The sequence below is a fragment of the Cornus florida genome, unplaced genomic scaffold, assembly GCF_030987335.1.
Source record: "Cornus florida cultivar Cherokee Brave unplaced genomic scaffold, ASM3098733v1 CherokeeBrave_3.0.0_Hap2_Chr03, whole genome shotgun sequence".
NCBI classification, from domain to species: domain Eukaryota; kingdom Viridiplantae; phylum Streptophyta; class Magnoliopsida; order Cornales; family Cornaceae; genus Cornus; species Cornus florida.
Genome location: NW_026775573.1, coordinates 55,757,959 through 55,830,047, shown reverse-complemented (window position 1 = coordinate 55,830,047; position 72,089 = coordinate 55,757,959). Strand labels below are relative to the sequence as shown.

At 36.7% G+C, this 72,089-nt stretch overlaps 1 protein-coding gene across 4 annotated transcripts; it reads left to right on the top strand.

Annotated features, from left to right (window-relative positions):
- Window positions 1-40,387: 40,387 nt before the first annotated feature.
- Window positions 40,388-71,451, top strand: LOC132300569 (uncharacterized). Of its 4 annotated transcripts, none has more exons than XR_009480509.1 (3): window positions 40,388-40,808; window positions 52,273-52,369; window positions 71,069-71,451. XR_009480509.1 is itself a non-coding variant. In XM_059797717.1 (3 exons), exons 1-3 carry the CDS (start codon window positions 40,942-40,944, stop codon window positions 71,248-71,250), a joined length of 291 nt encoding a protein of 96 aa, XP_059653700.1. In that variant the 5' UTR covers window positions 40,593-40,941; the 3' UTR covers window positions 71,251-71,451. The 4 variants fall into 4 exon arrangements, 2 of the variants coding, with proteins under 2 accessions (XP_059653700.1, XP_059653699.1); XR_009480508.1 differs by having other exon boundaries at window positions 40,394-40,939; XM_059797717.1 differs by having other exon boundaries at window positions 40,593-40,953.
- Window positions 71,452-72,089: the final 638 nt, after the last annotated feature.

Here is a 72,089-nt window from a genome sequence, read left to right as displayed (position 1 = left end):
ACCTTCTGAGCTTGAGCTATATCAAACTTCTTCAAATACATTTTAGTCACTTTGAAGTTCCTTATAGATGCTGCAACAAAGTCACTTCTGTTCAGTCTTGAAGAGTTGAAATTGTTGTTAGGTAAGTCAGACCTTGATCTCAGAGGTTTTATAATGGGATACCTGGAATACATTTCACCAGTTGTAGCTTTAACAAATATAAAGTGTGTCTGATTGAACTTAATAGCTGTATCACACATATAGCTAATTCCAGTCTTCCTAATTTGCTTAGTAGATTGTTTCCTGATCTCAGCCATCTTTAAGGACCTCTCTTTAAGAATGGGTGACAGTTCTTCTTTACACTTCTTGGTAAACCATTGAGTGCTGATTGAAGGTTTCAATAGGCTTTGAATGGTAAGAGAGATTGAACACAGCATTGACAGTTTAAGTTTGAAGTGTTTTATGAGAACTTGTTTGAACTTTACTAATTCTGAATTGAACCTCTTTATTTGAAACTTCTGTTGATTACACTTCACAGCCAGCCTCTCACATTTTTTTAGAATTTCCTCAATCTCAGTGTCACTATCTTTTTTAGCTTGAACTGGAACTTGTGTTGTTTCAAGAATTGCCATAAAGAGACATTCATCTTCTTGTGTTTCCTCAGATTTTTCATCTTCAGGGGCTGCATCCCAGTCTGAGATAATAACTTTTCTACCAAACCTTCCTTTGTAATTAGCTCCCTCATTTTTCCTTTGATTTTGCCCTTTTGAATTAGGCCAGTTTGACACAACATGACCAAGTTTACCACAACAATAGCAAGTTAGATTTTGTAGCTGATTCTTCTTTTTGAACCTGAACTTCCTAAATTTCTTAGCAATGTAGGCTACCTCATCTTCTTCAAAATCATCTTCAGACTTTGTTTTAGTTTCTTCAACTACTTCCTTGGCTTTAAGGGCTGCTTATCTTTTGTGAACAGTTGGGACACCAATTCTCATCTCATAGGCAGTGAGAGAGGCTTGAAGCTCATCAATCTTCATCTGAGAAAGATCTTTGTCTTCGAGAATTGTTACATTGGCATTGAACCTTGAAGTGAGTGACTTGAGTATCTTTTTTGCAAACATCAACATCTTTAATAAATTCACCAAGAGCTCTCATATTGTTGACAAGGTCATTGATCCTGAACATATACTCAGCCATAGTTTCTTTTTCTTTTATCTTACACACCTCATACTGTACTTTGAACATACTGTTTCCCTCATGAGCAACCTGAAGAGATCCCACATTTCCTTTGCTGTTTTGCAATTTTTAACTCTGGTGAACTCTTGTTGTCTCAAGGCACAAAAGAGAACATGTTTAGGCTTGCCATCATTAGCCACAGCAAGTTTATCTTCAGTAGAAGGATTTTAAGGATTTAGAATCACAACACCATGAATGGTAGCATGCCAAACATTATAAGATTGAGACATCAAGAAGGCTTCCATTCTAGTTTTCCAAGAATCATAGTTTGAACCTTCAAACCCGGAGCTTTGTTAATGACTTGACCTTCATCCATTGCAAGAATCTACTGCAGGCTTATTAGAGCCTCACAATGTAGACCAAAACTCTGGTACCAGTTGTTGAATCAAGAAGGGGGGTGAATTGGTTAACTCATTTGCTTGTTTATACTTTCTTTAAACAGATAAATAGGCATTCAAGATCAACCAACACACAGTTTACAAGGAAACCCTCTTAAGTAGGGAAAACCTTGGTTCTTGGCCAATACCAATATAAAATCCACTACTAGCTGTTTGTCTCTTGTTACACACTCAGTTGTCTCACTCTTTTCACACACTCAAGCACAAGAATAGACACCAGTTTTCACAACTAATACAAACACTAGTACACCACTGTGCATACAAGCACTCCCCCTATCCTAAGTAACCATGCTTGGACCCATTAAGCTCTTAAAATTCATAACACACACCATTACAGATGTAAGAAGCTTTGTACAATTAAACACAGCATGAGCATATATCACAGTTCATTTATAGCCCTCATATCAGCAAAAAGCTTCCTTAGTATTAAGGTTTGAATACTCAAAAACACAGCATACCATTTTTCTGAGACAATGCCAACTTTAACAATCTTGATTCACCAAAATATACTTGCTAGCAATTTAATAACTCAAGAAATAGCTCAGTATAACATATCAGTACTTGAATCCAAGATTAAAACAGAACAACAAGATTAACTAGTGATCTTAGAGTCCAAATTCATTTCCAGCATGTTTTCAACACAAACACAGTACTAAGCAAGTGTAAGTAACTTGTGTATACCTGACACAGCTCTTGAAATAGAACACAACAGCTTGAAACCCAAAGTCACTACTCAATCCAGCCCTTGCAGCAGTAATTCTGACAGCAGCGTTATCTCAGCACCTTGTACATTCTCCTGAGTTGATTCAATAGGTTTTTCTTATATGGATCATCATTAGAAGGCTAAGAAAAACTTGTTTAACATTGGATGCTCAAGGGTTCTCAGCTGCAGCACTAAATTCAACTCAAGACTCAAGGCATAAACCCTAAAAGGCCTCATAACAACATATTTATATCTGTATACACATAGCAGCCTTGGTACAGCTACTCCAATATGCCTGTCAGCTTTTACAAATCATTAAGAGAGAATAATTCAGATATTTTTTCGAGTAATGCACCAATGCAGGTTTGCCACCACTGCTAATTTGTCAGTATTCTCACCAGCTGTAGCAGGTTACAGATATGAGTACTGAATTCCAATTCTATCCAAACTTAACCTCTAAGCAATACAATATTTCTACGTATATCATCTCACTGGGACCACTGAGACGTGGAACACTCCTGAGCACAACTGAAAAAGACCATAATACCCTTGTAATAGTTTTTATTCTTCTCTGCCAACAGATAGTCCTGAGACTATATAATTCACAATGCAGGTTCACTAAAGGCTATTCAGTGCAATGCAGCTATCAAGACAAATGTATGACAATGGAATACAACTGAGAAAAGACCATAGTACCCTTGTAAGCACCTGTAGCTAACACTGGAGTACTGAACCTTCACTGTCACAATGATTTTGATCAAAACAGACTGAAACATTGCAATGTACTATTACAAATCACTGAGAACAATGTGATACAAGGTAGTAAATGTCAATACAACCCCTGAACCTTATTTCAATAGACAATGCAGAAAGAATTCACACTTGAAGCCACTAAAACCATACTTTTTGACATTAAAAGGCAAACATTCCTTAAGATTACTTTGGACCAACAGGCCTATAGTACTTCCTATTGACATTGTGGAAAGGAAATCCTTCTCTATATACCAAGTGAGGGATGTAATACCCTATATTTTAAAAGTTTATTTTATTTAATTTAATTGTTTATTTATTTGATTTATGTGGTTATTTGATTAAATAATTGGTATTTTACTTGGTAGGTTGTATGTGATGTGATTTGATAGTCGTTAATTGTTAACTTACTTATTTGTGTAATTAGTTGTTTAATTGTTTATTTATTTTATTTTAATATTTGCTTTTGTTGGGCTAAGAAATTAGAATTAGAGTTTGGGCCATTGAAGAGAGCCTCGACACATTATAGCCTAGATGGGTCATGACTTTCGGCCCATGTATACATACACACACACATATATATATATTATATTTTTGTAGTTATTTAATTATACGTTATAGATGTGTATATGTATTTTGGGTGTAATTATTTATATTGTATTATTATTGTTTTATGTCTCCAAAATAGTATAGGATTAGGGTTGTTGGGTAGGAGTTTATATATATATGTGTGTGTGTATTAAGTCTGTGAAGAGGGTTTTAGTATGTGAGTTATAGAGGAGAGAAAAGAGAGGCAACCGAGAGAGAATAAAGAGGGTTTGAGAGAGAGAACCAGCCAAGGAATAAGGAAGAGAGAGAGAGACTTTGTGTAGGGTGCTAATTGAAGCCAGTAGAATAGACTGTTGGTATTTTGATTGAAAATTGGCAAAGGGTATATGTATCAAGTTTGTGAAGAGAGTTTTAGTATGTGAGTTATAGAGGAGAGAAAATAGAGGTGACCGAGAGAGAATAGCGGGGGTTTGAGAGAGATAACCAACCAAGGAATAAGGAAGAAAGGGAGACTTTGTGTGGGTGCTAACCGAAGCCAGTAGAATAGACTGTTGGTATTTTGAATGAAAATTGCCAAAGGGTTGCATTGCACTTAAAAGGTGTGATAAATGGTTGTGAGAGGAAGAGATGCAATCCAAACTTATGTCTGTTCAATGTGAACCACACCCAAAGTGAATAGGTGTGTGAATTGAAGTTTAACCCAGATTTTATAGAAAGGATGCGAGTAAAGGGACACGCCCATTAACCAAGAGGCACTAATTTCTCTATAAATACCCACCCTTGGTTGCCATTTAAAGTGCACAATTCATTATTCTCTCCCTCTCTCAAGATGAACCCAACTCAAGTGGGTGTGTGTTCAAGCCATAGTCAAGTGATCTGAGCCACTTAGGTCCAAAACCAATTTCATTGAGCCATATTAAATTTGGTCCGAGGTATTTGGTTCGAATTGCATCCAATTCATTATTTATATAGTATAGATGCATTTTTGAGTCAGAAAGAGTATTACATGGAGGAGGTTCGCCGTATCCACGAGTATGTAGTGCTGTTACTAGTAAATGTAGACCGTTGTATCCTAAAAGATAGATGCCACGAATCTGTCTTAAGGACATAGTATTCAATATTAGCCTCGGTCCAGGTTCTTTATTTATTATTTATTAATTTATTGCTTTATTTTGCATATTTAATTAATCATTTCTTAGCATATTATTTATTATCTCATAGTATATTAGTATAAGGGTTGTTATATCTTAAATGTCACATGAAACATATATTTTACCAATAATTTTAAGACAGATTCACGCCTTGCATAGATTTTATTATATGTTTCTATTTAAGATATAAACAAGTAGAGATTATACTAATAATCGAGATATAATAAAATATTGTTATATATATTATTAAATAATAATATGCTAAATATTGATGTGTTCAATATGTGAAATTAAAACATGTTGTATAAGTAGATTATTATATAATTCGATATTGGTTGAATTATTTTAATTTTATAATATGATATTATGTAGTATATTATATTATTTTAAATTTGTGCCAACTAGAGGTGAACAAAGGTATTTCGTTATTTTTATAAATGATTGCACGAGAAATTGTTATGTATATTTCCTATGAAGCAAAGATAAAATTTTAGAAATGTTTATACATTACAAAAATAAGGTTAACAATCAACTTGGCAAAAAGATTAAGGTATTAAGAAGTGATAAAGGTAGTGAATACGAAGCACCATTCGCTGACATTTGTTCTGAACATGGTATTATTCACCAAACTATCACTCCTTATTCACCTCAACGGAACGGTGTTACTGAATGCAAAAACCGTACTTTAAAAGAAATGATGAATGCTATATTGATAAGTTCTAGTTTAACCCAGAATTTATGGGGGGAAGCTTTGCTTTACAAAAGAAAACTAATGTGACACCATATGAATTATAAAAAGGTCGAAAAACCTTCCTATAAATTCTTAAAAGTGCGGGGGTGTCTAACTAAGGTTGCAGTTCTATGAAAGTTAAAGTAGGACCTATAATGTGGTGATCTTGTGGGTGGGTGTGTTGTGGATGGGTGCAAGAGGTACTGACATGCTACTACACTGAGCGAGTTACAGGTGCACAGTCCAACACCACCTACATAAGGGAAAGGTGAAGTGATTTTTTGTGGCAATGCTATTTTCAATTAGTATGAGACCTTTTGGGATAAACCCCAATAATAAAATCATAGGGGCTCGAGCCCAAAGCGGACAATATCATACTATATGGTGGAGTGGATCGTTACATAAAACCTTTGATAGGTTATACTCATAACAGTAGTGCATATCATTTTCTTGTGCATAAATCATACAATGATCGAAAATAAGAATGAGCTTAGACATAGCAAGAGAGCTAGAAAGTCTAAATCTTTTGGTCCTGATTTTCTACTGTGTTTAATCGAGAATGAGCCACAAAGCTTTAAGAAAGCAAAGTCTTTTCCTGAATATTATTATTTTTTAGATTAATTATTCGATATAATTAACCACGTGATATAATATTATTTATGTGAATTTAATATTATTTATATAAGTGCTTACTTTTATTTGAGATTATTATATTGATCTATGTATTTGAATTACTTAATGTGCATAGTAATTAAATTTTACAATATAGTTTATTTAATGTGTGATATTATTGATTTTGTATGAGGTCATAACTGGTTTGTGTATTTAATACAATAAACAAAAATTAACTAGTCTAGCTATGTCAATTCTCCCGATAGTCAAGGGAAAAAGATCTATATTAATGTTTAAAGACACGTATAGCTGTGAATGGGCTGAATAAGAGAAGATTTTCCGATAACTCTGAAGAATTTAATGGAAAATGTTATGGATACACTAAGTAAGTACACTGAGACAAGCTAAATCAAGCTAGTTAGCTATAATGTACAATTTAGCTAAAAGTTAAAATGTTACTGAGTTGCAAACTAGTTAGCTTAGCTATAAGCTAAAATGATTAATGAGATGCACAGAATCTAAGAGGAAGATGAAAATCAGTAAGCTGGTTCTAGCTCTCAACTTGGTAAAAAAATAAGAGGATGATGAGTAACCATTTTAGTTATAAGTTATTTAAGTTATACATCATATCTGCTCCTGTAGAAAGGAAGAATACTACTTGTAAAGTAGTAGCTTTTTGAAGAATTTTTTTTTCAAAACAAATACCTCTACTACCAAGGTAGATTACGTAGATAAGTGTGTACTAAAACTATGAGCTACTAGAATTGATAGCTGGATAAACTTAACTTCAAGCTAGTGGTAATAGCTGAGAAGTGGGCGTTCATCATAACCTAGTAGTGAGATATGAAAAGAGTGTACTTAATCTAATCTAGTAATGATAGTTAAGAATTCACTTTTAGCTAGTAATAATAGTTGAGAAATGAGTGCTCACTATATGGTGATGTATCCAAAACTTAAATAATAAGTGAGTTATTTGCTTAAATGATTGAGTTATGTGATGTGTGACACATGAAAGGTTATGACATGTTAATATGACTGACTTAACATGAACCTAAACATAAATGACTCAAGTCATAAATATGATAAATGTAGAAGCAAATATTAATTAGAGCCCAATCTAATTTATATCTCTAGCATTAATTCATAGTAATGTCGGTAAATTATTATAAGAATAAGCTAGAGATAAAGTGAGTACATATGTACTAGAGACTGTTATACATGCTTGTTAACAAGTGAATATGGAACCTTGAAAAGGTAGATGAGGTGACATATTTAATATATGGTATTTCAAGAGTTGAAAAATTGTAATAAATACATCAGAGATAAAATTTCAGTATTATCCTAAAGTTGTGGGGAGATATTATCCATAAATGAAATTTGCTACGAGTTACCTCATCTTAAGATAAATACTTATAAATGTGGGGGGTGTCTTAAGAATTTTAGGATAGAACCAAAAATCAATTGTAGTATTATAACAATAATGCATGTTATTCCCTACGAGGAAAATATTATGGAACAAGTAGAAGAGTTTTTTTTACAGATTAAGAGCTGAGTTATTTGTTTCAATTGAAAAGTCAAGTGTACAAGCTTATAAGTCCTTGAGTGGATTAAAGCTACTACCGAGACAATGACATAAATGTGATGCATAAGTCTTTGTATATCTTTAAAAATTAATGATATACTAATTAATATATTTGATATGAAAGATTTAATATTTAATAACATAGTATATTCTCAATAGAGTGAGATTGAGATAATACTAGTTATGATAACAAAAGTTTGGCTAACTTTTGTAGATGTAAATCTTACATATAAATACTTGTCAAAGTATATCACTGGTTGAGATTGCAAGGCATTTTGTAGATGTAAATCTTACATATAAATACTAGTCAAAGTATATCACTAATTGAGATTGAAAGTGTGTTTAATTGCACACTTTCAATCCAGGATAGGATCAGTAAGTCCAATATTGCATAGATCGAGGTATCTAACTAGTGTAACAGTGATGCAATATGGATGTGAGATATTAAAGACTTCAAATCCATGAGTGAATATGTCTTTAATATTAAAGATGTAGTTGTATGTTCTTAATATAACTCAAAATTAGAAACTTTGAGTAAATCAAATAAGAAAGTCAATAGACTTCACCTAGATGACATTTCAAAATAAGTCCACACCTGTGCCACTAGAGAAAATGATATTTCTAACAATAAGCAATTTTAGGGCATAAAGTATACATTTACTCTCAATTGGGGAAATTTTTATAGAGTATAATATTTCTATATACAACCATGTGGCCACATATAAAATTGAGGGTTGTACTAGAAAGCAATTGTATAGATCATTGAGGGGATTGGGATTAAAAGCTGAAAGCTAACGAGTCATCTTAATGGAAACCCAACCTAGCTGACTGGAGATCCCAAGATCTAGGTTCAAAGGGACAATAGAAATTCTGAATGACTCACCAGAAGCACTGGGAAGATATAAATTTTCTACCCATTTTTATGATGAGACAGTGCTACTTACAGCGAGGATTATGATAAGCTACCTTTTTAATGACTCTTATACCATGAAAATTCAAGTGGGGTATGGTAAGATACTCTTAATAAGAAGTCACCTATATGAGTGTGAAGTGGGGCCACTTTATGAGAACTATAAAGGCTAAGTTTTCTAAAGCACTCATGAATACTGTTCTGGGCCAAAATGAACACAACAATGAGAACTGCCAAAATGAACACAACAATGAGAACCAACCCTATGAGGATAGGTATTGTGTGTAGTCTTGGTTTACACAAACAGCTAAACAGTTCAAGACATCACGTTCACTGGTTAGCCAATAAATCCGATAGTAATACACTAGGGAAGGTTCAAAGCCAAAAACTACCTATCCCGATGCAGTTACTTTCCGACTATACTCTCTTTAGTGTCTGCATAATCATTTTTTTTCATTTAAGTAATCAATTTTCATTTAAGTGGGGGATTGTTGGTATTTTGAATGAAAATTGCCAAAGGGTTGCATTGCATTTAAAAGGTGCGATAAAGGGTTGTGAGAGGAAGATATGCAACCCAAACTTACGTTTGTTCAATATGAACCGCACCCAAGTAAATAGGTGTGTGAAGGGTAATTTAAACCAGATTTTGTATAAGGGATACGAGTAAAGGGACACATCTATTAGCCAAGAGGCACCAGCTTCTCTATAAATACCCACCCATGGTTGCCATTTAAAATGTACAATTCATTATTCTCTCCCTCTCTCAAGATAAACCCAACTCAAGTGGGTATGTGTTCAAGCCATGGTCAAGTGGTTTGAGCCACTTAGGCCCAAAACCAATTTCATTGAGCCATATTAAATTTAGTCCGAGCTATTTGATTCGGATTGCACCCAATTCATTGTTTATATAGTATAGATGCATTTTTAAGTCAGAATGAGTATTAAACGGAAGAGGTTCGCCATATCCACGAGTTTGTAGTGCTACTACTAGTAAATGTAGATCGTTATATCCTGGGAGATAGATGCCACTGAGTCCGTTAGCATCATAGTGAGGCGAATCTATTTTAAAGACATATTATTCAATACTAGCCTCGGTCCAGGTTCTTTATTTATTATTTATTAATTTATTACTTTATTTTACATATTTAATTAAATATATAGTTGCAGATTTAATTAATCATTTCTTAGCATATTGTTTATTATCTCATAGCATATTAGTATAAGGGTTGTTATATCTTAAATGTCAAATGAAGTATATATTTTACTAACAATCTTAAGACAGATTCACGCCTTGCATAGATTTTATTATATGTTTCTATTTAAGATATAAACAAGTAAAGATTATACTAATAATTGAGATATAATAAAATATTGTTATATATATTATTATATAATAATATGCTAAATATTGATGTGTCCAATATTATGTGAAATTGAAACATGTGGTGCCATTGTTAATGAATTTTTACTCACTAATGTGGTGCCATTGTTAGATATAGTTATGAGATCATGGAGTGAACTGGCTAATAAGTTTAGACTCACTATATTGTGCCATTGTTAGATATGGCTTTGTTTATTGATGATGTTATAGATATATATTTATGTATGTGCCCTGATACAAGTTGACTTGTGCCCTCAGGATCAGTGGTTAGGATTGAGGCGTATATTGCTCTAGATGAGTAATCGAATATAGGAGATGTGTGGGCCCTAGCAGAGAGGGACTTATGACCACCTTGTGTGCGATTTTTCATGAGATACCCTTTATCGGGTTAAGATTGGCCTATATTTCAATGATCGTCTTAGTGCGTATATGTATGTATGGACTATGTAGTTATTACACGAGTTTAGCTAGCGATGTATTGATTATCCATTCTCTGATTAGGTTATAGTAGAGAGGGCTTGCTTGTAGATCTAATGCACAATTTATTTTTCAGGTCTACGTCAGTTCCAATCCTAGAGATTGTTCGTTTTGGTCAAAGATATTCATCTCCACTCTTCTGGATTATCAACGTAGTGCATTATCTCAGTTTTATTCATTATTTAGTCTTAGAAATTTTTATTTCAGCTATGGGTTTTATTAAGGGTCCTTATCTATGGATCCCCGAGTTGTATTTTGGAGATTTATTATTTATTAGATTTATTGAAGTTTTGGTATCAGAGGATTAATTTATTAATAATTTAGTTTCTCTTTTCAGCATTTTAATTATTTATTCGTATTTCTTCTTGTATTCCATGCTTGTCTATTATTAATTATTTGACATCCCCTAATTCTCAAGTGAGGACTTGATCAACCCACAATTTGGAATTTGAAAGGTATCACAGTTGGTATTAGAGCACTCCAGCTTCAAGTGTCTCTAGGGGTTTCTTTTGTTAGTTAACTTCCGCGTAGCGTATTCTTTTATTTAGAGTCTAAGTATTATGGTTCATTATATTCTATTTACGGTCCGTTAAATGCATCCTAATGTCTATCTTTCTGTGTTAACAGAATGGTTAATGATGTGAGAATATGGGAAAGGGAAATGATTTGGAGGGAAAGGCAACGAAGGAGATTAGGACATAGGTGTCAGAACCTTTTTCAACGTCATAGAGCTGTAGAGGAACAACAATTCCCTTTGTTTAAGGAGGAAGAACAGGAGATCCAGGAGCCTCAAGATTAGGGAAACAACTAGGGCAGGGATCCAGAGTATCCTCCTCAGATAAATGACATTATCGTTCAAGTTATAGCTGTTGGAGTAGCAACTGCACTTCAGAATCAGCCACCTATTCAACAGACACCTGTACCTGTACTAGTGGTTCAACCTAACACTTGGGAGAAGGTTAGGAATTCTTTCACAAAGGGTAGCTCACTAGAGTTCTTAAGCTCCACCGATGTGAAAGTAGTTTGTCAGTGAAAGAAGGATATCGAGCATCATTTTCGTATGATTGAATGCACAAAGGTTCAGAAGCAGATGCTTGCTACCTTTAAACTTGTGGGGGATGCACTATAGTGGTGAGAGTCTATTACCACTATTGAGGAGAGTACTTCTTTAACTTATGCTTAGTTTCAGGCTCGCTTCGATGACAAGTTGTACTGACTCTGTCTTTTTTTTTTTTTTTTTTCCTTTTTTGGTGATTTTTTTTTTCCGTTTTTTTCCCGTTTATCATTTTTCCTTACATAACCTTACTTTTTGTGCTCGAATTTTATTCCGTTTTTTTTTGCATGCATTCATGATATTTGATTTCCATGACATTTTTATTTTTACTTTTGTAGAAAATACATTCTAGTTGCTTACTTTTTCATAAAGGGTATGAATGCATACTTTATTGTAATTATTCCTTATTTTTGGAGTTTTTGTGTAATTACGTAAAGTAATTATTTTTCATTTTGGGGACCATTTTGTTATTTATTTTGGAAGATATTTTGAAAAAGGACTTTTTTATAATTTTTGAAAAATGTGACAAGTGTCACATTCTCATGGTGCCACCTGTTGGTAATGGGGTGGAGTGACTTGGATGTCTAATCTCTTGACATTTGGAGGGTGGAGATTCACCCACTTGTTGATCTAAGATTGGAGCACTTATTGGCTTAGATGGTTGACAAATGTAGGCTTAGGATTAAGCCTAGGAAGGAGCCTTGGATTTGTGACAAGTGTAAGATCACAATTAAGTCTTGCATTGTATATGTGTGAGAAGTAGTGTAAGAACACATAATGAGTGGAGGAATACTATATCCTCCACTCACCATTTTCACTTTATCTCTTTCATTTTCACTTGTTTTCTAAGAACCCTAACCTAGCTACCATTGAAGGAAAAAGCTTGGCTTAGAGCTTTGACCTCACTTTTGGCCTCCTTCCATTCACCCTAGACTTAAAACCTTGGAACACAAAAGTTTCCTCTTGCTCTCCTCTTCATTAACCCTAAACTTATTTTCCATTTTGAGCTTGGTTGCTTGGATTATAGAGATTCAATTCTCTATTGAGGTATGGGTGATAATATGTTTATATTTTAAATGTTTTCTAATCCTTGGGGTTTAATATATATTATGTACATGCTTTTATATGATAGATATGCATATTATAGGAAACTTTCACTCATTGACTTACGGTTTATTGATTTAAGCATGTATGATATGTATAAATCATGTGTAAAAGGATTATATAATTTAGTAGCATGCTAAATTCTAATATTTTTCACATGTGGTAGTGATATAGAGCTCTTATAGAATTATTAATATTATATACAATTCCTATTATCTTGAATTGCTATATTTATGGTGGAGATAATTCTATGATTTTGTGATGACAATTATGATTATTTTAGAAGCTTAATACTATAATGTTGTAATCTAGTATATATAGTTTATTGTTGAGGCATGATTTAAATTGATAAGTTGGTGGTATTGTATTGTACAAAATATCATGATGAGGACTTGTCATTTGGTATGCCATTTTAGACTTGGAACCCTAAGACATGGTTTGTGTGGTTTCAAAATACTTGTGCATTGAAGGTGGTTTATATGCCTTAATTATAGTGTTTGAGTTTAGAACTTGATTGTGATTTTGGATTATCTTGGGACATTGTTACAAGTGATATGGCTAGAGTTTGGCTCTAGTACGGGAGGTATGAGTTCTCCCCAATTGAGATAGTGTGTACTAGGGTGATCTTCCCAGCGGGTTAATGCCCGGATTAACCATTTTGATCTTGATTCAGTCCGAGACGTGATGTCCAAGTATTCCACTAATTGATTTCGTATTAAATTCCAAATTGACAACCAATGCTTAATTGTAACTTGTGATTTTGTTATTGGCGAATTGATGTTGTTAAGTACATTGATATTGATATGTGTTGCTAAGGAATATTTAAGTTAGCTTAAGATGATTTCTTAGAACACCTTAAACATAGACATTAAGTGGAATACTCCCTTGTATTCATCTATATTGATCTTACAATGATATTGAAACTTTAAGGTATACGCATATGCTTCTTCCTACGAGTAACTTGATTACTCACCCTAGTGGTCTGGGTTGTTTTTCAGGTAAGGAGACTATGTTCTTGGATGCTCATCATCCTTGAAGGCTAATGAGCAATTTGGAACATTTTTGTATATTGACATGCAAGTGTTTAGCATGCTTTACTTTTGATGCCATATTTTGCATACCATGGGTGTATGGTATTTTTTAGGCTAATGTAGCTACCTTGATGTGTAATGATACTTAAGTACTTATTTTTTATATTACAAGCATGGATGTAATGAGGCCAATGGCCAAACATGTTCATTTTAGTACTTGTATTCATTTAGTATCAACTTTTGCTTCAAAAAGACATTTTAGCCAACTTTGGTGGTTTAACATATGAATTTCTCATAATTAGCATGTATGAGGCCATGAGCCATTGTTTTTCATTCAATATTGCATATAAAGCTTGTTGACATGTTCACATACTCAATCTCATTCAAAAATCAGTTTTAAACTTTCATTTTAAACTAAATCATCATGGGTTTCAAAGCATGGGTTGAACCTTAACACCTTTGGCACATAGCAGGTCATATAGCAGCATTTTGAGGTGTTTCGGTCAACTAAAACTCTATTTCGGTCGACCGATGGCCTATTTTGGTCGACCGATGGTTCAATTCGGTCTACCGAACCAAACTCACTTCAAAAATTAAGATTCCAGTAAGTCTCTGTGAGTTACAGTAGACTGAAACTCTATTTCGGTCGACCAAAATAGCTTGTTTGCATGCAGCTCCTTTGTTGTGTTTCAGCACTGAAGTTCTAACTTCAAAAGGTCATAAGTCCTTCATTCCTAATCCAAATAGGGTGATTCTTGAGCCTAAACTCAAGGATTTTGAGTCAGCTTTCCAATGGTACCTACTACATTCTCATATTCCAATCACAGTGGGAGTTATTTATGTTTTAGTGAAGTAGTGTCAGTTATCGCTTAAACCAAAAAAAGGCATTTTGTGGGATTCTTGTCCAAAGTTCTTAGAACCTCTTAGAATGTTATGAAATGATTATATTATGTTGTATTCACCTTGTTTGACTTGTTCAGAGTCAATTTTCTCTTCTCAATTGTGAATTGACCATTTTGCCCTCTATTAACGGATTTTGCCCGTTTTAACTCTAGTTCCTTTTTTCGCTCTCCTTAAGTTTTGTGACATCATGGAATGTCACATTGGTGCCTTAGAGATAATTTATATCTCAAAGGACTATGGTTTTATCTTTTGCTTCTGCATTTTGAATCCGTTATCGGGTTAACTTTCAGGTTATCACTGACGCACCGGGTTGAAAAACATGGGTCACGACACAAGTACTTTCCATATATAGTCAGAGCAGCTAAGAAGAGAAAGTTCCTTGACTTTCAACAAGGAAAGAAGATCGTGGCAGAGTATGAGCAACAGTTTACCAGCTTATCCTTATTTACTCCAGAGAAGGTGGACACGGAGGAGTAGAAATGTACTTGTTTCGCCAATGAGTTGATTTGGCCCATTAAGCAGGTTATCATAGGAAGTCTAGCTTACACTACTTATTCTCATGTAGTTGACACAACACTACAACATTGCCAGATAAGAAGAGACTACAAGCAGTCCAGAGGTGAGAAGCAGGGTGATAGAGACTCTACTAATCAGTCAGTTGAGAAGAGCAATGGCAGTAATGGTAGCACAATTCCAGGGATAACATCCTTGAAAGAAGTATAAGGGTAACATAGATGTGCAGAGAGATGTGGCTTCTAAGTAGAGACAACAAAATGGATCACTATAGGTAGGACAGGGTCAGCCTCCGGGCAATCTGTAAAAGAGGCAGTTTGGTCGATTAAGAGGATGATGCTATGAGTATGGAGAGCTTGGGCATGTAGCCAAAAAGTGTTTTGAGGCTAGACAGGGACAACATGTGCAGCAGGGATAGAGATCGCCATTACATTTACCTACTCCACAGGTTTCACATATTCAGGGTGAGACTTATTTAGCTTTATCAACACCACCACCACAGTAGTTGCATTATGATAGGGTGTACAACATCATACCACATGATGTTTAGGCTTTTCAAGCTATTGAGGGTATGATTCATATACATGGTAAACTTGGTCATGTTATTTTTGATACGAGTGTTACCCATTCCATTGTATCTCATTCTTTGTTGCTTTATTGGGGGTGGCGACACAATTATGTGATCGGCCTCATAGTATAGCTACACCATTGGGTGTTAGTTCTATTTTATGGGAAAGTTGTGGGTATGTGGCAATAGATATTGGTAGACTCAGATTTCTAGTCAATTTATTGGTCCTAGACATGCATTTTTATGATGTGATACTTGGGATGAATTGGTTGTTCCATTACCATGATCATGTTAATTGTCACAATAAGTCTATTATTTTCACTATACAGGGTAAAGATATTGATAAGCGCTGAATATTTCATATTCAAGCCATTAAACATGCATAGTTTAGTACCGTAGCATTGCTTTCATTTCGGTTTTATATTGATTTTTTATTATTTGCTTTTCATAGGAGATTTCCTGAAGAAAACGATTAAATTATGATTTTAAAACATGAAGCGATGATCTCGAAGCTTTTGGAGGTCTTTTGGACCTTCCGAGATGATCGATTCAGAGGTCAAACAAGCAAAATAGGGCAATTTATGAAGAGTGTGCTCGAGCACACTTTTACAAGGCTTGAGCACATATTTTAGCTCAATCACCATGTTGTAAAAAGTGAAAAATTGGCTAAGTGTTGGGCAAAAAGACGTTTCGAAAATTATTTTGAAGATTTTGACAAGATTTTGACTAAGTGTAACAATTAGGGCTTGAGTACACTTCTTTAGTGTTCGATCACACTAATTGGTGCTCGAGCCCACTTTTATAGTGCTTGGCCACTACCCATACAGGGCTCGAGCACACATGTTAGTGTATGAGCACTATCACCCTAAGACTTACAATTAGGTACGGGAAAGTTATAAAAATCAGTCTTTTTGACCCAAGATGGGCCCAGATGATCCTAGAAGTCCTAAAACCCATCCAAGAAGTATTATGATTCAGTTTCTCCTATAAAAGAAGATGAAAGGTCACAAAGAAAACACTCTTGCAATTTTCAGATCTCATGGCGGCTTTTAGGGTTTTGGAGTTCTCTTTGAAGATTGAAGAAAAAGATCCCAAGAGGAATGTAATGACCTGGTCATTTCCTTCCTTTCCTTTTTACTCAGAATTTTACGGATGAATTTTTTTCGTTGAAATTTCTTTTCTGAGTTCAGTTTCTCGTCACTTAGTATTGTCTCGAGTGCTCAAAAATGGTTTCTGAGACTCTTCCCTTTGGATTGACAATTTTTTTATAGAACCGCGTCAATTCTACATTTTTCATTTTTCGACACTATTCACTTTTCATCCTTTTCCTTATTTTGTCTTTTCCCCGTTTGTCACTTTGTTGGCATAACCTCACTTTTTGTGTTCGGAGTTGGGTTTTGACTTCACATACCTCCATCTTAAGTGGTTTCCATGAAATATGTATCTTTACTTTTGTAGGAAAGTACCCTGGTTGCTCCCGGTGTCTATAGTGGCATGGATGCAAAATTCTTTATAAATATTTTTGTTTTTTTGGGTGGTTTTCATACATATCTTTTGGAGATATTTTATTTCAGGGGTTTTTAAAAAAATATTTTTGGAAAATATTTTCATTTTGGGTCATTAGTGCAGTTAACCCTTTTTAGAGGGGCCATTGTGTAATTAACGAAAGTTATTGGAAAAATACCTTGTTTTGAGTCTGGATCCTTGTATGGGATTCATTTTCACTTTTTGTTGAGTCATAAACTCTTAAAATTTCCTCCCGGTCGTTTTCCCCAGTTTTAGGGATTTTTGACTCAGTTGCCGCCAAACTTGTTTAGGGCATATCTCTCTGTTCGGGACTTAGTTTTTGACGTCGTTTCTTCCTTTATTCATATTTTCTCATTTTGGTTCTTTTTTGTTCATGGAGTTTTGTCGTTTAAGTGCATTTGCTCAAATTCCACTTCTCCAAACCCGATAGGGCCCTTTTGGGTCACTTTTAGGGTTTTACTATAAATAGGGGGTTATAAAATTAAATTAACTGATTTCCTCTTCTTTTCCCACGTTTCAGACCATCCATGGCAGCCCCTTTGTCGTAGTGCCTTAGCGTTTATCCAAGGCCTTGACAATGCGTACCTTTTCTCTTTATTGGAAGCCGATTCTTACCATTTTTGAGTTTGGGTTTTGAGTTTGGGTTTGGATTTTTATGGTGCCTCAAAGGTTAAAGTTGCTTCCCTCGTAGTCTCCGACATAACCTAGAAGTATCGTCGGATTCAGAGCGTTTTCGTTTTGATGGGGATTTGTGATTTCATCATAAAATGAAGTAGGGGATGTTTTAGGTTTATATATGTGTTGTATTAATATATAAACATATACAACTTGTAAGCATGCCTTTATATTAATTCTAGAATTTAATTTAATTATATTCTATGTTTAAGATTTAATTCACATGGTTGTATATAGCTTGGAATTAAATTGTAACATGTTATTAAATTAAACCTTGATATGCTTGTTAACATATATTAAATTGGGAGGATTTGAATAAGTATTGCAACTTTTAATTAATCTTTTACTTAAATGAAAATTTAATTCACATGGTTGTAACTAGTATGGAATCAACTTGTAATGTGATATTAAATTAGGCCTTAGTATGATCTTTAACAAATGTGAAATTGAGGACATTTGGAGTTGTTTTAAAATCTAAAGAAAGTTAATTAATTTTATTTTAAGTGTCCTATTCACTTAAGTGGATTTTTGACTTGATATTATTGATAAGCTTGGCATGTTCTATCATATATATTAAATAGAGAATATTTGAAAAAGTTTTGAAAACTTTATTTGTTTATTTTCTTGGCATTAAGTTTAATGTACCTAATTGTAACTAGTGTATAATTAGCTTGTAATATGATTTTAAAGTGGGCCTTCATATGTTCATTAACATACCTTGAATTGAAAATATTTGAATGAGCCTTGAATACTTTATTTAATTATTTTCTTGTATGAAGTTTAATTAACCTAGTGATGCCTAGTGTAGAATTAACTTGTAATATGAAATTAAGATAGGCCTTGATATGACCTTTGACATATATGATTTGTGAAATATTTAGAGTTGCTTTGTAATCTTGAGAATTTAATTACTTAAGATAATTAAATTCCCTTTTATGCTTCCATTGAGGTAATTAGGCATTGATGTTGTATTCTTGCTTAATTTGTAGTTTGGAACTTGTTATATGATTACATGATAGTATTCCATGAGTTGAAGTTATGATTTAATTTGTAAGTATTCACATTTTATTTATATGACATTTAATATGCCATTATAGCTTGAATGCCTAGGGTATGGCTTGTATGTATTCCATGATTTGGTTGTGCGTGATGATTGATTTTGGTGCATTGTGTATATGTGATATGCTTGTTGGACAACTTGATAATTTTTGGAAAGCTTGTATGGTCATTGAAAATTGTTACGGCTAGTTGATGACTCTAGTACGGTGGATGAGAGTTCCCTCTATTTCATATAGTGCGCACCGGGTGGTACCCTGAGGGCTAGTAACCTAAAATCACCAATATAACGGTTTTATTCCGGGTTTAGTTGCGCACTAGGTAATACCTTGCGGGCTTGTAACCCGAAACCACTTGCTTGGTCATTGAGACCTAATGTCCTTTGTCTTTCCGCCAATTGTTGATTTTGCATTTAATTTCTAGTTGTAATCGTGGATTACTTTTAACTTGTGCTTGGATGCATGATACTTCATTTCTTACTTAGTATACTTGGATTTGTATACTTGTTCGCCTTATATATCAAAAATCCTTAATATACTTGGATTTGTATACTTGTATGCCATGTATGTCAACATTGCTTAGTATACTTAGAAATGTATACTTGAATATATATGTTACATTTCCATTTCAATATTGCTTAGCGTACTTGGTATGTACACTTGTATATTGATGATCTACTTTCGAGTTAACCTAGTATACTTGTGTCTTGTATACTTATCTTAAGTGTATTTCAATATTGATTGTATACTTGTGTATGTATACTTGTATATTGATTACCTTGTTGCGTGTACCGCAAGCTTCTATGTTGTTTAAATTACATGCATGATGTGGTTTATGCTAGAAATGCTTTAAGGTAGCTTAGGATGCTCCTTGAGTCTTACCTTGGACATAGACATTAGGTGGCATGGGCCTTATATATTTATTTATATCAATTTAATGAACAGTAAAATGTTAGATCAATGCATGCTCATCTCCTACGAGTAGCTTTATGTTACTCATCCACGTAGTAGGGACATTTTTTCAGGTACAGGGACCTTAATTTGGGATGCACACTATGCCATGGAAGTTTCATAGACTTGAAGTGTTATTTTCATGAAAATGTTGGCATGGAATCCTATTTGTAGCTTTGTATGTCAACACTTGTATCTTTGATTTCATATATGTAACGTGTACATAAGTACACCTTTTACGATGTATTTGACATGTATGAGATGAGGCCGGAGGCCAATGACTATTATTTTGTATCCTATGTAACTTTTGACTTTAAGAAATATTATGGAAATATTAGAAAATGATAAGTCATTACTTCACCATGTTTGCATTGGGTTTGGGAATTCCATTTTTATTCTTTCATAGGGTCTCATTAATCATGTATGAAGTGTGGGTAAGGGCCAAATGGTAATTTGAAACCATTTTATATTTTTGGATTTCAAATTTTCCATTTTGAGTTCATTTTTGGCCATCGGGGGGTCGTATTTTGCATCGGCCATTTTTGAGAGCCACGAACCATTCCCGCATGCTTAAAAACACTAAATACATTTGCGTGCATAATTGTTTTAGACTAGAAATGCATTTAGGGTCAAATGAACACTTGGTGCAAAGTTGCATTTTTATTCTTTTTGGCCTAAATTGATTTAGGGGCATTTTGGATATTTTCATTGTGTTTTTTCGTTTTCTTACACGTGGCTGGGTAGAAAACTCGATTTTAGGGGGGGTTTCTTCTTCGTGTTTTTGCAAAAAATTTATCTAGGCCTCCAAAAACCACATAACAGCTTTTGGGCTGCTGGCAGCCTTGTGTGCGCCCAGTGCGCGCAGCGTGTATGGGGGCTGTCATGGGCACCGCGACGTCAATTCTTCTTTTGGGCTTCCTTCGTCCGGACTCCGATTCAAGTGAAATTTTTTTTGAACTTGATTAATTTTTTGTCGTCTATCCAATGGTGTGCTTGGTTGCACCCGGATCTTTCTGAATAATTACCAATTTGCCCTTAAAGCTTTAATTGCCCGTTTTTCATCGTTAGATCATAACTTCTTTATCCGGATTCCGAATTAAGCGATTTTTGAATCTAACTTGATTTATTTTTTGTTGTCTATCCATTGGTATACTCGATTTCACTTGGAACTTTCTAAAAAATTACCAGTATGCCCTTGGGGCTAAACTTGTCCTGTTTTCCTCCTTTTTTTTTTTTTTTTTGCTTCCGCTATGTTTTCTTTTGAGTTCCGAAGTCACGGATGTGTCTTGGTAATGATGTACATTTCTAGAGACGTTGCTTCCATATAAAAGATTATTTTGCCCTTGGGTCTGCGTCGGTTCTCGTGAAGTGCCGTACCCTTATAAAAGGTCACTTTGGTGTCATAGGGATGTTGTATATTGATCGGTTGATCAACTATACATCAACATTCGCAATAACACGAATCATTGTAAAATAGGGCTATTGGTCGGGTAAGTCGAACCACAGGGACTACGCTAGTCTAATACAACATAAATGTCTAGAATCATTCTTAGAATGATGAAGGGTGTATAGAGGTTTTGTTGGATGTCACTTAAGCTAGGAAATTAAAAGTGCAAAAAAACAATAAATTGCAAGAATTCAAGGGAGTGAAGTACAAGTAAAGAAGGCTAGGGAAATGAATCCACCTCCATCCCTATACACATGTTAAGTTAAGATTAATTTAAGGGGAAAACAACATATATGATAGTCATGATACATAACAATACTAGGTTGCTATAATATCCTTAAGAAGTTCATTTAAATAGAAAGGCAAGAATAAACCATCAAAGGTTCACATGATCAACTACCTAAACTAAAATGTAGCTTAGAACATGCTTACTAAGCCAAGGATTATCAAGCCCTAATTTAAATGGTGAATGCACATAAAGCTAAGAATCAAGTATAGCCCATCAAAAGGGGAAACCCTAAGCCATGAACTATCTAGGTTCTCCAACTCCATGCCATTAAAACCATTCCATGATCTAACTTCCATTGTCACCATGGAAGTGCAAGCAATATGATTAAGAAAAGTAACCATCCAAGACAAGATGAATAACTCACAATAATCATTTAAAACATTCAACATTCATTACAACAAAAATGAGGCTCTTGACCATGGAAAGACTATCAAAAGTACATTGTAATCCCCAAAAATAAACTATACTAACACATGCTTACAAGGGAGGGGTTTCATCACCTCCCTAGATGAGGTTTAGTTGCCCATTGGTGAGCTAGAAGAAGGAAGAAGCATCATCCTCATCTCCATTTTCGAGCTCCTACTGTAGCACTCAAGAACTCTCCTTCCTTTGCTCTCTTCTCTCTCCTCTAATCTTGTAGAATGAAGCCCCCTTCATTGTGTGGCTCATATCCCTCTTATCTACCACCCAAAAAGCCACCAACCAACATCTCCAACCACTTCATTAAAGAGGAAAGCAAAGTGAAGAAACCAAGGTGCAAGTGGGCTGAAATGAGCCATTTCCGAAGGGCATTCTGCCTGATTTTCGAGCACACGCTTGGTGATCTCGAGCACTCTAACTTAGTTCAATGTGCAACATGCTCCTCTTGCTCAGCGCTGACCTATTTTGGGAAAACTGCTATAACTTTGTGCCCCAAACTCCGAATGACGATCTGTTTGAAGATTTGGAGAGCTGATTCAGTGCTTTAAAAACTTCATGTTTTGATGAAGACCCAATTTTCAAGTCTGGTTGGTCGAAAATGGGGAGAAAGGCAGTACATTAGTGCTGCTAGGCAGTTCTGCGCACCTCTGTTGTGAAGATCATAACTCTCTGCTCCGAACTCCGAATGATGAACCACTTAAAGATTTGGAAAGCTGATTCAGAGCTCTAAATCTTTCATGTTATGAGGGAAGTCCAGTTCTCGAGTTTGGAAGGTCAAAATGGCAAGCAAAGTCCAGGCTCTACTGCTGCCAGAATTCAGCATTGGCACCTTTTGTTGCTCAAGATTCCACAAGGCCTTATTCTTGTTCCATTTTGGCCAATGAACCTGAAAATGAATAAAAACATAGAAATGGAGTTAATCTACATAAAATAATTAATAACTGGACTTTGTTAATGTAATTTAGGGCGCTTGAATATACATTATTCGGCGCTTATCATATATCCCTAGAGACTTGTTTTCTGTTTTCGCTTCCGTATTTCGGATTCGTTATCGAGTCAAACTACGGTTCCTCACAGGACGCACTGACTTGAAAAACCAGGGCCGTCATAAGGAAGAGTTGCAGTCCATGGAGATGCTTCCTACACCAACAATGGTGCTATCATCCATGTTCATAAGTAGCTAAATCTTTTCTTAGGGTATTGATGTAACTCAAATCCGAGTAATATGATTTGATTGATCTTTAACTTTGGGAATTTTCATTGTTTATGTATTTTAATTGTATGATTATGAGCAATTGACTTGAAATTTCTAAGCAATTGAATTTTTAATGAATAAAATTGGTTTTTGATAAAATTAACGTCTTGCCTTAGGATTAATTTTACTTTAATCAAATCCAAACTATTCTTATTGTTTGAGATTGGCGGCTAAGGGCATCTCATAACGATCTAAATAGTGATCATGTAATATTGCTTAAATTGTATTGTGAATGAATATTTTGATAATTTATACTTAGAGAAGACGAATTATTCTGCAATTTAGTTTAGAAAAATTAGGTAGATAATTCGTGCCAACCAAAGATAGGTTATTACTTAACGTAAATTCATGGTTTATCTTCTTAAAATCGAATAAATTTGGTTGTGAATTAATTTAATTCTTAATTATGCATAAATATTGAAATCCCTAAGGTTGAATCAATTAACGATATTATGATGTTCGTGGTGAAATCAAGCCCTAATTATTTCTCTCTTTGATCTTAATCTTGGATAAAATTGCCTTTTTTTTTTACTTTCCATGTTATTTAGACACAATCGAAACAAAAAAAATTCCTCTCTAAATTAAATTAGCAATTAATTTTACACTTGACAATCCACCACAATCCTTGAGGTTCGACACCCTCAATATAGCCCTATCCTACAAGGATTCGTTCTATTGCAAGTGGTTTATCATTGAAGAAAACACACATCAATTTTTGGCTCCGTTGCCGGGGACTGTATAACGGTTATTGTTGAGTTAAAAATTAATTCTAGTTTAATTTGTAGTTTATGAATCTCTGTCTCTTCATCTTATTATTATTTTTTTTAAGTGCAGGAATTTAGTTGCAAGAGCAAATGAGCTTAAAGAAAAGAAGCTATGGTTTCAAGACCTTTTGTGAGTTCTTGTTATTTTATTACTTTACTTGGAATTTTATTATTATTTCTTTTCTTTCTTGACATTGAACTTAGTGCATTTTAGGTCGTTGTTCCTTGTCATTCCTGTTGATTGAGTAAGACCCAGAATGTGACGGCCCTAGATTTTACAAACCCAGTGCGTCTTGTGATAACCCGAAACAGATCCAAAATTTGCCGAAGCTAAACATAAACAAGTTGATAGAGATGTACATCATCCCTAAGACATAAGAATGGCCTTCCGAGGAGCCCATGACTCAGCGGAAGTAAGACCGAAATTAGGGTTTTTAAACCCTCCAAGGAATGGACCAAGGGCAAAATGGTCATTTCAAACTGAAATGGGTGCCATTGTGCACACCATTGTATAGGCAATGAAAAATAAACAAGAATCGACTCAAGAATCACTTAATTTTGAGTTCAGATGAAAAAGATATGACCAAAACAAAATGCCAAGCCAAGGCTGCCAAGATGGCACTTGTTGCACACCTTGAGGATGGTCGCCAAGGGCTGCGGGCGCCCGCTTTGCTGACATTGCGGGTGGACACCCGCCAAAAACTAAAGCTGCTGCCAAGGTGATGAAAATGGGGATTCGGGTGTGTACACACAAATTTTGTAAGTCTGCAATAGAAACAAAATATGGAGCAAATAGAATGTTATTAATTTATGAATGTGGAGTACAGTCCTTTGTAATATCTTTTACAAAAAAAGAATGGTCCTCTGATTCGATCTCCTTGTTTTTGGTTGGTTGGATCCAAGGGCTGCACGAGCTTGTTCTTGAATCACTGTGGAATTTGATGAAGAACGGCACGTTGTTGGATGTGCTTGATGTTCTTCGCTTTTGGGTTTCGATTCTGAATTTGTGTCTGAATTCTGAGTCTCTGGAATTCTGAGTCTCTGAACTTTTGTGTCTGAATTTGTAGACTTCTGAATTCTGAATCCTCTCCCTTTTTCTTCCTCCAAGCCTCTATTTATAGGCTTCTTGGATTAATAGGATGATGACACGTGTCATCTCCTGATAAGGAAAAAAAACTATAATTGGGCCGGGCCGGATATATTATGATAATTATCCTTAAAAATAATTATTCCAAATATATTTTATTAGGAATAATTATTCTTTTTATTTGACCATCTAGACTCTAGACTGGGCTTAATTAAATAATTTAAGTGGACCATACTTGGGCCAATTAAATAACTTAATTAAACATTGGGCCCATATTTAATGGGTCCATTTGTCCAAATTAAAGTTCACTAAAATTTTAGTGTCTACAAATTGCCCCCACTTCAAGTTCTACGCTTAACAGGACTTGTCTCCTTTTTCAAGTGGGACTTGAAGTATCCAACTTTTTTTTTTTTTTTGGATTTTTACTTTCCAATTTGTACAAATCCCTTGCCTATATATACCACCCAAGTCATAGGGTTTGACATCAATTTCAATTAGTTTTGAAGAACTTGTAAGATTGCGGCCTCTGAAGATTGTGTTGGATTGCGGCATCTGCTTGAACACATAGGTATGAATGCTTTTTTTTTTTTTTACCATTCTTTTTTTTTTTTTTTTTCTCCTCCACGTTTCCTGGAGGATTGAGATTTGCAAAATTTTTTTTTTTTTTCCCTCCTCCACGTTTCCTGGAAGATTGAGATTTGCTATTTTTTTTTTTTTTTCTCCTCCTCCTCCACGTTGCCTGTTGTTGGAGGAATCAAAAATTTTTTTTTTCCTCCTCCACGTTTCCTGGAGGATTGAGATTTGCAAAATTTTTTTTTTTTTTTCTTCTCCTACTCCACGTTTCCTGGAGTTGTTGGAGGCAAATTTTATTTTATTTTATTTTTTTTTTTTTTTTCACGTTTCTTGGAGTATTGCAAATTTCTTGTTTTTTTTTTTTTTTTTTTTTAACTTTCCTTTTCTTTTCTTTACTTTTTTTTTTTTCTTCTTTCCTCCTTTTTTTTTTCCTTTTTTTTTTTTTTTTTTTTCTAACTTCCTTTTCTTTTCTTTCCTTTTCTTTTCTTTTTTTTTTTTCTTTTTTTTTTTTGAAGGACTTGAGAAGGTATAGCAAATTGATTTTGTCAGCCATAACAAAAATTGAAATCCTCTTTCTAAACAACATCGATCGAGCTTTGGTATCCATCTTGGTGGTGTTTAAGTGTTTTGCAAAGCAGAAGCTGACTATCTTAGAGAGCGAGAATAGTCAACGAGTCCAAGGAACGACATTAAGTGTACATGACTCACTTTTTGGTCGCAATGCTATTCAAGTGCCTGATTCTAACAATAAACATTGTTCATCTCATTGGACATGCACGGCCACATGCGAACTCACCGACTTTGGTCCTGATCAGATTAATGAAGAATCTATTATCTCTAAAGCCTTGATACTAAATTCTTCACTTCATGAGAGAGTTGTTGAAGAAAACCAGTTTTCACTATTGGGTCTTACTGTTCAGGTGAAGGAAATATCATGGAGTATTCCCTATAAACTTCCTGCTGAATTGCTATACACCGAACTATATTGGGAGTGGTTAGAAGATGTCTTGGCGCGTTTTCATGACTTTCTATCAAAACAACAACTATATGGTGCTTTATTCGCCTCCCTATTTTCCTATGATCATCATGAAGATGTATTCAAAGCATTCCTTGAATGTTGGTGCCCAGCCACTAATACACTTCATTGTTCTATTGGCGAGCTATCAATTTCTCTTCGAGATCTATATATGCTAGGTGGTCTCCCTCAGCAAGGAACTATTTATGATGAAGTTATTCCTTGTGCAGATGAATTATCAAGAGCTGGCAACAACAAAAATTCTATGCCTTTGAGTTGTCAACACCTATTTTTGGCCTTCCACAGACTTTCCAAAAAGTATAAAGGAGATCAGAATGTGAAGATATCTGACTGGATTAATTTCTGGTTTAAAGGTGCATCAAGACATGCCAAACCTTCAAAGAAATCAACAAAAAATAAAGTTCACCGCCCTATGAGGACTCAAAATCCGTCTGGTGTGATCCCTCCTGTCCGGTCGATGTCCACCAAAGAGAAAGAAGTATTTATCAACCTTGGTGTAGATGAAACATCGAGAGACACCACTTATCTAGTGGCTTTTTTAGCCTGTTGGCTCTGCAAATTTGCCTTACCTGCACACCCTGGCAACATAATTCATCCTGGGACTTTCAAGGTCGCAAGCATGTTAGCAGATGGCTGCAACATTTGTCTTTCCATCCCGGTTCTGGCCAGTATTTACAGAGGCTTGAACGAGATTGTTTCCTTACCAGATCCTAGAAGCTGCTCTGCGATATTTCCTATTCACTATGTATTCGGATGGTTGAGTGAATATTTCAGAACTAATTTCACCATTCGTAATACCAACTATTGGCCTAGAATGACATTATATGCAGGCGAAGGAGGAGCAAGATACTTTGACCATTTTGAAGCCTAAAATTTATTCAGATCATATAAAGGAATAAACTTAACTCGAATGGCTAAAAGATCTTCAACAGAGCGACTTATTGTAGATAATGGCGAGATGAAAAAGGCTGACTTTGACACCCTAATCAATCTTCGATCATGTTATTTGACATTGCGCCAAAATGACCGTCTTATCATTGAGCCGTATAGTCCACACAGATTTAGCCGACAATTTGGGTACCATCAAGATATTCCTGGAAAATTAAAAAATGACTTTCGTACTTGCACCTTAGAGGAATTTTTAAAGCATTGGGACTCATCCGTTCATTATTCTTCTGGTTGTGATGTGTTGCTTCCTTCAACCTTCAGCCACCAAAAATCCTCAGTTACCAGAGCATATGCTAAATGGTGGTCCAGCGTATATATTGATCCATTTACACATAAAGAAACTACCTCAAAGCAATCTAAACGCACGATTTCCCCACCAGAGAAACCAACTAAAATCAGAAAGGTTTTAATTAAGAGGCTGAAGTCAAATCTCCCATCTAAGCCAGTGCCAAAGTTAACCATCAAATCTCATAATGATTGTGACGTTGTTGGAGGATCTAGTAGCCATCACCAAACAGCAGAAGATGTCCCACCACTAATCAATAACCGTCGCCGTCGTCAGTTGTTAATGGAGTTAGAGGAGGATGTGAAAGCTTATGATGAGGATCGTAACTGGAAGCATGTCACCGACAAAGTGAGACTTGATTCAGTACAGGAATGTGTTGCCACTTCTCTTGATCACTTTTTTACTGGGGTACCTAGCAGTTCACAACCTATACAGGTAACTGGTATTTAAATTGAACTTTTCTATATATATATAATTTTTTTTTTTTTTGGTACTGCAAATTACCATTATTTATTATTATTTTTTTTTTGTAATAGATAAAAGATAGCAAGGGATTTCTTGGGGAAGATGTCGTCATTGTTGCTAATCCAACATGTAGTGAAGAATCTATTTATGGACCGTCTGCCTTAGAGTTGGCCACTGCGATAGGAAAAGGTACAGAGATTTCACTACAAAGAAGCAGAGTTAATCAACACTCGGATGTTTTGGGGGTTGCTGAAGTGACTAGTCAAGCTATGGAGGCGGTTGAAAATATTGGTAAAGATCATGTAGTTATCCCTTCTTTGATTTTAAGAGAACAGGGTCCACCCTTGCATCGTGTTGCCCCTTCTGAAATGTCAATTTTCAATGCGGAAGAGATCATTCTTGATGTTCATCGTCGTGCTGCTTTATTCTTTATTGATTTCATAAAGAATATCATACGCGATACTCCTACCGATAAAATACCATCTCGAGCACCTAAACTTCAAACACTTTATGAAGGACTCGCAAAACTCCCTGGAGACCATTCATCTTTGAAGAAGCGAATTGACTCATATACCAATAATGCGGCCAATTATATTGCTACATCTTCTTCATATGCCTGTATGATGACTTCAGACTCTCAATCCCAACGATTGGCCAGTATTGATGCGCAGCTCAACAATGCTAGGTCTATAAAAGATGATGGTGCTAAGCATATAGAATCACTTCAATCTAGTTTGAGTGAAGCTGAATTTAAAGAAGCTAGATTAGTGAAAGAATTGCAAGAAGCCAGGGAAGAGACTCAAGGGCTTAAAGTCCTCATATCGACAACGGATGCCCAGTTATCTCAGAAGAAGGAAGCCATCACCAAACTTTGGGAAGATCAAAAATCAATAGAAGAAGCTAACGTCATCTCGAATCGCGATCTTGAAGTAGTGAAACAATTGGAAGAGATATTATGGCAAGAACGTGATGAAATTATCGCTATGGAATTTTAGTATTGATCATCGTTTTTTTCAAAAACAAAGTTGTAACTTTGAATTTTAGCAATAAAACAAATGATTTATTATCTCCATTTTATTTACAAAGATGTTATCATTATTTATTTATTTCACCGTTCACAGTTTATACTCTTGCGGGCCAGGAGTTTATAAAGAATTTTTTTTTTTTTTTTGGGCCGTACACAGTTTTAGCTCATGCGGGCCAGGAGCATAGTGCAGTTTAAGCTCGTACGATCAGGAGCATTGCCTTCATGGGTAGTAGCGCTTCAGGAATTTTCCATTAATGGGCCCTACTCTTACCCCATCTTCATCAATAATGAGATATGCGCCGTTAGTATAAACTTTGCGAACAACATACGGTCCATCCCATTTAGATACAAAGTCTCGAACTTGAAATGACCGGGGTCGAACTCTCTTATTGAATGCTTTAGAAAGTCGAGCTTGATAACACTCTAGCTGTTGTTGAGCTTCTAATCTCTTTCCATCCAATGCTTCCAGTTCTTGAAGACGTAAGATGGCATTTTCTTCACTTGTAAGACCTTCTTGTATGGCTATCCTTAATGATGGGATTTGTTGTTCCAATGGAAGAACTGCTTCTACGCCATAAACCAGAGAATATGGAGTTGCTTGAGTAGGTGTCCGATGCGTAGTGCGGTATGCCCATAATGCTTCTTCCATTCGCTCATGCCAATCTCGCTTTGTTTGGTTGACTACTTTCTTCAATAGCTCACATAGAGTCTTATTGAATGCTTCTGCGAGACCATTTGTAGGGGCATTGTACATGGAGGATTTACGTTGTTTGAATCCAAATTTCTCACAAAGGTCAGTTACCCAACTGTTTTTAAAATTCGTCCCGTTATCAGTGATGATGTATCGAAGGACACCATATCGATAAATAATGTTGGACTTGATGAAGTCAACCATTGTTTCCTTTTTCACATGTTTATAGGGTGCAGCTTCAGCCCATTTTGAAAAATAATCAGTTGCAGCCAAGATATACAAGTGGCCTTTTGAAGACTTTTCTAAAGGACCAACTACATCTAATCCCCATGCATCGAACGGCCATGACGTCACAGTAGGGTGTAATGGTTCCGGTGGTTGGTGTATGAAGTTGGCATAGAATTGACAGGCTTGACACCTTTTTGCATACTCCAAGCAATCTTTGACCATGGTGGGCCAATAATAACCCATTCTTTTGACGCGAAAGTGCAGCTTTGGACCAGATTGATGAGCTCCACAAATCCCGGAATGTGCCTCCTTCATTGCATGCGTTGCTTCATCATTTCCAAGGCAGCGAAGGAAAAGGCCCTCATAGGAACGCCTATACAATGTATCGTTGTAATAGATGAAACGAGGTGCTCGCCTTCTTATTTCAGTCTTATGGCGTAGGTTCTCGGGAAGCTTTCCATGTTCCAGATAATCAATGATAGGGATTCTCCAATCTTCTTCCTCTTGTGTCCAACAAGAAACTACATTACTTTCTTCAAATTTATCCTCCAAGACTTGTGGTAAGACCCATCTTTGGCATACAGGAACATCAACCAGGTCTTCATCAGTTAACGCCAATGTTGTAGCCAAATTTGCCAAAGCATCAGCTATCCGATTTTCTTTTCTTAGAATGTGCTCTAGTATGACGCTATCAAACCGTTCCAACAAATGAGAGGCGTAACGATGGTACGGTACTAGATCATCTTTCTTAACCTCATATTCTTTAAGAAGTTGGTTGATCACCAACTTAGAGTCTTCATATATTTCGAGGTCCGTGATGTTCATCTCATTCGCCATTTGAAGGCCGATAATCAAGGCTTGATACTCAGCTACATTATTTGAGCAGTTTTCAGCAAGTGCAAAAGAGTATGGAATGACATGTCTCTTTGGAGAAACAAAAACTACACCTGCTCCAGCCCCATCTGATCGTGCTGCCCCATTGAAAAACATCATCCATAGAGGGAGGATGTCCACAAGGAAGACTTCTTCATCAGAAAAATCTTCAGAAATTTCCCAATCGACTGGAATAGGATGGTCAGCTAAGAAATCAGCTAAGACTTGTCCTTTTACTGCTTTTCGTGGCACATAAATAATTTCAAATTCGTTGAACAAAATTGACCACCTCGCCAATCGTCCGGAAAGGACCGGCTTAGACATGACATATTTGAGAGGATCTGCCCTTGCAACAAGATGTATCGTATGAGCCAAGAAATAATGCCTCAATTTCTTAGAAGCGAAGACAAGTGCGAGGCATGTTTTTTCAATTAGAGGATAATTTCGCTCTGTCGGGGTGAGTCTGTGACTTAAATAATACAATGCCTTCTCTTTATGTTCTTCATTATTCTGAGCAAGTAGGGCACCCAGCGATTCTTCTTGCGCAGTAATGTAAAGTATGAGTGGCTTTCCAGGTACCGGTGCTCCCAATACCGGAGAATTGAGAAGGTACTTTTTGATGCTATCAAAAGCATTTTGGCATGATTGGTCCCAATTAAATGGAACATCTTTTTTTAGGAGTCAGTTAAAAGGCTGACAACGACCCGCTAAATTTGAGATGAACCGACGAATGAATGCAAGTTGACCTTGTAAACTTCTACGTTCACGTAAATTTTTTGGTGGCGGCATCTTTTGAATGGCCTCAATTTTATTAGGATCAATCTCAATACCATGATGACGTACGACGTATCCCAGGAATTTCCTTGAAGTCACACCAAATGCACATTTAAGGGGATTCATCTTAAGTTGATATTTTCGAAGGCGATTAAAGACAGTACGTAAATCCTGTAAATGATTTCTTCGTTCTTTTGTCTTAACCACCGAGTCATCAACATAACATTCAACGATCTTGTGGAGTATGTCGTCGAAGATCCTTTGCATAGCGCGCTGGTATGTTGCTCCCACATTTTTTAGTCCAAAGGGCATAACTTTGTAACAATATATGCCTTTAGGAGTACGAAAGGCAGTTAACTCCTCATCCCTCAGAGTCATTCTTATCTGATTGTACCCAGAGTAACAATCCATAAAAGAGAGAGCTTCATATCCAGTGGTTGCATCTACAGTGAGCTCAGGGATGGGAAGAGGAAAATCATCTTTTGGGCATGCTTCATTTAAATCACGAAAGTCCACACAGATTCGAATCTGTCCATTTTTCTTCTTCACTGGAACAATGCTCGAAATCCATGTTGGATATTTGACCTCACGGACAAACCCTACTTCAATCAATTTGTTAAGTTCTTCCTCTATCCTTGGAACTAGCTCTGGACGGAAGAAACGTTGAGACTGCTTAATCGGACGTGTCCCACGTTTGACAGCGAGATTGTGCACTGCAATTTTAGGATCAAGACCGGGCATCTCTTTGTATGTCCAAGCAAAGACATCCTTGTACTCAGACAATAATTGAAAGTACTCATTTTCTTCTGAGGGGTTTAGGAATGCACTAACAAAAACTGGTTTGGGTTGATCGTCAGTTCCTAAGTTGATTTCTTTGAGTTGATCAACAGTAGCCTGCCCCCCATCTTCTAGTGTTGGTGGAGCTTTCTCGATATCATCTGGTTGTTCATAGTCAGGTTCCTCTTCAACAGTGATATGGTATGAAGTAACACAAGACGATTCGCCAGTGCCTTCTATTATATCCACTTCTGCCGATTGATTAGTAAATACAATGGTTCGCCTTCGAGCTTTCAATGTAACATTATTGGTGACATCTATCTCTGTCTTACGTTTCATTCGCGAAGGCACTAGGCTCTGAACCTCACTATTATTCACCATGTCGATGTTAGCTTCTTTTGACTTCACAATCTTGCTGTTTTTTAGTGGTGCATCATGGATAGTACCAATTCGAGAAAATACTGACTTTCGAGATTGAGGTTGTGCAGATTTTCTTCCTTGGTCATGAAAGCTCATTCTGTTAAAAACAGAGGTACGAGGCAAATTGCTGATATGAGAACTTGAAACATTTGATTCTCGGCTTGACAACCTATTGAATACAGATGTTCGATCGCATGGAGCTCTTATACGGTCAAAGACTGATTTTTGATGCCCAGTCTGCTGATCTTGTTCATCCTCAACTTCTTCAAACCCAATGTATGAGGTGCTTGACTTCTTATCCCTCTTTGTGATTTGAATTCGAAGTGGCTCAGAAGCTACGAAACCGAGACCAGACTTAGGTGAAATGATTTTATGCCCTTGATCTTTCAACCTCTTCTGTGTCTCATTGAAGCCGTGCACCTTCTCACCGGTGACCTCAGCATTCAGTTTTCCAAGGCTTGCAGGATTTGTAAAATCATACCCCGACTTAGCCAAGAGTTGGTATGCTTTAGGATCGAATCCTTCGTCGGTTCTTTGTTTTGGAAGTGGTAAATGATCAACCATAGATTGAGAAGGCCGCACGAACCCTTTTAATGGAGACTTGGAAGGCGAAGACTTCTGAATCTTAGGGAGAGGAAGAGTTAACTCTCCTTTAAGCTTTTGCATATCTTCTTTTTCCTTGGTTTGTGACATCTTTAATTTAAATTCCTTAGTTTCAATTATCTCGATAACAGGTGCCTGCCCTTCTTGTCGCTGAGATTTTGGAACATACTTTAAAATAGGTTTCGTCCGATGTGCTTTTATCGAGACCCCTCGCGTTTTAGCTACCTTTACAATGTCTGTCACCGAAACGTCTAGTGGATCACTTAATGCTTCTTTTCCTTTTGTAGATTGAATCTCTTGTGTAGACGGAAGGCTTGGGATGGGCACTTCCGAAGGTGTATCATGATCGATATAGAACTTGGCATCGGCAAAATGAGATTCTGCCTCTGTAAATGGCTTATGATCAGCCACAACCGTTTGTACGCCATTTTTGTAGAATTTGAAGCACTGATGAAGAGTCGATGGAATGACGCCATTACTATGTATCCAAGGCCTTCCCAACAACAAATTGTAGGACGTCTTTGCATCAATCACATGGAATAAGGTTTCTGCTTGGAGCTCGCCAATAGTTAGCTTTGCCCGAATCATGCCAATAGCTCTCTGTCCTCCTTGGTTAAAACCTTAAATAATAAGACGGCTACGTGATAACTCGTCAATTGTGATGCCAAGATTTTTCATCGTAAATTTTGGCATTAGATTCACCGCCGAGCCACTATCAACAAGAATACGAGTAACTCTTCGTTCTTTTATGTAACCGGAGACGAAGAGAGGACAATTGTGCGGCTTCGAACCCAACTGAAGATCCTCGTTCGTGAAAACAATTGGTGCACAACATGACTCAAACGTACCTCTGACCACTTCATCATCATCAGATTTTTCAATGATGGCTGTATTATGGTTCTCTACAGTCTGGACTTTATCTTGATCCTCGTTCTTCTCATCATTAAGGCTTGTTTTCTTAGTTGAAACCATGTAAGTTGTTTCAACTTCGTCATTTAGGTATCCTTTTGGAAAGAACTCTTGCAAAGTAATAGGCTTCTGACTCTTTTTGCTTATAGAGGTGTGTTTAGTTGACTGTGTCTTCTTGACCCATTTTCTGTTATGGCCAGATTGTTTATGGTGATATTGGGGTTTCTTCTTCCTTTGCCCTCTGTCAGAATAATTAGTCTGAAAAATATCAGCTTGTTGCTTCCGTGGTCTCTTTCTTGTCACCAGAGTCCATCCTTTTTCATCATCCTGAGGAAAAACCCTTCCAAATGTTGAAATGTCCCGTACACTCCCTTGGCCAATATAGATTGGGATTGGTTCCAATGAACCAAACTGGATAGTTGTACAAGATACCTCCGAAGTTAAAGGTTGAGAACGAGTACTCCCCACGACAGAGGTTGTCAAAGTAGCAGTTGTATGATTTGAAGTTACAACTTCGTCTGTATCCAACAAGATTTTTCTTTGTTTTGCCAGATTCATCACCACCTCCTTGAAGATAAAACACTTCTCAATTGGATGACTGATAATGCGATGATATTTGCAGTATTTTGGATCGTTGATACGTCCCATCTCTGGAGGACGTTTTCATTCAGGGAGTTCTATAACTTTACTGTCAAGTAAACATTCCAAGATGCCAGGAACATCGGAATCGGGGAAGGGGTATTCTTTCTTCTCTAACTCCTTTAGCGTAGGACGCTGTCTCTCCCTCTCTTGAAACTGGCGAGGCTTTTTATAATCCTTCTTGTCATCTTTAACAGATATCTTAATTGGGGTGGTTGAGATAGCCATTGAATCTTTAGCCGCATTTTTTGATGACTTGTCGCCCTTCTTCCAGTCCTTCTTATCTTTGCGTGGTTCTATAGTCATGGGACTTTTGCCGTCATGGGATTTCATACTGATCTCCATGTCATGGGCACGCGTAGCCAATTCCTCAAATGTGCGAGGTTTTATGCCTTGCAGAATGTAGAGCAGGCCCCAATGCATTCCCTGCATACACATCTCCACAGCAGATACTTCTGACAAACGGTCCTTGCAGTCAAGACTGAGGGCTCTCCACCGATTAATGTAGTCGATTACAGGCTCATCCTTCCATTGCTTCGTGTTAGTCAACTCTATCATACTAACAGTACGACGAGTGCTATAGAACCCGTTCAAGAATTCTCGTTCCATCTGGTCCCAACTATCAATTGATTCTGACTTTAGGTCAGTGTACCACTCGAACGCGTTTCCTTTAAGGGACCGGACAAACTGTTTGACTAGTAAGTCCCCCTCTGTTCCGGCATTGTTACAAGTCTCGACAAAATGGGCAATGTGTTGCTTGGGGTTACCTTTTCCGTCAAATTGCTGAATCTTCGGAGGTTGGTATCCTACATGCATTCTCATACTGTCGATTCTCCTTGTATAGGGCTTTTAGTACATGAGAGTGCTCTGTGAGACACCACCATATTGAGCTCGGATTGTATTCGTTATCATATCTTGCAATTGTTCGACAGATAATGAAGAGACCGAAGACGAGGTATGATTGGTTTGACCAGTCGCCTGTTCTATCCCCAGCGTCTGGTTTTGACTGGTCTCTTGTTCTGTCACCGGCGTCTGTTTGGGATTCTCCCTGTGAGTACCTTGTGCTGTAGAATTAGGATTCTCCGTTAGTATTGCTGTGGAAGATGTAGGTTTCCCAGACGGTGGTGGTGTGAAAGTTGCACGATTCCCGGATGGCATTGGTGTTTCACCGAAGGTCTAAACTTCCAATTTATTCATTAGTGTAGCGATTTGCAAGTCATTTTCTTCAATAGTCTTTGTGAGGTTCTCAATGGAATGAGCCATAGTTGCTAGTTGTTCCTCCACCGTAGCAGCTCCAGTCATCATTGCAGCAACCACATCTGAGTATGATAGGCCTTGAGAATCCACGTTCCTTGAAGTGATTGATTGTTCCGAAGTCTGACGTGGTGACTCTGGGGGTGAACCGACATTAGAGTGAGCATCATAGATAGAACGAAGGGAATTTGGTGGTGGAGCCTCCTCTGGAATAATGTCAAGGGTTTTGACATGTTGAGTTTTCACGTTCGCCGGTGTTGCAGGATTAGTTGTCACCACATCTTGCTGAAGTTTGAATGACGCCATCGCCTGGGACTTGCTACGTGTCACAGGGCCCGTCAAGGTACTTCCATCGCTTAATTTAGTCTTCGTGCCACTTTTCATGGTGGCTTTAGCGTCGACCTTTGCAATAGCGATGTTCTTTTGGGCTTTCTTGTCTGTCTGAATCTTAGGGGGAGCCATAGAATCTGATAGAGAAGAAACTTGATGGTAGGAGAAAGAGATGAGAGGCAAAGGTGGTCCCACCGGGCGTGCCACAAATTTGTACACACAAATTTTGTAAGTCTGCAATAGAAACAAAATATGGAGCAAATAGAATGTTATTAATTTATGAATGTGGAGTACAGTCCTTTGTAATATCTTTTACAAAAAAAGAATGGTCCTCTGATTCGATCTCCTTGTTTTTGGTTGGTTGGATCCAAGGGCTGCACGAGCTTGTTCTTGAATCACTGTGGAATTTAATGAAGAACGGCACGTTGTTGGATGTGCTTGATGTTCTTCGCTTTTGGGTTTCGATTCTGAATTTGTGTCTGAATTCTGAGTCTCTGGAATTCTGAGTCTCTGAACTTTTGTGTCTGAATTTGTAGACTTCTGAATTCTGAATCCTCTCCCTTTTTCTTCCTCCAAGCCTCTATTTATAGGCTTCTTGGATTAATAGGATGATGACACGTGTCATCTCCTGATAAGGAAAAAAAACTATAATTGGGCCGGGCCGGATATATTATGATAATTATCCTTAAAAATAATTATTCCAAATATATTTTATTAGGAATAATTATTCTTTTTATTTGACCATCTAGACTCTAGACTGGGCTTAACTAAATAATTTAAGTGGACCATACTTGGGCCAATTAAATAACTTAATTAAACATTGGGCCCATATTTAATGGGTCCATTTGTCCAAATTAAAGTTCACTAAAATTTTAGTGTTTACAGGGTGGTACGTAATTCACCTAAATTGCAAATACAACCATACAATACACATACAAGACCCCCGGAATTTCCGGAACGGTCAGCACGACTTTCGAGTAAAAGTCGATGAATAGTACCAAGTACTAAGATTTCAAAGTTTCAAAAAAAAAGAAAAAAAGAAGTAAACCAAAAAAATGAACTTGAATCGGGATTTTTGAGACCAAGACGACGTTTTCCGGAAAAATGCCGTGAAGAAACCCTACCTAAAATTACATTTTCTAAGTGACTACGTCAAGGCCGGAATTTATTTTTCAAAACGAAAAGCCAAAAATGCCACTAAATCAGATTTTGCAAAAAAATGCAAAATGAGTCCAAGAGGTACTCAAATCACCAAGGAAGAGGTTTTGTGCGAAAATGAATATGCACGCAGACGTAATATGGATATGTAAGCACGCTAGAATGGTCCATAACTTCAAAATACTCCCGATGCAAAATATGACCTATCAAACCTCAAATTTGCAAAATAAGTCATTTAAAAGCAAAACTTGAAACAAACGGACCTAGATGCATTTAAAAGACCGTTTAGCCCTTGGCCACACGTCATGTATATTAAAAGAGTCCTAAAGAGTGTGCTCGTACACATTTTACACAATCCGATTTGAAAATGACACGTTAAAACCTTGAATTTTATAATATTATCTTCAAAAGCAAAATACAACTCCAAAGTGCATAAATGAAATCAAAGTGGTATTTGACCCTTGGCCACACCTCATATATATTAAGTGAACCTCAAAAAGTAAATTTGCATACACAATGCATACTCCGAAGCAAAAAGGGCATATCAAAACCGTTAATTTCATAATATTCCCTTTAAAGGTAAAATTCAACACTAAGTGCATACAAGTGATTCCAAATGAAGTTTGGCTCTTAGCCACATATTATAAATATAAAATAAGTGTCGAAAAGTGTACTTAGGTACACATTACATGTTTCAAGGCAAAAGTAACATTTTAAGTCTAACTATGCATTACAACTTAAGAAAGCAAAATGATACATGCTAACACTTGCATGCTCGTTTAAAATACATCAAAGTACTCCGAAATAAATAAGGTAACCTAGGGATGTTGTGCATCTCAAACCAAGGTATCCGTACCTGAAAAATATCCCAACAACTAGGGTGAGTAAAGAAGTTACTCGTAGGAAGAAGTGCATGCGTATACCCTAAAGTTTTAAGTATCATGCAAGTTCAATATAGATCATTACAAGGGGTTATTCCTCCTAACGTCTATGCTCTAAGGTGAACTAAGGGATCATGTCAAGCTACACGAGTAATTGAAATGAAAGACAATATACAAGTATACATACTCAAGTATATAAACTACCTCGTGATTCTATCGATTGAATTCTTATTAGGATGTCATCGAGAGAATCCATTATTTTACTGTACTCTCAAATCATCTATATATATGTTGTGTAAATAAATCAAAATGAGACAAGATTAACATTGCTATATATAATTGAATTTTATTAAAGAATTAAGGAGATAACTATTCTGTAAATCAAGACCATATGCGGTCATTAAGCCTCATAATTTCCTAAACACCCATCGCAATTCTCGCTCATTGAGAGGGGGTTTGGAGAGAGCTATCTTTGTATCCAGAAACAATTGATTGAGTAGACAGAGATGGGCAACCCCCCTCTCCATCAGATTCACCTTCGCTCTCTCAAACAACACCTTATATATGCATCCTGATCACATTTTTCATCATCCTTGTCTCTCTTGTTTCTTAGCCCCATTCATCTTCAACACTTCTATACATAACGAGTGTTCTTACCCAAATTATCCTCAATTGGTCACTTCTTGGTAATTATTTTTTAAGTTTGGTCACCATTTATATTTTCTAGAGTTTAGATCACTTAAAAACAAATCTTCTCAAATTTGGTCACCAAAATCTAATTTTCCATTTTTTCAAGTTGTCATTATCAACTATTTAATTCCTATTTACTAGTTCAATTGATTATCAACTTTCTATTTTGAAATTATATTATTTTTAAAAGGATATTTTAGTATTTTGGAATAAGAGTTTGGAGGGTAGTTTGGACCTTAATAATAATTCTTGATGAATTTGTAATTATTTTATTTAATTCAATTAAATTGAAAAACAAACTTTTGAAATAGATCATTTTGTTATTTACGACTCCTAACCCTACTTATGCATAACTTTTTCCAGTTTTTTTCTAGCAAGGTTTAACAAAGTGTGTTCTTAGCAGCGTAGGATTGTGGTCCTTAAGGGAGAGTGGTATATATTATAATGGGCCCACAAATATATTATATCTATGCAAATGGATATGTGAATTGTAGGCCTACAACTTGTATTAGTCTTAGTCATGATTACACCAAAATGATATGCACCAGAAATCATATCTGCTTGGTGTAGTGATGCAATGGGTGTTGAACGCCAAAACAAAAGGTGGCAGGCATTTACAAGTTGTAATTGTATACTATTTCAGTCGATTGGATGTCTATATATATGTATTTGTATATATATGTATTTGTATCCTCAGTAACGATATAGAAAGGAATCTACACACTACTTCAGTCAATTGGATGTCTATACATATGTATTTATTTCCTCGGTAATGATATAAAACAGAATCAACTCAAATTTTCTCTCCTGTATACTGTCTCTTTATTAGAGTAAGTTAGTTCTCATATTTCTTTTACAATAGATAATATATAATTGTTTAAAAAATAATTTTAAAAAAATTTATTAAGAGACAACAAAAAAAAAAAAAACAAAAAAAAAACAAAAGGCAAGGCAAGTAAGTGAGGCATGACCCTTTAACACTCGAGAACACGGCTACACAGGGTAGAACTTCGTTGTTGATGCAACACTTGAATCTCCGTTGGGGTTATTTATTTATTTTTATGTTTTTTTAGAGAATATATAAAGAAGCCATAGAAATCAAACCCTCGTTCACATTTTAGGGTTCTTTCTAACAGCAGCACTGGGTAAGCGATCTTTCTTGGTATAAAATGTTTGACCAGTCTCCAAATTCTCGGAGTTCTCTTCAAACTCTAATGCGTCCTCCTCGCTCTTGGAGAGAAGGGAAAAATACAACCTCCTGGACTCGTTTCCATCTGTATGTTTGTACATGTATCTTTTATATTTGTCATGTTTCTCTGTGTGATATATAGTAATTTATTGGTTTCTGTATTATATATCATGTATTGCTATATGTCAAATAGTTTGTTTCTTAGATCGTAAAATTGAGGTCCTAGGTTTTGTTTACATTTTGTCTCGTAATCTGTTCGATCAATTTCCTTTGGTTGACGCAAATGAAAGATATGAATTTTATTGCTAGGGCAGATCGAATCAGATGAAATTTTGGAAGTGAGTGTTACTGTTTCATTTTGTTCATAGGACACTTACAAGGCATTTTAATTATCAGTGGTTATTCATTTGTTTCTATAATATATATATATATGTGTGAGCCATATATCAAATTGTTTGTTTCTTAATTTGCAAAATGAGGTCCTAGGTTTTGTGTGCATTTTGTCTCCTACTCCGTTTTATTAATTTCCTTTCATAATGATGACACATATGAAAGAAATGGATTTTATTTCTTTTTGGGTAAATGTAGATTTTGACCATTGCATGATAAGATCGAATCAGATGAAAATTTGGAACAGACCGTTCCTGTTTCTAGTTCACAGAAAACCTACAAGACTCCTCAATTGACAAAATCATTTTCCCTTGTAGTGGTAATACATGACAGATGGATGGCTGATTGTGTGTTGAATTCGATAATTGAACCTACTTAAAGAGAATTGAAAGACATTGTATTGTTAAAATATTAAAGTATTCTAGTCAGAGCTGATTCTAATTATAAAATAATTGCTTGTACTAGGAAATTTTATATTTTCTTATAATTAATGCCACTTGATAGAAAATCACCAACGAGCCTTATCTATGTAAATCTACTACCAATCTCAATTAGCATCAACCATGGTTTATATGTAATTAAAAGCCATGGCACCATCTGACAAAGGGCCGACAAAGCCTAACATATATTTTTTAGGTTAGGTAAATACTCACACACATCCACAAATGCCCACTATGCTACTCAGCTGACAGAAATTGAAACTTTGTGAATGAGTCCAACTGTGGTTGCCTTAATCACATAAAAAACATTAATTACGCCTCTTGGTAGATGATTATATATTTTTTCTTTCTAATTCGATTCCACAAGCATAATAACTGTTGTTTAAATAAAACATTTGATAAGAACAAGTAAAGTAGAACCCTTCCAGGAATTTGCTATAACTGTATCGCCTTCTTGCCTTCTACTAGAAAGAAAGTAGCTGGCTTGCTTTGGGGATTTCGATACCCCATACTCAGTACAGAGATATAAGTGGGAGCAGTTGCAGGTTCTGACCTGGCATACACAGAGAAGTTTTCCCCTAGCAATAGTACTGACTGCGGGAATAACTGAACAACCTCATGATTATGTCATCTTAGTTTGCATAGTGTTTTTATTATTATTTTTAAATACCTATAAATTGGGTTGTACTGTGGAGTTGGAGCAACACCACTGTAAGACAAATCCTAAGTTGTTTAAAAAATAAATCCTAGAGAATAGTCAGATTTCTAGCAATGACAAAAGAGAACAACTGTTTCGAGGGAATGGTAAATTCAATTAAATATTCGAGGTAGCTAAGATACAGCTACTGGAAACACTTAATTACTTCCAAAAGTATGGCTCATCTAATTAAATAAACATCTGGGATGATTTAATCCTTCTAACATCAACTAACTCTTTAAATGTGATCTTTTGAACTATGACAGATTAATTCTAAAGTAGAGCTGATGGAAGATTTGCTTTAACTAACTATAACTACGATATACACATAAGACATGAACTAGTTGTGCTGTGTACTAATATCTAAAGGTCACATTTGGTAAATTAGCATGAATTCTTTGCTAAAAATTAATCATGTATTCTTAATATTTTACTGATCAATAAGCTTTTTGTTTTCTTCATGGAATCAAATTTATCAAAAAGTACATACTTCATCTTTTCAAAAAATGCATCCTTAATTCCTTACTTATAGTGCCAAATTCTTCATCTGGTGGTGTTCAACCTTTATTTTCTATCAATCCAAATATGAGAGTTTCACTTGATTGTGACAATTGAGTGCAATTTCTGTAACAAGTGACAACTTCCCATTGGGTGCAAGCGCAGAAGTGAGTACAATTCAGAAAATTAGCTATATTTTCTTTAGACATGTATCGTATACTGACACTTCATGAACACTGGACCCGTGTGCATCACTTCTTTGACATTTCCATACTTATCATTTTTTTAGGGGGATGATTTATCTTTGTTTGATATGTACCGCATTTAATCAAGGTTACTTTTAAGGCATCTGACTATTTGCCTTATCCATTAATTATTATATTATCATATTATTAATTTTGTCATACCTATTTTAATGAATTAATATTGTACAATTTCTAAAATACAATGATTAGCGATGGAACTGTAACAAATAAAGGTAATCTTCTATGTTTGACCTTATTAGGACAAGTTTGGTGATATTTTAATCTAGGGAATGGTGGGTATGAACGATGATGAGAAACACAGTTATGTTTGGAGTAGCATTTGATTTGAGCCAATATTTGATATGAGGGAATGAAGAGGGAGGGAGGGAAGGGAGGATGTATGGAGTAAGCTTCTATTGATAGGTAGAAGGGAGAGGAAATGTGGAAGGAGGCTCATCCCTCCTGGTCCACTACTTCGCTTCCATTCAAAACCTTGCTTCCATCCAAAACTGGGAAGAGGAAATAGAAAGAAAGATACTGTTAAATAAAAGTGAAAAACTTTATTTATTTAATTTATTTTTGAATTGTGAAAAAACTTTGTTATCCTCATTTAAATTTGTAAATTTATTTATATATCTAAAAGTATAATAGTAAAATAATAATATAATCATTTTCCTTCCCTTTCATCCAGCTATATAAAACGAGTGAAGTACATCCTCCCTTCACAAGGGATGTCTCATCCATCACTTTATCTCTTCCTTCCACTTATTTCTATGCTTGACATTATTAGGACAATTTGGGTGAGGTTTTATTGTAGGGAATGGTAGGTATGAAAGGATATTAGAACATAGTTGTGTTTGGGGTAGCATTCGATTTAAGCCTATGTTTGGTAGGAGTGAGGGAAGAAGGAGGGAGGGAGGAAAGGAAAGATGGATGGAGTAATCTTCTATTGATTGGTAGAAGGGAGAGGAATAGGGCAAGGTGCCTCATCCCTTTGGGCCTACTACTTTGCTTCCCTCCAAAAGTGGGAGGAAGAGGAGAAAGTAAGCAGGATATTGTTAAATAAAAATGAACAAAACATAATTACCCTCATTTAAATTTTTTTAATTTGTATATCTAAAGTTTAGTGGTAAAATAATAATATAATCCATTTCCTTCCCTTCCATCCAGCTAAATTCAACAAAATAAAAGGAGGAAGGACGCCCTTCCTTCCCAATGGATGTCTCATCCATCACTATATTTCTCCCTTCCACTTATTTCTCCCATCTCTCATACCAAACATAGCATAAGAGAATTCATCCATTTTATTCATATATTAAAATTAAATGATATTCCTTATTTGTTTGTTAATGGTTAATTAAGACTGTCATTTTCCTCTTTGTCAAAGTTCCATTGCCTCTAGTTGTTGTTCACTGCCACCACATTTTCTGTTACTAGAGTTGCAGGGTGGTGTCCTTCTTCCTAGGGTTATAACCAATTTGCTTACATCCACAATACCAATTTGCTAAATCTTCTCTACCTGTGATGCTTTCTCATCTCATCATCTCTTCCTTTCTTATTTACAAGCAACTAATAATTTCATATGTTGACTAACTTGCAATTGTTTCTAGCGGGACAAATGGAGTAGGAAGCAAGATTGAGGATAGGATTCCTGAATTTTTCAGGGGCGTAGCAAAGGTACAATGTTGTGGCTCTTTTGGCTAGTTGGCTTGGATGTGGGGATGCATGCCATGCCTTTTTCATAGGCATCGCTAAGCACAAATGTAGAACACTAATAGCAAAGGCGGACACAGGGGTAGGCAAAGGTGGGCTGTAGCCCAGGCTAATTTTTTTTTTTTTTTTTTGACTATACTAATGTTAGCCCAGCCCAAAAAAAATGGAAAAAATTAATAGTATTAGCCCACCCCAAAATTAGGCCACTCAATGAAGCCCAAGTCAACTCGGCCACCGTACTAAAATAAAGGCCCAAACCAGCATGCAAAATGTAATGTGGTGAAACCAAATGAATAAAACTTTAATATATCATTGAATTCAAATATTTATCTATATTATGTTATAATTTTTTTTTTTTTTTTTTTTTTTTTTTTTTTTTTTTTTTATGTTATTAAATTTTTGTTTAATATTAGCCCAGCCCAACTAGAAATCCTGAATCCTCCCTTGCTCAATAGTTCATATACTTATAACAATGTGACTTATATGTTGCCTTAAAGTTAAATAACAATTTAATTATATATCATATGAGATCTTAAAGAATAGAATGATTTCCATAATGATGAAGGTCACGGTGTAATAGACATGCTGTGTAATGATTGTAATACAACGAATATAGCTGTTAAAAAGGGATTTTTTTCCTCGTCACTCGTATCCTCTTAAAGAGCCACGTGTTTTAACCCCAAAATAGCATAAATTTGGAATTTTAGTAAATATTTATTGAATTTATGTTTTTTCATATGGGTCATAAATTTTACATTGAAATTTAAATTCATCTAATATGAAAGTATAAAAAGTTACTCAATAAATAGTGTTCTAGGTCCCATTGTTACCAACCACCGGTAAGTTTTAACATGAACTAACAAATTCATTAAAGTAACAATCTAAGTGATGTCAAAAATGAAATATAGAACAAATTTGATTTACTTGTCCGATTTTCTTGCTTTATGATCTAAGCTTAGATCATGAGATATTGAAAGCCAGAAACAGTGCTTAATATCTTACAAGGTAAGCATTAATGTTGGCCCAGTACTTTTTTATTTTTATTTTTTTTGTTTTAGATAAGTAATGTTGGCCCAATACTTACCCCGTGATAGACTAGTGAAAATCAAGTGGGTCTTGAAAACAATTAAGAAATAGAAGATTCTCTAAAGCCATGTTTCTCACTCTTATTGCCAATGGAGAGAGAGGGTTATGACTGAAATTATGGGAGACTAATATGGTTAATTTGTAACGTCCGTTAATGTTCGACAACAGTAACAACTGTTACTTTCAACCATGATCGTTAAAGGCCATAAATGTTGATTAATTTCCCACAAGGTAAGGAATTACGTTAACCCAATAATTACCTCATGATAGGCTAGTGAAAATTAGATTGGTTTTGTGGAAACAGTTCTTAATCTCTAGCTCTAGGGTCTCTGTTTTTGAAGATTGAGAACACGTGGCTTTAGTGAATAGTTTCTTAGTTGTTCTCAATTTATCCTCATTCTTATCACAATGTCTCAGTTTCTATCTTAAATATATAGTAGAGAGCAATAGATTGTGAAGCTTTCAAGGGAAACTTATTAGGGCATACTGATCGCTTCTCATACTACTCCCTCACCCTTGACTAGAGAGCTATTTATGCGTCTCATTTCCGACCATAGAAGGCAAATCTTTACATTGTGAGTGCCTAGAGGAAAGCTATTTTTGTACATGGCGGAAGAAAATAGGGCCGAATCGCTTCCTAGTGGCTGGGTAAAAAACTATGAAAATCGCAAGGATGGTTCTAAAGCAGAGGTAATCGTACATCTTCACCTGAAATCATTGGAAATTATTGTTTCTACTCAGATCCATAGATTGATTAGTTCATTGTAGTATTCTAATTATGATTTAATTGTATGAACTGATGTATTAGGTTTTCGTATTTGTGTTGTCTTATGATATAATTGCTGAAATTAGCTTCTCACATATGTGCTAGAGTGATTGAATCTGTACATCGATTTTGCTAAGGTTTCTTGCTTGTTCTTTTGGGTTCCGCACACTATAAAGAAGAAGAAGAAGAAGTCGATTTTGATGTTCTATTTAATGAATGTGTACCTTACTAGTCTTCACATGTTGAAAGATTTTAGTCAATGTAAGGTGTTGTTACATATGAGGAAATGTGCAGTTTTGGAATTGTTTGTCTTCTAAATCCGCAAAACATTAACAAAACTCAATAATTGATGACCCTCATTAATTTGGCACTATGGAGCAGTCAGTGTTAATTCTTAATTATGTTCATTTAGAAAGGAATGTTAATAATCCCTATTTTTCTGATGAGTAATTTTGCCTATCATTTCGTGAATTAGTTAATGTTAAATAGATTAAATAGCAAAGTGCCCCCCTCCCTTCCTAAAAGCAATTATTTATTGAAGTAGGATATGACGAGGACACTCTCTTACAAGCATTGATAGTCTGCCTGATGCAGTACAAAACCATTAAAAACTAAGAACTTTGCTGTGTCTAAATGATTATTTAGCATACTTTATGTCATAATATTAGAAGCTAATAGTAGAAATATAAAAAGAATGAGAGAATTGTGTAAAGGCTTGCATGATAAGAATCACTCATTCACAACTCTAGTATTTATAGATAAAATAAAAGCACATGCCAATATTACAAGAAAAGAAACTAAATCAAATCTCTGCTAATATGATAAGTCATTCCATAAATCATGACTATCATATATGTTAACATATGCATAATCAAATCTATGCTAATATGGTAAGTCATTCCATAAATTGTGGCTATCATATATGCTAACACTCCCCCTTAGGTTGGTGCGTGGATATCTGAAATGCCTAACTTGGACAACGCATCTTCAAACACGGTCTTGCTAGCACCCTCTTCAGAATCTACAAGTTGCAGAGTGCAAATCTGACTAGATCAAAAATGTCTCCTCAGACCATAAACAATTAATAATGTCTCCTCAGACCGTAAACAACCAATCACGTCTCCTTAGACTGTAAACAACCAACAATGTCTCCTCAGACCGTAAACAACCAACAATGTCTCCTCAGACCGTTCCCCTTCACATGTTTAAAACATGTAGATGGAAGAATCGACAATGTCTCTTCAGACCATTCCCCTTTATACATATGTTTAAACAATGTAGAAAAAAGAAACAACTGTCTCCTTTGACCACAAAAAAGAAACAACTATGTCTCCTTAGACCGTTTGAACTCGAAATGCCCTCATTGCAGTCAGACCACCTTGGCTCTGATACCAAGTAGAAGTATAAAAAAAATGAGAGAATTGTGTAAAGGCTTGAATGATATGAATCACTTATTCACAGCTTTAGTATTTATAGATAAAATAAAAGCACATACTAATATTACAAGAAAAGATACTAAATCCAATTTAAATCAAATCTCTGCTAATATGGTAAGGCATTCCATAAATCATGGCTATCATATATGTTAACATATGCATAATCAAATCTATGCTACTATGGTAAGTCATTCCATAAATCGTGGCTATCCTATGTGCTACACTAATAGATTTCAGTGCTGCATACTAAAACATATCACCCATAAACTAAGGAAAATCGAAAAAGAAATGGTTCTGGTGCCTTCTTCATCCGAAGAAATAAAGGGCTCAAAAATTAAAACCACTAGATTGAAAGTTTCACGCCTTAAAAAAAACCTTCTAATTTTTGTAGTCCAAAGATTTCACATCAAGCATAAGAGAGCGATCTCCCAAAATGGCCTGGAACTCCTCCTCACTTGACAGTTGACTCCCCTCCCAAGTTATCAGCATATCTCCAATTGGCACTGGCATTACCCAGGTCACCCTACATATTGAGAACATAAGGCATCACATCTCCCTAGCAATCTCATAACGAAGACGATGATGATACACACTCTTTGCATCTTTTTTTGTTCATACAATCAGCGCTGTTAAAGGCACTAGGCTCTTGGTTCATACAGCCGCAACACTTGCGCCTGTTGTGTGCCCAAGTTTGCTTTTGACAACATTTGTGCCTTTAATATGGAATATGAATATAATTTAATAGTAATTTAATTTTTCAATTTTGCACCTCGCTTCACTCAGGGGTGCGCCTTGCCTTGCGCCTAGGCTCCAAAGGACCTCTAGCGTCTTGGGCATTTGGTAACACTTCATACAATATAAATCTGTAAGAATTCCTCAGATAATCAATGGTGAATACAGATGTGTTATTTATTCATATAAAGAAAGCCACCTTTCAGGATGCCTTTGTGCAGTGTATGGCTTTCGAAGAGGACTAATGTGAACTCTTTCACAGAATTGACCCGTGACAACTAACCACTACATTCATAAAAGCACCTTATAAAATGATTTGACCAGTTTCCACCCCGAGCTAACGTCCACCTAGTAGAATCTGGAGCCTCTTTCTGAATCACCATCCATATAACAGTTCCAACAAGAATTCTACCTCCTTCGTCTCCCATTCCTTAATAATTCTCCGAGATGTGGGATTCCCATTTCTGAGTGATTCTTGAACTTCTTTTAGATTGGATCAATTATCAGCTAGCACTTTTAGTATTTTATCCTTCAGTGAAGGTTTTTGACTCTTATAGTGCTCTGCGAATAGGCATTATGTTCAGAAGTTAACTTACAGCAGCATCCTAGCACTGGAGGAGAGACCAAATCATCTGGAAATTATCCTGCCAGATCAAGTAAATCCAGTCTGCTTTAGGAAACCTAGGTTCTTGTTGGTGATAAATTACATTACTAGGTCCATTTTTCCTAACAAAACATAGTGGCATTTGACGGTTTCTAGAATTTAAGTGCAAATTGATGGATCAGTGAATCAGTTTTGTAGGCAAGCTTGTATAGAGAAAGAACCAAAATAGCATTGTATAACATTTATGGTTCCAAACACCTTTTAAATCTTATACTGTCAATCATGGCATAGATAGCCAGCTATTCACTTGATTCTCTATTGAGAGTGGGGAGTTCTTTACCATTTTAGGGAAAAGAGGGAGAACTAGCAACAGTTTCTACTGATCCTGGACTGAGTTGTGGTAGCTTGACTTTTTCACAGGAAGGAAGGATTGGAAAATAAGTGAATGGTTCAAGCGAGCCATTTCCTTGATTTATGTGCATGGAAAATTCAAAATGACGAAAGCTTAATCAGTGTGGTTCAATTTTTTTTCCCTTTTGATTTACAACTAAATCAGTGGGGCATCAAAGATTTGGATTAATAAAAGAATAAAAAGAAAAACAAAAAGGCTTTGTGTCCAACCATTAGTCATGATGCCAATGGCTGGCACTTCTTTTATCATGATGAAGAAATAGCCTTTTTGATGTCCAAATAAGGCAATGGTCCTTTGAGAAATTTTTGTTAAAATTTCTGCAATTTATTTTCTGATCATTATATGATCATAGTTTAGCGTTTTTTAATGATTCGACCTAATCTATATCAAACTTGGACTAATTTGATGCATATTGTGTTGTCATGCTTTAGATTCATCTTGTATTAGTCCTATTTTTATCATAGAATCTATGATGTTGTGGCCCGAATTTGGTGTCGGGCTGCGTTGTGACCCGCTTACGACCCAATGACCCGTTTGTCGAGCTTTGTGTGGGCCCTAATTAGTACTCACTTGTAGCCCGGTATATAAGGGCGTTTAGGGTTTGGAGTGAGTTGTGAAAGAGACACTGAAATTCGTACAGAATAGAGAGTGGGGCTGAAACTTGTAATATCTGATTTGACACATAGTGAAGACTTTCGCCGGATCTCCACCATGGACGTAGGCTTTGACAAACCACATATAAATCTTTGAGTTCTTTGTGTGGTGTGTTTATTTTCCTGTCGTGTTATCATAATTGTTGCTTGGTTCGCTGCGTTTGTCGTAACAGAATCTCATCCATCTTACTTCAACTATATTGTTTTCTGAACTATCGGGGAGTGTTTCAAGATGTTTTCAAACATGTTACTCATAGTTAAACATTCTTTGTAATTTCTGTGCACCTTCAATGTTCCATTCATTAGATGTGCACATGCATCTAAACAACTTATAATTGTTACTATCAACTTATCTGTTTTTGTTTCCTCTGATTAGATAACAATCTTCAGATTAAACGAACTTAATCTTGTGGATCTTTTGAAAGAACAGTTTTTAAGATATTTATAATTTATCTCTTGGAAAAATGTTTCTCATTTCAAAGAGATAATGGAGATGTATTGGATATTATTAAGTTCTATCCTGCTTATCATGTGCTTTACTAGTGAAAAAGGTGAACGTACTTTGATCATCATAACTTTATTAAAATATGTGGGTATCTACTTTGACTTTTTCTTTAATTTAGGGCTGAAGTTATCTTCTTCTTTTTATTTATTTATTTTATTAAGTTGCTATACATAAAGTAATCTATCTATTAAGCGAACAAGATTGGTTTTAAGCGTATGATGACAAAGGGTGTAAACCTATGATGTGATAATGCTTTTTGTTTGAGAAGCTTGTTACAGAAAGTGTTGGTAAATGATTGAAAATATGATTTTGTGCTCTACAATTATGGATCAGTTCTTCCTGTAGTCCCCCATTATATGCTCTCTCCTGTAACTGTCCCATGCATAGGGGTGACCAAAACTGGTGTTTTGGTTTCACTTCTATCTGTTTACCATTCTAGGACTGGAAAAATAGAATAAATCCCTCAGACAAAATCATTGGGCACCCATGACCCATCACTTACCCAATAAGATATATTTTATTTTTACTTTTCTTGGAAAAGATGGAAGAAAATCATCCAAATTTAATTGCTCATGCACAATATAATGAGACAATGATGTGTGCATACTTGGTGCACTTTCATTTAGATTCTATTGTAATTAACAAAATTGTTTTCAGTTGCGAATAAACTATTGAATTTATTATAAAGAAGTTGCAAAGAAACTGTCGGTGATTTGAGTCCAAAGTTGCCAAAATAGACTTGATTATCTCTCTCTGTCTCTCTCTCTTTCTCTCTCTTTTTTGTGTTCTCTCCAAACTGAGAGGTTGCTACTATAATGACAGTGAAAGAATGGTAGTGCTTTGTTACATGTTGGTTATACAACACATATTAGATCTCGACTAACTAGAAGTGAACAAGAAAACTTAGGTTCCACTGCAACACATTCTGAACTGATTAGTTTGTAATTGTTAATTATTGCATATTGTTGATGCTATAGCCTGGCCAACCTCATCCATATGGGATGAAGTCAAGGATGATGATGATGCTATAGCCTATAGGACACTGAGTATTCTCCTACAGCCTACACAACAGAATATGCTCCTAGAAAACAGAAGCATCTACTGATCTATCTGTTCTAATTATTTACTTATTGAAGCAAACAAAAAAAAAAAAAAAAAAATTTGAGATAAGGATCAACTGACACCAGAACTATAAGGATTTATCTTTTTTTGTTTGTTTGTTTGTTTGTTTTGGCTATTGTAGTGTTACAGGAATTTGGAGACTGGTCAAACATTCTATTCCAATGAAGAACTTCTACATTATGTGCACTATGCAACACGCATTCTCCCTCTAATTAATGGTGAGTCAGAACATTTTATCATCTTGTTTCTTTGCCTATAATATTTTGCTATTTTATTAATAAATTGTCATCTTTAATGCCATCCAAAATTTCTCCAAGGAAGGATTACCTAGGAAAGGAGCAATGCAAATTAGAGCATATAACAAAAATTTAAATGTTTAAAAATACCGGGAACCTATTATTGAATGCAGTGGTGCATATTTTTTCCCCTTCTTTCCCTATCTTTTGCTGTTTGTCACAATTCATTTGTGAAATCTCCTATTTTTTGTTTTTTTTTGACAGCTTTATCATGGGATTCTTGGTGGCATTTGAAAGTTCTTTGTATTTACCATTATATGTTTCCTTTTCTCAGTCAGGTTACAAAGAAAGCTTCCTAAAACAACTATTTTTATTTTTATTTTTATTTTTTTCATGAATGAAAAGTTCTCTTAGGCAAAAGAGTCAAAATTTACTTTAATTTTGCTTAAGATTGTTTTTGTTAAATAGATTTTTTATATAATTTTATTTATTATTATTAAAAAAAATAAGTTGGAAATATCCCTGAATTAAAGTTGAGAGTTCATGTGGCTAGCTGCAGATGCCATGTAGATTTTATGTTGGCAACAATAAAGCAGTGGTATTAGATACCAACAGGGGTACCCATTTAGTACAAGAATTGGTGGTGCATGATAATCATGATGACTCTGGCTGAGCTTGGGAAGTTATGATCATATTTCTCCAAATTATAGAACTACTCTTGCACTATTGAAAATTTGGATTTTGAGGTGCCTACTGTTGGATTTTTGTGCTTGTTCCCGTTCATGTTAGATATCAAATTAATTAGAGCGAGTTATTCCATACATACCACAATTTTGAAACAAGTTCAGTTGAAAACTTTTTAACAAAAAATTAAAATTTAATTGTAGATGCCTTTTATTTTCGATCAATTTGATACTTGAGCACTGGTGCTATTGGTGCGAGTTGAAGCCTCAAAGCGGTCACTTTCGAAAATACTAATGGTTAGGTTTGTCTTGAGTCCTTCCTCACTTGCATCCTGCCACTGGGGGACCAAAACTGTGTAATCCCTTTTATAAAAACCATCACGGAAATGGTAGTTTGATGCAAGTCCTGTACTCTTCCCTTATCTTTATAGGCATGATTGTAACGACCCAAATCCGGTGGGATTGAGTCATTAACGATCGGTGAAAACAAGTCCGGGTCCTTGCCCAACCTGAGGGCCTATTAGGGGCAAAATGGTCATTTCATACAAGGAAGGATGATGAGTTTACCATAAATGTGCCAAATGGGGTTCTTTATGATCACATTAACCAATTAAACCCGTTCCACAAGTTTCTAATGGTCATAACTATGATTTCCCACAATTACCTACTCCCGGTTTGAAGGATTTCCCAGCACTACCTCACTAAAACAGCTATAAATTTCAGTGTGATTGAAATTTGAGGATGGGGTTGATATCATTAGAAATCTGACTTCGAACCGGTCAATTTGGACTCAAGAAAGTTCCAATTTGGATTTAAAATAAAGAAGTTATGGCTACTCGAAGTTGGGGGTCCAAAATTGAAATCTGTCCAAAGTCAACCGATTCTGGAACACTTGAACTGGTTCAGGGACACTTGAACCGGTTCAACTTGGGTAGTAGCCTATTTTCGGAACCTAAATTCATATCTCAACCTGTTGATAGGGGCTGAATCGGTTCAACTTGGCCAGAATGCATAAAATAGCTTAGAAAAGCCTATATTAAGTGTCAAAGGTCATGGGCACCATTTTGGTCCCGTGAAGGGTCAATAAAATGTTTTCCAACCTGTTTTAAACATAATAAATAAGATATTTATGACTCCCATCACATCTGTAAACATGAATATACTAAATCTCCAATCATTTGCATATCCATTTCCATCCATTTGAATTCCATAGGAAAAGTATTTCTTTTACATAAGAACATAGCTCCCAAGTTCAGTTTAACTTTACATATATGGAAACTGAAGTCAAGATATATGCCCAAATTATATTTAGTCATACAAAAAATAGGATTACAAGGGTGAAGCCATCATGGTTATATATATAATGCTTATACACATCAAAAATTTAAACATGTATATGGTCTATGCATTGCATCTGACAAAATGAGTCCAATCTCCTCAATTGCTTCAAGAGTGAGCTTGAATGCTCTCCATCACTTCTTTCCATTCCCTGAAAATGTTTAAATATTTGGGTGAGCATGACGACTTAGTAGAGTATGCCTAAAACACCCCTCTTAAAGACGCGTGAGCAACACATAATGAATTAGAATGAGAGAGAGGGATCATATTATGTGAATCGGGGAAATCAAGGAATTTTCACATAGCATTTCACATAGCATTACTACGTATAACCAAGATAGCACATAAGCACTTACCATCATCCAAACATCCCAAGCACATATTACAAAGAATAATGTACATCAACATATGATATGCACACCCTAGCATCATCCTTTTCAAATTGTCTCCATTCCGAACTTCATCTTTCCAACCTAATCAAGACATCACAACCCAACTAACTCTAGGCAACATCCCCTCTACTACCGAACTCGAAGTAATCATAAGAAGCCGTACTTCAACACACACATCCTCATAGATGACCCCATTACAAAACACACACACGACTCACAGGCAACCCCCGTTACAAAACACCACAGGTAACCCCTGTTCTGAACATGACTCACAGGAACCCCCATTACGAAATACAAATCTTTCTCACAGGTGACCCTCGTTACGAAATGCAAATCAAATCATGAGTACCTCCCGTATCTACACGACAAATAAAATAACACAACACACCTTCCCAAAATCTTACTCATTCCGAATCAATTAATAACCTCAAAACACATTTTATCTTTCTCTTGCTCACTAATTACCTTGTCCCTAAACCATCGTTCTCCTTTCAAATCCACTTACTCATGAACTCTCACCAATGCAAATGGAATGAATGCAACGAAGATCAATAATTGAGTCATTCTCTTCATCATGTGATCACAAGTTCACAACAATTATAATTTTAAACATCATTTCAACCAATAAAATAAACAAGCACCATTTAGGCATTTAATCAACATAGTTTGCATATAATAAATAAAGTCAAAACTTCTTCAATAAGTAAAAATCATCTATTTTCATATAAAACAAATAGTGACTATCCACGGTCCACATAAAACAAGAAATTAACACCTTAATCATACTTTTCTCTTTACTACAAAATTAGCAACATTACTAATCATACTAGTGTCATCTCTTCCGCATTAATGCACCAAATTCTCATATCTGCATCACCAAACAAGAATGAAAAACAACATATACTTGAAGATCAAAGCTAAAAACATGGCATCTTCAACATTTAGCATGCTATAACAAGAAAAGCATATAAAATACTAACTAACTCCAAGGAATAAGTGGGTTAGACACACGTACCTCAAGGAAGAGCAAAACCCTATGATTAAGGTGTTACAGAGTTGGGTGTTTGGGGATGAGGAAATTGACGAGGCAAAGGAGGATAGTGCTGTTTGGTCTTCCACTCCGTTTATGGTGCCAGAAGCTTTTTGAATCTATAGGGGAATTATGTGGTGGGTTTAGGGAGGTCGAGGTCTCTGAGAGCGAGACAGAAAGGATAGTCATCACGGTGGACGACGGTGGGGTCATCCCTGAGTTCATGATCGTTGAAGACAGAGATTGGGCTTTCAAGATCTCAGTGACGGAGGAGATTGCTCCTTCTGTGGTGGCGAAACCCATGGCATCTCTGAATTTTGAGAAGAATGGATGTGTGTCTCGCATACCGATGCTGGTTCAGTCCGATCGGCGAGCTTGGGTAGATGGGAGAAAGATGGATGGCAACCAGGTCAAGGACGAAGTGTTATGTACGCGCAGGAGGCGAGTAGGGATGGGGTGGATTGGAGGCGTGCACGTGCAGGGGATAGGGTTTCGAAGATTACAGATAAGGTGTTGGAAGGGGCTAGGCAAGGTGACGTGGGCTGCTTAATAGGCCGCGCAACAGGTCAGCTCGTCCTTATGTTCAGATGCACAAGTCTAATGATGGGTTTGGACCTAATAACTTGGTCCAGCAAAAGAGAGATAGGGCTGTGTATTGGGGTCCCTAATAAGAGTTTAGAGTCTTGGGTTTGGGCTCGAAGGAAGAGGAGAGGAGATCTAGAGGGGATGGGTTGGGCCAAGCCCAGGTGGGGATTTCTGTAGCGGTGCTCGGTGAGGTTGACAGACATTGGACGCGATCAGAGAAAGAGAACTGGGTTAGAGCCAGCTCTTATTGCAGTTGCAAGGGGAAAAGGTTTCGCCATAGGAGTTGCTGTGTGCAGAAGGCTTCGGATTTTTGGTCTCTGCCATTAACTTCTTTTGAGGATGGTGATCCCATAATTAGAGATGGGAAGCGTTGGTCACGAAAGGAGAAACAAAAATGGGTTTGCCCAAAGGAAAGCCAACCTGGTATGTCTTCTTTCCCTAACTCTCGGAGCTTTCTATCTGCTCCTTCTTCTTCTACTGCTTCTTGTGGGGTGTTGAGGAGGGAAATGGGGGTGGAGGTTGACCGTAAGTCAGAGAGAAATGGGGTGTTGTCTCTTGTGGTGGAAGTGGATTCAGAGGGGATGGGGTTGGATGCGGAAATAGAGGATGAGGTGGGACAGTTGAGGAACCATACACTGGATATTCTGCTGAGTTGTTCTCCCAAGTTATTAAGGGAGAATGTATCAGTGATGGCAGCGTTGGTAGGTCTGGATGGAGTTACGGTGTGTGTGGGACTTGACTCAAAATTTCAGTTAAGTCAGGAGGCTGCGTCAATTTTGGTGAAGGAATTGAGAATGTATAATGGGTTGAAGGGTCTGAACCGTGTGTTGGATTTTGGCACAAATACAGTAAGGGATGAATCTGAAGGGGCCTTTGGCTCACCTTTGGCTTTCAATGGGTCTGAGGCTTCGATTGATGACGGCGGTGATAGGTTGGGGGGAGGGGGTAGTGATAGGAATGCTATGGAGATGGCTCCATGGGAGGATTCTACATGTTTGGAGATGCAACCGTTATGTGTATTACGGCCGGACGGGTGGAGGGAGTTCTGTGCAGTAGGTTGTGATGACAGAGGGGTGGAGTGGGTGAAGGATAATATTGATAATGCGAGCAGTATTTTGGAACTATCTTTTCAGCCAGATGAGAAGCAGGCTTGTTTGGTGATGCATTCAATTGTGGAGGGAAAGAATGGGGAGGATGTTTAGAGTGTGACTAGAACAGGTTTTAAGAAGAAGTGGTTATCCCCGTGGAGAGGGGGAAGGGAGATTTGAGGCCTGATTTCTGATATTAATTATGAGGGGAAGAATGGGATGGGGAGGGAGAGGAGTAGTGAGAGGGGAAGTGGGACAAGGAGAAGGGAGGGGTCATCTATTGGTTTTTAATGAAGTGCCGCATAATTTCGTGAATGTTCGAGGGCTTAATGATTCGGACAAAAGAAAGGTGGTCAGATTGGCAGTGAAGAAGTGGGGTGTTCATGTGGTATGCTTACAGGAGACGAAGATGGCGTCTATTTTTGATAGCGTGGTTAGGAGTTTGTGGGGTGGGAGGTTTATTGAATGGGAGGCGTTGGATGTTGTTGGGACATCTGGGGGTATTTTGGTGATGTGGGATAAGAGATGGGTGTCAAAAGCGGATGTGTGGCGAGGGAGATTTTCCATCTCTTGCAGTTTTACTATGGAAGAGGATAGGTTTTAGTGGATGTTCTCGGGTGTGTATGGTCCAGTGGATGATGGCTGAGAGGCATCTTCTCTGGGAGGAGTTGGGATTTGTTAAGGCCCAGTGGAGTCTTCCATGGTGTGTGGGGGGAGACTTTAATGTGGTTAGATCCCCTTTGGAGAGATCAACAGGAGGAAGATGGACTCAGGCTATGGTGCAGTTTCCAGAATTCATTGATGGCCAGCATTTTCATGATTTGCCGTTGGAGGGTGCTTCTTTCACATGGGTTAATAGGAGAGAGTCCCCTACTCTTTTATGCCTGGATAGGTTCCTTATTTCAGGAGATTGGAAGGGGAAGTTTCCGGATGCAACTCAGGCAGCCTTGGCTAGACCGACATCGGATTGGTGTTGGATTGTGGTGGGTTAAGGTCTAGAATCACTCCTTTTCGTTTCGAAAATATGTGGCTTAGGGTGGATGACTTCCAGAGGTGTGTGAGGTCTTGGTGGGAAGGTAGTATGGTGTCTAGGAATCTGAGTTTTATTCTTGCTAGAAAGCTTAGGGTGCTGAAAAAGGAGATAAAAAGGTGGAATAAGGAGGTATTTGGGAATCTCGAGTGGATGAAGAGTTGGGCTTTCGCGGAGATTGCAGAGATTGATTGCCGGGAAGGTATGGGTGGTATTGATGATGAGCAGAGAAGTAGGAGAGCGGTGTGCCAGGGTGAGATTGCCGAGATTGCTATGTCGGAGGATATTTCGTGGAGACAGAAATCCAGAGCCTTATGGCTCAAGGAGGGGACAAGAATACTAAGGCCTTGCTTGGATTGCATTTAAGAGAATAGTTCTCAAGAACAGTTCTCAAAAATAGTTTTCAGAGAACAACTTTCAGTTTTTTCAAATTTCAAACTTGCTTGGTTAAGAGAATTTACAAAACAGTTTCCGGAAAACAAAAGCTCATAAAACCACTTGGTTGTATGAGTTTTTGAAAATAGTTTTCTGAACTAAGAAAATAAATAAAAATATTATTGTACCTTACTATTTTATTTCTTTAATTTATGATATTAACTATTAATGTAAATAAGTGTCGGAGGTAAATTCATTTTAGCTAGTATACTTAACTTAATAACAGTTGCACAAATACATATATCAAGTTTAATTACAATCCTCTTTCTGCATAACTCCAAAATGGAGGTTCTGTTTGGTGCTTGGGAGAAAGCAGGCGTCCAAAGATCTCTGTGAAGTCATTGAAGTGTCCTTTGGGAGTTATGCAGAAACAGGATTTTGTAGTCCAAGTTTTGAAGTTTTGGTTAGTGCTACTGTGCAAGCTGGTGTTGAAGACATTGTTGTGTCATTTTGAGTTATATTGTCTTTAAGATAAGGACTTTTGTTTGTATGGTTGTATTTTGTTTCCCCTTTATGGGGGCTCCATGTACATTCTTCCTAAATTTCAATACAAGAAAAGAGTTACTTGAAACATTTTAAATTAAACATAATAAAAGGTACACCAAAACAAAGTTTTCATAACATAAAACATAATAAATTGTCCCCCACACGAATATAACATAAAGTCACATGCATAGAAGAAAAAAAAAAAAAAAAAATAAGGCATAAGGAAATTGTTCAATAACACATAAAACCAAATATGTGTTTCAAGTCACATGCAACCAAAAACTAAACCCTGCATTCAGTAACCACCCAAGTCAGTCCAAGCTCTTCAACCAAGCAAACTTCAAGTCAATCCAAGCTCTTCAACCAAGCAAACTTCCTGGAAATACTTATCTTAATGAGCAATTCTCTATAGTGCAATTCTTTGAATTTTTCAGTTGCCTTCAAATATGTGTCATCATCTACCTCATCAAGACCCTCAAGGCATTCAATACAATTACTTAGAGATTATGCGCTTGGGCTAGTTGCCTTTTGAGTATGTTTTATTTTCTTATATGTCTCTGTCTTAGCTAATGAAGCTTCAGTCCTTGCTTTGGAAGCTTCAACAATACAAGCAAGAGTATCACTAATGGAATCTTTTTTACTCTTCTTTTTTGCACGACGATCAGAGGATGTGGATTTACGACGATGAGGATTATTGTCTTCAAGTAGAATATTATCTGAATCATATTGACCTTCAGCAGTTGAACTAATATGGACACCTGTATTCATAAATTGATCCTCCTGCTCTCGTTCTTCGTCCGTATTAGGTGGATCTTGAGTGGATGTATAGTGAAGTTGCCCAGTAGCAGTCGACGTATTAAAAAGAACTCCCAAAAGTTTGTAATTTTCACAACCTTTTTTGCGAAAACACTTAGCATTGGGATGAGCCTGAAAAAAAAAAAAATATATAAAGATTGTTAGGAATAACCATGTTTTAAAAATTAAACTAACTATTGTAAAATAATTAATTAAATACATGTTTTAGCCGCAAATATGTTTGCTAAAGTTTCTTCATCAGCAGTCACAGTGTTTGTTTCTGCATCCCAACCAAACCCAGTTGTCTCATTTAGAAGAGTTGAAAACTCACGATGCTTTATACGTAATCGATTAAATTTTGCCTTTAGTTGCTTCACATTATAAGCGTGATTAGTCTTTTTTTCGAACTCCTTTGCAAATTTTTTTCTAACACTTAGAAGTAAATGTCCTAGATGGCATGTTCCCCTTGTTAACCTCCTCAACAATTATATCAACAAAACATCTCTCTAAATGTGTAGACCACAGAGCTGATTTCTCAACATCAGCAATTTGAGATGCCATCCTTTATTTGTGCATTAGGCAAAGAATTACAAGCAATAAAAGATTTTCACACAACTCAAATATATATCATACCCATAAAGTTAATCCACCTCTGAACATAATTTCTAATCCAAATTGATAATGCTAATCCAACAGTTAAGAATCAAACAAGCTTTAAATATTTAGAAACACTAGTAAAATACGTTATACAAAAAAAAAAAAAAAAATAGTAAGAATCAAACAAGCTTTAATATGATAGTACTTGCATCTTGGGACAACCATTATTTTTTTTAGCAACTAGGAAGACAAATTATTGATATTCTAGAGTGTGTGTGTGTATTCAAGTGTAGGGCATGTCAATGGAATTTGAACTGAAATTGGATGTTTGAGAAGAAGTTGACAATTGCAAAAAGGTGTTTCTCTTTCTACTTGGTAAATCTCATCATGATGAGGACAGTCAAGCTACAGAGCTTGAAAAGCAACATACCACTGAGACAGAAAAGTGAACCCATGTCTAAGAGAAAACAATCACCCAACCCAAACCCTATTAACACTTGCAAATAAAACAAGGTCCCAAACACTCCAAAAATCAATTCCAAATCAGTGACAAGAAATTCTGATTTTGTCCTCTGCATAATATTTATGCAATGCATGGCAATGGGGCATGCATGCAACACCAGTGTTTTGATCCATACATTTGCATGCCATGTCATGCCAATCTATACTTGCATTAGGGTACACCCCTACCCTACATTATTTGAACTTTGAAGACTATTTTTCAATCCAATTCTCCATTTATTGTGCATGTAAACCACGCATCTATATATCTAAAATTTACCAAAATTGATAAATTTATTGTATACCCTACAAGTTTTAGGGTAGTCTTTTGTTTGGAGAGGGGTATTTGGAGGAAAGACTAGATAATCTAAACATAAATGGTATCTCTCTTCTTCTCGTTTTAAGGAAAATATTTTTGATTTATATATATATATATATATATATATATTTTGTTGTTTAAAAATAGATAGTAAAACATGTATATTATAAATGCTATCTCTCTTCTTCTCGAATCTGAAAATTGCATTTTGGAATTCGGATTGTTCTCCCTTAGGGACTGTTTGTTTGATTTATATATATATATATATATATAGACGAATATATACATACACATAAAATCCCTAAATTGAAAGCCAAATTCCTAAATTGAAAACCAAATCCCTAAACTGAAAATGAAATCCACAACAAAACTCACACAACCAACAAAATCCATCAATATTTCCCAAAACAAATTAGAAATAAAATTAAAACAAAAGCTTCTCAATAATCACAAAAGCAATTAATATAATGGATAAAAACTGAAAGAAGGTTTTAGAAATTTTAATCCACAAAATACCAATACAAATGCAAAGAGAGACTGAGAGAGAGAGATTGAAGGATTACCTGAAGAAAGAGAGCTTGAAGAACCAGATCCACCCTTCTCTTTGTGTAAATAATGATCTTCAAGAGCTAGATCTACCTTCTCTTAGTTGCAGAGAGGTTGAAGAGAGAGAAGATGCCGTTGTAGAGAGGTTGAAGAGAGAGAAGATGGATGCGTTGCAGAGCTTGTGTTATAAACGAGATCAGGCATAGAGGTTGAAGAGAGAGAAGATGGATGCTGTGTTATAAACGATGCGAGGGTTAACGTCTTTTTTTAAGTGGAAAAAGTGTTCTCCGTGTTGTTCTCTAAAAACCAACACTATGAAAACTCAATTTTATAAAAATTGTTTTCCAAAAATAGGCCCAAGCAGGATTGAAACACATGTTTTTTGTTTTGTGCAACTCCCAAAACAGACTGTCAAGCACAACCTAAGTTTTTCCATGGGTTGGTTAATGCTCATAGGAGGGTCAATCACATAGGGAGGCTCACTGTGGATGGGGTGGTTTTGAGTAGGGAGGACGATGTTTGCAGGGGGATTGCCCAATTCTATCAGAGGTTATTTACGGAGCTTATGTCTGCGAGACCCTGGTTAGATGGACTTAATTTTGATAGGATTTCTGAGGCGAACAGGGAGGGTTTGGAGATTCCGTTTTCTAAGGAGGAAGTGCTAAAGGCGTTGAGAAACTGTAATGGGGATAAAGCTCCGGGTCTGAATGGTTTCACTATGATGTTCCTGTTGGAGAGTTGGGACTTGGTCAGGGTGAGGTGATGGGAACCTTTCATGCTTTTCATACTCAGGGGAGATTTGAGAAATCTTTAAATGCATCTTTTATAGCTCTTATTCCAAAGAAGGGCGGACTCGTAGATGTGAAGGACTTTAGACCTATTAGTTTGTTGGGATGCATTTATAAACTAATAGCCAAAGTTCTTTCTTTGAGGCTGAGGGTGGTTTTGGATGAGGTTATTTCGGAATCTCAGAATGCTTTCATAGGGAGGCGTTAGATTTTGGATTCTGTCCTTATTGCAAGGGAGTGTGTGGATGATAGATTGAGGAGTGGGGTTCCAGGGGTCTTGTGTTGGATGTGGAGAAAGCCTATAAACATGTTAGTTAGAGTTTTTTGCCATACTTGATGGCAATGATGGGTATTGGGGAGAAATAGAGGAATTGGATTGAGTTCTGTATTTTTCAGCGAGATTCTCGATGCTGATGAATGGGGTCGTGACTTGTTTTTTTAGTAGTTCGTAAGGTTTGCGTCAGGGAGATCCATTATCCCCACTGTTGTTCATCATTGTGATGGACGGGCTTAGTAGATTGATGGGGAGGGCTGTGGAGGTGGGCTACATCAAGGGTTTTAGGGTGGGAAGGGATGTTATGCATCAACTAGAGATTCCTCACTCGTTGTTTGCAGATGATACTCTTGTCTTTTGTGAGGTTGAGGTGTCTCAGATGAGATATTTGAGGTCGGTGTTGATCTGTTTTCAGGCAGTCTCGGGTTTGAAAGTGAATGCGGAGAATAACGCTTTAATTCCAGTGGGTGAGGTTCTGGAGATTGAGGAATTAGCTTTTGTTCTTGGGTGTGGAGTTAGTTCTTTTCCGATCTCTTACCTGGGTTTGCCTTTGGGGGTTTCTTCGAGGATTGTAGGTGCTTGGGATCCGGTGGTGGAGAGGAGTTTTGAGGGGTGAAAGAAGCAATATTTATCAAAAGAGGGGAGGGTTACCTTGTTGAAAAGCACTTTGTCGAGCATTCCCACATATTATTTATCCCTTTTCTAGATTTTGTCCTCGATTGCTGCTTGTATTGAAAGACTTCAGACGAATTTCTTATGGGGAGGTTTGGGGGATGAGTTTATGTATCATCTGGTTCGTTGGAAGCAGGTGTGTAAGCCTGTTAAGTTTGGAGGAATTGGAATTAGGCGACTATTGCTTTTTAACAGGCCTTGTTAGGTAAGTGGTTGTGACATTCAAAAGGATTGGAATGAGTTTTCTAAGCATATCAGATTTAGAGTTCATGATGGTAGGGAGATTCGGTTTTGGGAGGATGTGTGGTGTGGAGACCGCACGTTAGCATGTTCTCTCCCTAGATTGTTTAGGATTGCGGTGGATAGGCATGCTTTGGTGGCTGACTGCTATCGTCTTGATAGCGGGAGACCGGTTTGGGATGTGTTGTTTCAACGATCTTTTTAGGATTGGGAGATGGATGATGTGTTTGGTTTTTTAGAGTTGTATAGCTAGGTAATCCGGGGTGGAGGTAGGGATTCTCTAGTTTGGATTCTTTCTGCTAAGGGAATGTTTAGTGTGAGATCTTTTTTTCGGATGCCTTGTGGACTCGGATGGGGTGGTATTCCCGTGGAAGGCTGTGTGGCGCACTAAAGCGCCATTGAAAGTGGCCTTTTTTGCTTGGATGGTTGTGTGGGGTAAAATTTTGACTCTGGATAATTTGAAAAGGAGAAAGCTTATCACGGTGAATTGGTGTTGCTTGTGTAAGTGCAATGGCGAGTCGGTTGATCATCTTCTCTTGCATTGTCCAGTGGCGGTTGATTGTTGGAACCTTTTGCTAGGATTATTTGGAGTTTGTTGGGTCATGCCTAGATCTACGAGCGGCTTGATGGACACCTGGAGAGGGGTTGGGTGGGAGCATAGGCTCGAGGGTTCTGGAGGATGGTGCCTTTTTGTCTTTGGTGGTGTTTGTGGAGGGTGCGGAATAGAAGATCCTTTGAAGGAGAGGAAACTTCCATCATTGTTCTAAAGTCTTCTGTTATTAGCTCTCTTTGTTTTTGGAGTTTGGGTAGACTCTGCTCTTCTGCTGAGGAGATTGTTGAGTTTTTGGCTTCCCTAGGGCCTTAGGTTTTTGTGGTTTTGTTAGGGACGCGTTCCCCTTTTGAATGCTCTTTTAATGAATTACTTATTTACCAAAAAAAAAATAAAAAATAAAAATAAAAGGAGGTATTCTATGACAAAGAGAGAGGTCCAGCACCAAATACTCCCGAGTGTCTAAACATTTCCCGTGGTCTTCCACGTTTTTGTTAGGTTGCTTTTCTTTTAAAAGTTTAGCTGGTGGCTTATGCCCCAATTGTAATTGTTAGGTAGTTAGTGCAAGTGTGAGCGTTTTGTATTAGCGTGTGTAATTTCTATCTGCTTTTCCTATTTTAAACCATCAATATTGTCTGTTTTGCATAGTTGTCGGTGTGGAGGTTCCCCTGATACATCGCCCTGAATCCCCTCTCAATAGGAGCCTGGATTCACGCTGTGTCCAGGCATGCAATTGTACCCCTTGATAACTTTGTATCATACAGAACCCAACAAAGACAAACATTAAACACTGCCCTTGGTTGCTAAATGAAGAATATCAGCAGGAATATAAGCAAGAGCAGTATCCATACAGATGTGAGAACGAGATAACTTCGCCAGGGCGTTTGCGACCTCATTGCCATTCCTATGAACATGGCTAAGATGTGCAAAAGAGAATCTCCTAAACGTCACCTGGATATCAAAGCAAATTGGATGAATATCAGTTGGCCCAGGAGCATCTCCATTTACAGAATTAACCACTATCAAAGAATCACATTCAAACCAAACATTAAGATATGAAAACGAGAAAGCTCAAAGAACCGCTTTTCTAAGACTGATAGCTTCTGCAACCATGGCACTAGCAGCAGGGAAAGGAGAAAAAATCACCGCCTGTAAAATATGGCCCATAACATTACGGAAGACGGCACCACCACCCCCTATTTAGGAAGAAGTGAGAAAAGACGCATCAACATTACATTTAACCAAATCCACCGTCGGAGGCAGCCAACGAGGAGGAGATGAAGAGAATTGGGGAAATTTAGAAACAGAGGATCCGGAACAAAGAATAGAAGAAATGGCAGATGAGACCTCTTTATACTCCTAAAACTGAGAACACGCCACATCAACAACTTGAGAGGAATCCCACCACTCATCATCATACACACACTTATTCTGAGCTATCCAAATACCCCAACAACAACAGGCCGCCAAACCCAGAAAATCCATACCCCCTGCCTTAAACTTCCAGTGATCAACCAAAGCCAACCACCATTCGGCAAAAGAGGATGGCGTATCAGACACAAAATCAAGTCGAAGCGGTGAAAGTTTCCAAATAGAAATGGAAATAGGGCAGAAGAAAAGCAAATGTTCAATAGATTCCACAGTCAGACCACATCGAGGACATACCACATCGGTCTTAATACCATGATCATGCAGAAGTGCATGGACTGGAACAACTCGTCTACAACACTTCCATAAAAAATGTTGAATTTTAGGTGGAACTTTACATTTCCAAATAGACTGCCAAAACAACTTATTATACAAAGGTAAACGAGAGACCTCCATAGATCGACCATTCACTTGTTGCAAACGTCGATGAGCTAATCGATAGGCCGACCGAACTGAAAAAACACCATTGGGCTCCAAATCCCAAACCAACTTGTCTTCCCTGGAGAAGAAGCTAAAACTACACGAGTATAGCTGCTACAATGGAAGACGAGAAAAGAGAATAAAGCAGAGGCTCATTCCATCCAACACCATAAGGGTCCAGTAAATCAATGACCATATTAGGACTGCTCAAAAGATTAGGGTGTAAAAGTGTACCAGGGACCCAGTGATCCTTCCAAATATGAATAGACTGTCCATTCCCAACAATCCACGTAGATCCCGCAGTAATGAGAGGTTGAGTGGACCAAATACTACGCCACGCCCAAGAAGGATTAGAGCCCAACCGTGCTTCCAGGAAGGAAGAATTGCGAAAATATTTAGCTTTAAAAAGCTGAAAAGCCAGTCCCTGCTGTTTAACCAAAAAATGCAATCCCTGCTTAGCCAACAATGCTTCATTATAAGTTTCAAAGTTACGAAATCCTAATTCCACTTCCTCCTTTGGTTCACATAATAAGTCCCATTTAATCCAGTTAATACTGTGAGCCATCCCCGCTTTAGCCCACCAAAAGCGACGAACATGCTTTAAAATAGACTGACAAAGCTTACGGGGCAACTTAAAGCACGACATCACATAGGTGGGTAAGGTGCACAATACAGCTTTGATTAAAATTTCCTTACCAGCCGGGGACAATAAAAGGGATTTCCACTGCACCAAACGATCAGCTACCCGTTCTAAAAGATACTGGAAAACATCCCATTTTGAGCGGCTTATAATCGTCAGCATACCCAAATATTTAGCACTCAAACCCTCCTCTTGAATTCCCAACAGTTGACATATTGATTGTCGTACCTCTGAACTAGTATTTTTAGAGAAAAAAATAGCAGATTTATTAAAATTAATCTGTTGTCCAGAAGCCTTCTCATACCTGTAAAGGAGGTTTTTAAGAAAAGTAACTTCCGAATGAGATGTCTGACAAAAAACAATCAAATCATCTGCAAAACATAAGTGGGAGATAACCGGTGCTTGTGGACAAACACGAATACCCGAAAGAACTCGATGATGCAACGCACCCTGCAAAGAAAAAGATGGAGCTTCTGCACACAAAATAAATAAGTATGGAGATAACGGATCCCCTTGCCGAAGCCCTCTCGAAGGTTTAAACATACCAACGGGGCTCCCACTAATGACCACAGAATAAGAGACCGTAGAAATGCAAGCATAAATAAGCTTAATCCAATGAGAGTGAAATCCCAATTTGGCAAGCATTGCCAACAAGAAGGGCCATTCAATGCGATCATAAGCCTTACTCATATCAAGTTTTAAAGCCAGGAAAGCTTTTTTTACCTTTACGCTTATTTTTCAGATAATGAAGAATTTCATGAGAAATCAAGATATTCTCAGTTATGTGATGGCCATTGGGTGGAAGTGTGTGTCTAAGCCTATTGGACATCACTTTAGCAATGATCCGATAAGAGACATTACATAAGGATATAGGTCGATATTGGGAAACTAAAGTAGGGGAAGCCACCTTAGGGAGTAACATTAGTATGATTCATGCTGGTTAAAAGATACCCCGAATGAAAAAAACTATGTACCGCAGCAATGATCTCATGCTTAAGGAGAGGCCAATAGTGCTGATGGAATAATGGCGTCATCCCGTCCGGCCCTGGTGCTTTGCAAGGTTGCATATCAAAGATAGCACGCTGAACTTCCTCCTCGGAAGGCTGCTCGATAAGACTCCGGTTCATTTCAGGGGATACGCATGGAGATATATGCCAGATAAAGTGATCTATACCCACAAGGGATTGGGATTGAAACAAGCCGTGGAAATAATGGAGAAATATATCCTGAATATGCGATTCGTCCTCAACCCAATGGCCAGCAGAATCCTCAACTCCGGAAATATGATTCTGACGTTGCCGATGGATGGTAGATGTATGGAAAAACTTTGTATTACGATCCCCTAATTGCAGCCATTGAACCCTAGATTTCTGAAACCAATACAATTCCTCGCGACGCCAAGAAGAATTTAATTGGTTTTCCACTGCAACAACTGATTCATGATCATAGCCATCCAAATTTGCCTTCAATTGTTGTAGCTGAAGTTCAGCTTGCTAAATAGTTTGCCGAGAGTTATGATTTGTAGTCCGAACCCAGTAAGTCAAAGCTTTTTTGCATCTTTTAATTTTTTCAGACCAGCAATATAACCGAGAGCCATGAATTGGGAGTCGCCAAGCGTCCCGTATAATATCACCACACCTACGATCCGAGATCCATCTAGCATCAAAATGGAACTGTCTGGACTTTCGTTCCAATATCAAGAAGCAAAGCACAATGATCCGAGCTTGCCACCATGAGATGACGGAGACGAGCATGAGGAAACATTCTCCTCCAGGTCTGACTAGCTAAGGCTCTATCAAGATGTTCCTGGATATTAGCAAGACCACCACGATGATTACACCAAGTAAATGGGTAACCATCAAACCCCAAATCAAAGAGACCACAATCCGATACCAACTTTCTAAAATTCTTTAGTACCCAGTACGGTTTAGGCCGACCACCGCATTTTTCCTAGGGCAATAACAGATCATTAAAATCACCAATGATTATCCACCGATCATTCCATAACTTCTGCATTCGTTTGAGATATTCCCACTGGGCGGTACGAATAACATCATTTGTACTTGCATAAATAAAAGTAATATTCCAAGAGCCCTTCCGACCTGAACAAAGCTCCACTGTAAATTGATAGTTAGTAAAATCAATAATACGAATCAAGTATTCCTGCTTCCAAAAAATAGCCAGACCCCCAGCCGAACCAACTGGATCAATACTCCATACATAATCCACTTTCTGTCTTTTTTTCAGCCGGTGAAGTTTCCTAGATGTATTTTTGGTTGCAAGCAACACAATTATATCCAGAGAGTGAATTCGATTCAGATGTATTAATTGCTGAACAGTCAATGAATTGCCTACTCCTTGACAATTCCAGACTAAAATACGCAAGGAATCATTGTGAGGCACACAGAGAACCGAAGGATCCAGAAAAAGATGAATACCTGAGGTGCTGGGAGAAGAAGGGCCAGCTGAAGAACGGGCCGAACCCATACCAGCTGTATCCATATTGAAATAAATAGACAAGCCCAGCCCACTAGAAGACCAAGCCCAATTATGCACTACACCCCAGCCCACCAATTCTGCCCCTAGGGAACTCGCGTATCCTATATGCTTCAAGGCTGCAGGAAGATGCTGACACAGTAGTAGCCGATGAGATTGCTGATCGATCTACCGTCAGAGCCACACTCAGTTCTTCACCACACGACACTCAGGTTGCAATGCCTGTAGTTACAGGCAAATCTTTATCTGCCTCTAGCGAACAACAAACACAATCCTTCAATACTGCCTTTGAACGGCCAAACATTTCGGCACTACCTCATGCACAGCTCAGTGACAGTGCATGCACTTTCATTCCTTCACTCTTACTTTTCCTTAGTTTCCTTAACCATTACTGTTCTTTAAACCTGCAGTGATTACACTAGCTAGTACATTTCATGCACACACAAATTTCAATGTCATGTATTGACCAAACAATACACATCATTGTGTACATATTCAATTAATAATACTCGCTCATTACCTCAGACGTTCTGGATCACTAAACCATTTACAAACCAATGAGCAAAGCACACATCATTTGAGCCAATTAATTTTAGCCACTTCTGACACGAAGAATGCCAATATTTACCCTTTTGATTTGTTTCTTGTATATGTATTGTATGGATATTTTTTAATGCAAATATATATATATTTTAATAACCATAAAATATAGTACGTGGATGATTGTTGATTCGTTCCTGTGTGCAGTACAACTGACAGTAAACTGCTCAGTCAATATGTAGTTTATTAAACATTTCTTGAGAGCAAGTTTGCATGATGATTGCTACTAATATGCCTTTTGACTAGTGCCGGAGGTATTAGTAAACTCTTGTTACCAAATTCTTTGCTTGGTTGACTTATATTTTTATTTCTTTCTTCCATGGTTCTATTGATGAATGTCAAATGATTTTACACTAATGAATCAGAGAAGTATACGATAGTCAGATTGAACTTTGGAGCCTAGGCCTTGTATTGGTTGCGTGCCATTGTATTTTTCTAAACTTGATTTTGATTTATTGAAATAATCCCTACTCACGTGTTTGTATTTATGTTTCTAAGTAATTTTTGGAAGCTGATCCATTCTGTGGAAGTTACTGGTCTTATAATTGAATTTGTATTTTGAATAAAATTTACTCAAAAAGCACTCAATATTTTGCTTTAGATTTCTTGTATCATTTGCGTTGGACCTCATGACACATGTTTGGCATTTGAATGTTCAAATGAAAGATGTTTGTGGGTGGATATTGATTAGCCCCTATTTTATTTTATGTTCCCTTGCTTATGATGTTCATTCAATTGTGTATTGTAGTGGGGAAACTCACTTTTAAAGACTTCATAAAAATGCCATCAGAAGGATCCAAAGGCAAGGCTGCTGCTGAAAATAGTTCTGTTTCAGCCACTCCTGCTGATGGCATGCCACAAGACCACCCGAAAGTAACGGATAAGGGCAAGAGGAAGGCCGAAGGGAGAGGAAGATGTGGAAAAAAGTGAGGAACTGTTTCTGAAATCCCATAAGACTCTTTAAAATAAAGTTTGGCATTTTGTACTTTGGAACGTTGTTACTTTTATCTCGAAAAACGTTGTCAAACGAAGGCCATCTGTTGAGGTGGCTGGAAAATGCAGCCTGTTTAATTTGGTTTTTAGTAATAATTTTGGACTGTCTTAATAGAAGGGTATATTTGTTTTTTTCTACATGGCTTACTTCACAATTCTTTAGTTCTTATAATTCTGAACTACATAAACCAGTTTAGACTCGTTATCATAGATTGAAATACATAAGCAAATTTAAACCTATTGTTGGATATATACAGTAACAAAAACCTTAGTTGAGAGAGTTCCTTTGGTTTGTGTTCTTCTTACTAGTCTTACAGTGGGATTGGGGAGGTATGACTCGAGACACACCTAACTGTATAAAGGTGAACATAACCACAAATCCACCAACAAAGAAGAAAAAAAAGATGAAGGGAGGGTTTCCATGGGCTTTATAGTGTGATTCAGGCATCTAGCTTCAAAAGTCACATTGAGTAAAGGCCAATTGAATCAGGACATGCAACCTGGGAGGATAACTAGCATACCTATTGCTCCAATCAAGATGGAGACCAAAAGAGATGGAAAACAGCTATAGTTTACCACTAGTATTCCCACTGTTTGATTTTTTTGCCCCCAAAGCATCACATCTGCTGTACATTGAGCCGCCCTGCTTTTGTTGTTGCTTCTTTCTATTATATATATATATAAAATTTTTTTGTTGCAACTTTTTTACCATTAATAATATTTATTTATAAAAAAAAAATATTTAATGTTGCCTTTACCAAAAAAAAAAAGAAAAA

Coding starts and splice junctions, on each gene's coding strand:
- LOC132300569 (XM_059797716.1), top strand. CDS start 46,528: ATGGCGGAAGAAAATAGGGCCGAATCGCTTCCTAGTGGCTGGGTAAAA. Junction 46,612..52,272: donor AGGATGGTTCTAAAGCAGAG/GTAATCGTACAT, acceptor TGGCTATTGTAG/TGTTACAGGAATTTGGAGAC. Junction 52,370..71,068: donor CATTCTCCCTCTAATTAATG/GTGAGTCAGAAC, acceptor TGTGTATTGTAG/TGGGGAAACTCACTTTTAAA.